The sequence below is a fragment of the Camelus bactrianus genome, chromosome 15 (assembly GCF_048773025.1).
Source record: "Camelus bactrianus isolate YW-2024 breed Bactrian camel chromosome 15, ASM4877302v1, whole genome shotgun sequence".
Lineage (NCBI taxonomy): Eukaryota > Metazoa > Chordata > Mammalia > Artiodactyla > Camelidae > Camelus > Camelus bactrianus.
In genome coordinates this window covers 18,363,142-18,424,089 of record NC_133553.1, presented here as the reverse complement: position 1 = coordinate 18,424,089, position 60,948 = coordinate 18,363,142, and the positions used below count along the sequence as shown (strand labels likewise).

Below are 60,948 nucleotides of genomic sequence, written 5' to 3'. Positions count from 1 at the left end.
TCCCTCCACCTCATTCGTGTCATCCACACATGTTGATGGACCATCAGATAATTCACAAGGTGGAGGGCTGGACAGGGTTTGCAAGGCCTCACCTCAGCCAGGGCCCGGCTGAAAGGGGCTTTCTGAGAAACAGTTTCGGACCAAAACCTGCCACCAGATTTATCCCTCAGTTCAGCCTTTCCCTTGGGATGCTCTGCGGGCTGTTCAGGTGAGGGTGCTAACAGGTGTTACACGAAAAACTGGATTTGTGGTCCTACAAGTTTAGAAAGTCCAATCAAATAGGTTTTTTTCTTCCATAATTTATTAGAACTTCCAAGGTATATTTTGAAACTCCAAGAAGAGAAAGTGGTGTGCAGTCTCTTCCAATTACATCCCACCCTGAATCCTTTTTCCCCAGAGCGACGTGTAGGACAGTATTCCATAGAACTTCCTGTAAAGCAACTCGTTTAATTAAAGCCTTTCCTCCAAGTGACTTTTGAAAATATCAGTAAAGCAAATCCACCATTGAGCAGGTTGGAAAAACAATGAGGTTCCTGCTTAAGTGATTCCAGAGGAGGGGAGCCACCCCAGGCTTGTGTTTAGCGTGTAAGACACTCATTGGGTTCAGTCTCTGTACTTGCACGTTCTGTTGACTAGTTACTTTGCTGCCAGTTAAGAACAGGAGAACGGACACTTGCATCTCTTTCTTCTCCATCGTGATGCATCAGCCTGCAGGAATGAAGCCCGCAGGAAGCGAGATGACAGCAAGGGACGGGACTCAACAAATACTGTCACTAGAAAGCCAAGGGAGGCGTGCGGTGACTTAGCAGAGAAACAAGCTCTCCCCTGGGCGCTTGCCAAGGGGCTCCTACAGAGAGGAGAGTTGCTGTGCAGGGTCCTCAAATGCCCTCAAAGGGCTCTGGGAGCCCCAGGGGTGCCCCCTAGAGGCAGAGGTGAAAGCGGGATGAAAAATGGAAGTTTGGCTACAGGTCTTCGCAAGGCCATCGAGAGCCCCCTTCTTCTTTTGTTCCCTAAAACCTTTTCTGGGGAACTGTTCAAGCCCAGTGATTTCCAGTCCTTTGCTACCAAAAAATGGAAGCGAGATGGAATCGAGTTGTCATGGGATAGAGTACTAAAAATAAAGTTTGATAATGAATTGCTATGTAATTTCTAGCATATAACTTGGAAGAAGTTGAAAGAATGCATGACATTGCTCCTTCAAAACAGCTTCCAATTCCATCTCCTTATTTATGTGAGCGAGGTTTCTTGGCACTTAAATCTATACAAATAAAAATACCGGGATTAAAACGCATGCTGATCTCTGGCTCGCTCTACAGAAAGTAATATTCATCCACGGATACTCAAAATAATTGAAAAACAGTCTTCCCTGTCTCCTTAAGAAATTTATTTCCTGTTAAACATTATCTTAATGTTTATAAAAGTGTTTCAGTGTTGAAGAATGGTTTGTGATAACTGGAAACAAAATATTTATAACTTTAATATATATGTGCATATATATATGTTCTTTTTGCAGAAAGGCATACTAGGGTAATGAATGAATGATTTTCAAATGCAAACACATTACATTAGGATAAAATTTTGTGGCTGAAGTGGAATAGGAACATTAGTTGAGAGAGAAAAAGAAACAACGTGAAATTTCTTCACCAAGAAGAAATGATTCTGGTATTTTATTATTTAAAAACTCTTTTGTGCATGTCCTTTATTTATTTGGTGGGGGGAGGTAATTAGATTTATTTGTTTATTTATTCTTAGAAGAGGTACTGGGGACTGAACCCAGGACCTCCTGCACACTAAGCATGCGCTCTACCACTCGAGCTATACCCTCCCCTCCCTCTGTTCTTTTATTTTAAATGTGGGTGATCAAGGCTATCAAATTGTGCTGATACTCCAGGAGATGCCCTTAAGAGAATAATATAATGGTTTTGGGTGAAACTTTATTTTGCAGCCTTTTAAACTTGTAACAAAAATGTTCGATGGCAACTCAAAGACGTGTGAGCAGGTATTTGGTTTTTCAAAATCCTTTAAGGATGTTATATCAAAAGAGTATTTGGAGATCGTAATTTCTAGCCTGCGTGATGTCTGACCTTTGCAGACCATGCTCAGGTTATCAATTGCTATGTAAGAAATCACCCCAAACTGACTGGCAAAAACAGCAACAATGATATATGTGCATTTCATAAATATTTCTCTTACTGTTCCAGGGCTGACTGGGCTCAGCTCAGTGTTCCTGCTTAGGGTCTTGTGTGCAGCTCTGGTCAGATGGTGGCAGGGCTCTCTCACGTGTCTGATGGGTGGTGTGCTACGAGCTGGGAAGGAAGCTGACGGTGGCCACCCCTAATCACCGTCCGTCTCTGCGGCTTGGGCTTCGTCACAAAAAGGCAGCCACACACACACCAAGGCTGACTGTCCTGAGACTGAGAGAGAGGACGGGGCAGAAGTTGTACCGTCTTTTATGACCTAGCCGTGGAGTTCACAGAGCATCCCTTCTGCTGGCTTCACCACTCAGGTGCAAGGGCAGGAGACAGACCCCACCTCGTACTGCCGGAGTAGCAAGGTTCCAGGAGAGCACGGGGACCGGAAATATTTGTGCAGTCAGTTTTGGAAAATACCAGCAGTCACAGTCTCCACTACAGGGAGACAGGAGACAAATACACAGCCTCCTATGATTCCATCGTGGCAGAAGACGGGTGGGAAACAGCTCTGCTCCATGCTGGCTCATCCCAGCCTGACTTGGGAGCGCTGGTCACCTTCCAGGGCAGGGGGAGAACTGCAGAAGCATGAAGGAGCCGCAAGCATCTCTCGCTTTGCTTCCAGTGAGGCTGAGAGCTCGTTCCTGCCCACGCCCAGGGTCAAAGCCTCGCAGCCTCCCTCCTCTTCCACAGGCTTTTCAGAAGCTCTGTTCTCCACGCAGCGCCCCTGAGGTTCGTGTGGGGCAGGAAACTCTCGGTTGAAAAATATTTGAAATCAAGTAGATACTTTCTCTCAGCGCTGAAGCTTTCAACACACTTTTCGTCTGTAACCGCCTCCATTTTTTCTTCTCTCTCCAGAATGCTTTTCTTCATTGGGAAATGTCAGTTAAAATTTACACCCTTACTATAGTGAAAAAGATGTAAAAAATAGAAGTGGCTTTCTTTTCAGACACTGTCACTATCTCTCTCTTGCATATGGCCTCCAGTAAGAGTTGGGTTTTTTTTTTTTCCCTCTTCTAGTTCACTGATGGTTTGGCTATGGCATCTCAGAAAACTTGGGCTCTTGCCTATAACTAAGGATGTAAAGGCCTTACACAGAAAATGTTGAAGTGTATAAAAATCTTCAATATGTACTATTTTCAGATTGCGTATCAACACAAGGCTTAGGATTCAGGCCCTTTGTCTTTATCAGATGCTACACAAAGCTACCCTCTTTCTATGTATAAATGTGTGGGATTGGCCCACGGGCCACGTTCAGCATTTCCACAATGTTAGTCCTTTTATCCACGTCAACCAGTCACTTGGACTTGAAGGGTGTCATTTTCAATGGTGAGACTGAAGAACGCTGTCAATTGTGTATCTGTTTCCAATAATTAAACATTTCCCCCAAACAAGCTGTATACATATTATAGCTGGGCAGGGGGAGGGAAGAACTGAATTTTATCCTTGGCCATTCCATTTATTGATAGAATAATCATTTCAAGCCCAAAACTTTTAATAGTATGGTGTTCTATCTACCTATCTATCTATCTAGTCTTTCAGATATGCCAAATTATCCTTCCCATTGTAAAAGTGGAAATATTATTTATCTCAGTTCAAGGTTCTTCTTATAACCAAGTATTAAATCAGCTGGGAGTAACGTTTGGGAAAGGTAAAATGGTCTAAGGAGTTATGATGTTCTGTGATGTGTGGTTACTTAATATGCTATTTTTTCTTCAGTTAAAAAAAACCATGTCAATTGTGGTCTTGTTAATAAGTTTAGAATATATTGGCTATCACTAAAACAGACATGTGTAAGCCACTGACACCTAGACATCTTATCAGCCAGAGGAAATGCCAGCATAGTTCCTAAATTGAGAGTTTTAGTGACACAGCAAGATATGCCTGGAGGAGTTACACAGCCAAAATTATCGCTGCCATTTCCACCAAATGTTTCCAAAGAGCTTCTAAAATGGTGCCCGCGGTAGGAAGTTGGCTGTTTCCTCCCCGTGGGACCTCTGGATCAGCGTCTGCTCACTGGGGGTCCCTTTATTTTCACCAAGAATTGGGACACCCTGGCTGGCCCCGATCCCATCCCACCCCATAAGCCAACATTCTTCATCAAAAGACCTTGTGTAGCCAGCCTCCAAGATGGCCCTAGTGGCCCCCACCCCCTGGTGTTCACACCCCACACCCTTGTGGTCCCCATGCCATGTGCCAGGGTTGGTCTGTGAGTGACAGTGGTGGGATGTCAATTCCCGGACTTGGGTAGTGAGACTGTAGCTTTTGTCTTGGACAGCGCCTCTCCGCCTTGCTCCAGGGGAAGCCAGCTGCCCGGCTGTGAGCAGCCCTAGGGAGAGGCCCTCCTGGTCTCCGGCCACCAGCTGGTGAGGGGCAGAGGCCCACCAGCCACCACGTGAGGGAGTCTGGAAGCCCATTCTCCAGCATAATCAGCCTTGGGTTGAGGGACCTCGATCCAGAGCCGCCCAGCAAAGCCGCCCAGCAAAGCCGCTCCCGATTCCTGACCCTCAGAAACTGAGCAAGGTGATCAATGCTTTCTGTCTTAAGCTACTAAGTTTTGGGGTGCTCAGTTACACAGAAATAGAGAAACAACACATAACTAAGAGTCTGCTTTAAATGCAGGACTCGGCGAGCCTTGGGGGTGTCTCCTCCGAGCCATCTGGGCTCATGTCATCCAGGGACGTGAAGGGGTTGGACCAAATCTACCAGCCAGAGTCTGGTCAGGACCTTTAACAGGGACATTACAATTGTTAACAAGGTGTGACGTGTTAAGCAGGCAATTGGAAAATTGGAAGAAGAACTCTAAGATGTCACAGAGGTCGTGATGGCAGGGCTGAGGGCACGCGGGAGGAAGGCTGGACTCTGCTGGAATTAACACTCAGACGCTGGGAGGAGGGGACGCTGCTCACTGGTGTGGAAGACGCTCTCCTGGGTCCCTCTGGGCTGATGCTGGAGTCTCAGGGAGGGGAGAGGTGGGCAGGCTCTTCCACAGTTGGAAATCTGCAAACTGGAACCAGATGCCCCGCAGGAAGGCCAGGGTGAAGATGCGCTGGGGTGGGGCCTCAGGGAGCCCCAGGGAGCCTCTGGAAGGGCAGCTCCTGCACGTGGTGGCCCTCTGTCAGCTGGCCATCTGACCCTGCAGAGCTGCCACCGCAGAGGATGGAGCAGAGACACAGTAAGTCAACACCTGGCTCTCCTTGCAGCCTCTCTCGCCTTCCCCTATAATGCAGTTTACTTGTTTCTGTCTGTCTCTCAGTGCTGCAACTCACGCTCCCAGGGCAGGGATCCTGGTGTCTGCGGCACCTGGACCCACAGCATTTGGGTTGTTTCCAAACACTGACTCGAAAAGTAATGCCACGTCTATGAGCTTGGAGCATACACGATGTCATACTTTTGCTAGCGTGAACTTGGGATACAGTCCTAGGAAAGGGACAGCTGAGTGAAAGAGGAAATATGTATATGATGTTGCTGGATATTGTCCAATTCCTCCACCTCGGGACTGTACCATTTTATTATCAACAGTATTCAAGATGGTTTCCTACACAGTCTTGTCAACCCAGCGTTCGGCCACTTCTTCCGTCCATCTGCTCGGGGAGAACTGGCATCTCAGGTGGTTTCCATCTGCACTTAGTCTGAGTGAAACTGGCTACCTTCTTGTCCATGTCCAAGGCCATTGCATTACTTCACCTGGGAACTCTGCCTTGTGTTGCTGAAGTTTCCCTTAAGTCTTAGGACATATGTGCGTGTGGCCTGTCAGCTTGACTAATAAAGGCTTTTCTACTATTTAGACCTGTCCAAAGTTCAAGTCGCCTGCTCCCTGCGATGCCCTCCCCTCCATTGCCACAACCTTCTGGAAAGTCTGTCCTCTGTGTGGGGTCTTCTCTTTCCAGCCTCTGTGTCTCCTGCCTCGATTCCCTATTTGTGACATCTTTATCTCTTATGCTGTGTTCTGCCTTATTTCCTCAGGTCTATCTCCTGGTTCTCTCTCTAGTAGCTTAAAAAAAATTTTTTTTATTGTGGTAAAATACACACAATATAAAATTTACCATCTTAACTACAATTAAGTGTCCAGTTCAGTGGTAACAAAGTTCATTCATGTTGTGCAACCATCAACACCACTCATCTTCAGAACTTTCATCTTGCAGAACTGAAACCTTTTACCTATTAAACAATAACTCTTTCTTTCCCCCTCCCCCACCCCCTGGCACCCACCTCCTACTTTCTGTCTCTGCGATTTTGACTATATCGTAAGGCCTGCATATAAATGGAATCATAGAGGATTTGTCTGTGTCTGGCTTATTTCACTTAGCATAACGTCCTCAGGAGTCACCCATGTTGTAGCACATGCCAGAATTTCCTTCCTTCTTCAGGCTGAGTAACGTTGCATTGTGTGTATAGACCACATTTTGCTTTCTATTCATCTGTCATTGGACACGTGTATTGTTTCCATGTTTTAGCTATTGTGAATAATACTGCTGTGCACACAGGCATGCAAATCTCTCTTTGAGACTCTGTTTCAATTCTTTTGGGTGTATACCCAAAAGTGGAATTGCTGGAATATATGGTAACTCTATTTGTAAATTTTTGCTGCCCTGTCTTTCACAGCAGCTGTATCATTTTACATTCTCACTAACAGTGCACAAGATTTCCAACTTTGCTACATCTTCCCCAGCATTTGCTATTTTCTGGTTTTTGTGGGATTTTTTTTGACAGGAGTCATTCTAATGGATATGAAATGATATCTCATCATGATTTTGATTTGCATGTCCTTAATGATTAGTGATATTGACCATCTTTTCAAGTTTTATTGGCCATTCATGTATTTTCTTTGGACAAAACTCTATTGAAGTCTTCTGCCTGTTTTTGAATTGGGTTGCTTGGGTTTTATTTTTTTATTTTTTTCTTTGTTATTAAGTTTTAGGAGTCCTTTGTATGTGTTGGATATTGATCGTTTATCAGTTGTATGATTTGCAAATATTTTCTCCCATTCTGTAGGTTGCTTTTTCACTCTGTTGATATTGTCCATTGGTGCACAAAGTTTTAAATTTTCATGAAGTCCAATTTGTCTATTTTTATTTTTGCCCGTGTCTTTGGTGTCATGTCCACGAAATCACTGCTGCCTCCAGTGTTGTGAAGCTTATGCCATGTTTTCTTCTAAGAGTTTTACCTCTTGCGTTTTTATGTCTTTAATGCATTTTGAGTTAATTTGTGTACATAGCGTTAAGTAAGGGTCCACTTCATTCTTTCACATATGAATATCCAGTTGCCTCAGCACCATTTGTTGTAAAGCCTGTCCTCTCCCTGTTGAATGGTCTTGGCATCCTTGTTGAAAATCATTTGACCCCACATGTGAGGGTTTATGACTGGGTTCTCTAGTCTATTCCATTGATCAGTATGCATGAACTCATGCCAATACCACAATGTTTTGATTACTGTAACTTTATAGTAAATTTTGAAATCAGGAACTATAAGGTCTCCAATTTTGTCCTTCTTTTTCAAGATTATTTTAACTTAAGAGTCCCTTAAGATTCCATATAAATTTTACAATGAATTTTTCTATTTCTGCAAAAAAAAAAAAAAAATGTGATTTAACAGGGATTGCATTGAATCTGTAGATTGCTTTGGGTGGTACTTTCATTTCAATAATATTATGTTTTCCAATTCATGAGCATGGGATATCTTTCCATTTAAAAAAAATGTCTTCTTTAATTACTTTAGCAGTGTTTTTTACTTTTAATCGTACAAGTCTTTTGCCTCCTTGGTTAAGTTAATTCCTAACTATTTTATTTTATTTTTGATGTTATTGTAGATGGAATTGTTTTCTTAATTTCCTTTCCAAATTGTTCATTGTTAGTGTATAGAGATGCTCCAGTAGTTTTTAATCTGGGTTTTAACTTTTGCATTAAGTTTTCAGTTAATAACTGTATATAACATATCCTGTGATTTTCTTATATTTTTAAATTCATTCTTTGATTTCTTTAATCATTTTAGTCATCTTCATCCTTTATAGTTCTTTGGTTTCTAATCTTTCTCTTAATTGTATCTACTGATTCTCTCATGGCCAATTTTTTTCAGTGGTTTGACACTTTTTTAAAATTGTAAACTAACTTTCTGCAAGACATTCAATGTGAGTGTGGTCTGTATGGAGGGCTTTTGTCTCCAGAAAAGTTTTGCATTTGCTACTGCCAACCCCCTCCCCAAGGGGCATCACCAGCCAGGGCCCCATTTTTGTGTTAATTTCTCAGCATTAGAATTTCTCCAACTAACTAGGTCATGTATATTTGAACCTCCATTCCCCATGAAGGCAGATCTACAGCTATGAAATTTCAAGGGAGATGTTTCTTTCCCAGCCTGAGCTCAGGCTGACAAATAGACCTACTTAGAATCTTCCTGGGCTAGTGAGTAATTTTTCAGTCTTTACTTGAGCTGGGATTGCAGACCTTCAAGGGTTCTGCATGGCCATCTCGGTTGCAACTTTCTGCCTCACGTGGTTGCAAAACCTTGTTTTCCATTCCTGTTGGGCCAATGTCCTTAACTTGCTGGGACTGGCGCCCTCAGCCAGGACCCCCCCCACCCGAATGTGCACCCTACCCTCACTCTGACTCCATCCTCTCTCCATGTGTCCTTTGCAGGGTCCCCTGACATTCTTGCGACCTCAGGTCAGCACTCCTCAGCGTGCCTACTTCAGTAGCTGGCACTAAACACAATGCCTGCTGCTAAGCTGCTCAACAGATCTTGCCGCCTCTGTCTCAGATTATCTTTATGATGAAATAGAAAGACATTCAAAGCCTCCGCAGAACCATCTTCCAGAAAGACACTCAGAGCTGGGAGGCACCTTTCCAGTATCAGAGCGCATGAGGAAGGGGGGGGAGGTGAGCGGGGATGAGGCTATCAGACCATTTGGGCCGTCCTGGGGCTGTGTGCTCACCCTGTGAAGAGAGAGCCTCGTAAACGATTATCCTTGAATTGAAAAAAGCTCAAGAGACAGCTTTTTATGGACAAGAATGCTATCTTGTATTAAAATTCCGTATCTTAGTCCTCTACTCAGAAGCCCCTTTTCCGTTTTGGGGAGGTGATGGATTGTCCTCTGCCTTCCGTGTGCTCTTGGTCTCTCGCGCCACATCTCTGAGTCCAGCTTCTGTAGGATGGAGGGACCACATGTCTGCCCCACTCTGAGGATTTATCCATGGCTTTGAGAACTAAAATTAAATGTAAACTGACCTACATATTTACTGTTAGAGGTTAGCGTGACCTTGATTCCAAACTTAGATAAGAACAGCACAAGAAAAGAAACCACATCTCCATTTCATTCTCAAAAATTCCAAGCAACATATTGACTAACAGAACCCAGCAGAATCTATACAAAGTAATAATACATCATGTTCAGGCAGGATTTATTGTAGAAATGCAAGCGTAGTTCACATCAGAAAAATCGGGGTAATACACCAGAGAAAAATCATGTCAATGAATATAGTAAAACAATTTTACCAAATTCACCCCCAAATTATGATTTTGAATTCTCACCACCCCTCCAACAATTGAAGAATTCTTTTCTAAAATTGTTAAAGACTATATATTACAACAGAATCCTAAAGCCAGGTCATGTATAACGGAGAAAGTCTGACCTTTCGCATCAAGGTCTGGACTAAGACAAGGATGTCCACCCTCACTCACCCCTCCCTATTCCTGTAACACAACGTCGGAGGGCCTGGTTAAGGTTTATAAGCCGTTTTGGAAAAAATAAAATTAAAAACTTAAGGAAAGAGATAAGAAAACGTTATGGCTTTCACTTGACCTCACAATTCATTTCTCCTCAATCCGGTTACAATCTTTTGAGGCCGGGGTTGGTGTCTAAGACTTTTATTAAAATCCAGGACAGCACCTAGTGTCGCGTTGGTGGTAGACAGTAGTTTGCAAAGGGGAATACTATCCAAGCTATGAAGCAGCAAAGATGAAATAAGGTATGTGGAGACAACTGTCCACACGCTGGAGGAGTAATCTTTCATGACATCGCCATTCGTTTTCTCCCTAACTCTCTCCAGCTGAATAACTCCGATTCCAAGCTCCCAAGTCCCCGGCCCACGAGGACCCCGCTCTTGCGCCGCCTTCCTCGCTCCGGCCAGCAGGTGGCGCCCGGCCTCCACCAGCCGGACCCGAAGGGCCGCTCGGGCTCCGCCGCGAAGTCTCTTCCGAAAGGCGCCTCTTCCCCTTGACTCTGCTGCTACTCTAGGTCGTCGCCCCAAACTTGCAAACGGTCCCTGGCTCCCAGTGACAGTGCAGGTGCTCGAAAGGGCTCCGCCCCGCCCGCACAGCTTCCCCGGCAAAGCCAAGGAGACTTTGCGCAAGACCCTCCTCCCGGGCCAGATCCTTTCGCCCATCTGAGCCCACCTCGCGGGTCACCGAGGCTGGGGGCGACCAGAGGCTGGCGTCTGCGCCCCTCTGCCCCGCTGTCCCCGGAGAAAAGGACGGGGCGGGGGTTGGGCAGCAACCTGGCCACACACTTCTCGTCCTCACCCCACCGGTGTCCAGCCCCGCGCAGGGTGGCCCGTCGTGCAGGGCTCTGGAGGGGCTGACGACAGGTGGACGGACGTCAAGTGACAGCCTAGAAGAGCAGCCTGGGTCGGGATGACTGGCTCCGCCAACGCAGCCAGAGCCCGCTTCCCTGGGGGTATGATGAACAACAACGACAGCCCTCGGCAGTGCGCCTGGATCAAAGCATGGGCTCACCTGCAGACTAGGATGATGTCCGGGGACGGGTGATGGGCAGAGCTGCCCTGGCAGGCTGCAAGACCCCCGCCCTGGAAGGAGGGTCTGGGGTCGGGACCCCCGCAGAGGAAGCAGAAACCTGGCCAGGTCTGAGCTGAGATTCCCAGGCTACCTCTCCCCGACAAATCTCCACCCCACCACCCCGTGCTGGGTGGCTGGGTGGTGATGGATTCCGTGTCAAGGCCGGAAACGCCGCAGCCACCGGGGCAGACTCGGTGGCGCCACCCAAACACCTGCTCGACTAAGCCTCAGAAAGTGGCCCCAGGTGAGACCTCTTTGCCTGCCTGTCCCGTCCTCCCCCCCTTCCTTCGCCAGTGCCCATCCACCTCAGACCAGCCTTCCAGAACCTCCCACACCCTCCCACTCACACCCCTGGGGAGGTGTCTTCCAATCTGAGGATACAAATATATGCACATATCTGAGTTTTAAGCACATACCTATATTATAAACTACATATTTTAAAGCAGGGTCCAAATATCGCCACAGAACGGCTGCAATGGAAACTGATCCTTTTTCTGACTCCCTCCCCCTTATCCTTCCCTGGGCAGGCCATGGCCCAGTCAGCGCAGTCAACGGTGAAGGGGGATTTCATTCATAGCCACCCGTCTCAGAAGGCCAGCAGGTTGAAGACCTTCTCCGGGAGGCTGGGTGAGCTACAGGTGGAGAAGGTACAGGGAGGGTGTGCAGAGGCCCCGAGCTCAGAGCCATATTACAGCTTAATTTCCAGGACAAATAGTCACTTGGGGCAAACAGTAACACCGAGGGATTTTTTGCCCTTCCTCTAAATCTTTAATTAGTTCCAGAATTCTGTGGGGCCGTTTCTCGTTGGATTGACAGCAGTTGTATTTACTCCAGGAGTGTCTTGATGTCTGCTCAGACAGGTAGTCCTTCCAGAGTCCAGTTTATTTGAATGATCTAACTCCTAGGCGTCGCCACCACAGCAACTTTCTGGTTTGAAACTCAGCCCCAGGGCAGAGAAACTACTCTTTCCTTACTGGACTAAGAGAAACTTGGTTTACGGACTCCCCAGCCCTAGTCGGCTCTCCTCGGAAGCAGCCGCAGCCCTGTGCCCCCAAGTGCTGGCCCTGCCCGCAAATCATCTGATGAAGTGTTTCTCTGCACACAGGTTCCAAGACTTAAGAGGGTGGTGGAAGGAATGGGCGAGAAAGGGCTAAGTAAAATGGTGAGACAGAGAGAGAAAGCGAGTGCACAAGACAAGTCTTAAAAACCATTCAGAATTCAGGTATTGACTTCAGACATGTTTTATTATAGCCTTATACAGTCTACATAAATTTGAACTTGTATTTATTTGGGTTCAGTTATAACATAGCATAATAAAAATCAAAGCACTGGTCCTCTGAAATAAAGCAGGCAATCACCATTCAATAAACACACTTGATTTATTTTGTATAAAAGGGTTAAGTTTACAACTAAACTTTTATGAAAAGTTTAGCATGAATACATCATTACGCTTTGTAAGCAGAAATATTCATCTCTGCCACTGTACAAGGAAACTCTAGTCAAAGAGTTCACAAGGTTTCACTCAATATATATATATTTATATATAAATATATACACAGCATTCAGTAGGCTTGCGTCAAAAAGGTAATTTCTGACCGAAAGACTTCATTTAAGTAACTGAATACTGGGTCCTTCTGGTATTCACGCTCCACCTTTGAAAAAAGGCAAAGTCTGCTTCAATTGGGCAATTCCTTGTGATTTTAACATTTTCGCTCCCCATGGTGGGAATAGTATATAAAGAAAACCTTCCAACTGCAGAAAGGGCATTTAAAAGTCTTTTTCATAAATAACTAATATCACAGTCCAGGTCAGAGAACACCCTGGGGAACTTGATCACTTAGTTTTCCTTCCATTTTTAAAAAAGGTCCATTCGACTTAGCCTTGTCCTCCTTGTGAAATGGTTGAAAAATAAGTTCAGCGCCTTAAAAGAGCCCGTGGATTTGTTGTTGTTGTTGTGCAAAGAGAAAAAAAAAAAGTCATGAACACCTGCAAAAGATCGGGAGAGAAAGGATTGTTTAGGAGATTGTAACCTAAGGGCAGAGGCGGGCAGACTGGCGCCAGGAGGAAGCCGCAGTTTGAACATTTAACCAAACACTCAAACGTTGGGCAAACCCTGGCGTCCAGATGCAACACACACACTCGGCCTCCACAGCGCAAATTAAACATGAAAATAGCAGAGACTCAGGGGAAAAACTTCCCAGCGCAATCTCCTATTTGGATCTCCAACGGAGTGCTCGCAGGCGCCAGTCTGCTTCTTGTAACAATTATTTGATTGAAAACAGCCCTTTAGTTAACAGATAGGGAAGTCGGAATCCCACATCACAGGGTCTGGGGCACAGGGCAGCAATGCTTGGCTAGCCGAATCCCAGAGGGCTGGAGTTTCAGGGAAGGAGGATCCCTATGGAATTTGCGGCGATAAGATTAATTACACGGAGGTTAGTACCTCGTAGTACCAGAGCGATCGCAGGAAACAGCCGGGGCATGTTACATGCGCACAGAAGCCAGTACTCATTTCCCTCGGCCACCTTCATACTAAGTTACTAACATCATTTTTTTTTTAAAGGAAAATGTTCTGTGATCTTGAGTAACAGAAACTAGATGCCCCTTCATGTCCAGTACACGTAAACAATGCACTACGTGTAATACAACAAAATACACATTCAGTTATGAAGCCCCAAATCTTACAGATCCTCAAGTACACACACGCGCACGCACACACACTCCAAGCGGCAGTTCAACCGGCGGCACAAACACTCACCATTTATTCAGCCACAGAGCGCTTTGCTGTCATTTGACATTAACTCAGAAGGGAATTCAGAAGCCTGCGAGAGAAAGGTGATAAAAGGCATGATGTTAGACAACCTTAAGGAGAAAGAGCCTCTATTTCTGTTTTTTAAGTAGTCCACAGAACAGCAAGTTTATGCTAAATTCGGACTCAAAGACTCATTAACATGTCAGAACTTATCAGTCATTTCACGCACGACTCAATCTACAACAGATTTATTAATTTTTTTTAAAAGATAAAGTTAATTATCTCATCTGTAAGTCACCGTCTACGGCCGCCTTGACAATGGGTCTGCCGCCCAGGCGATCGCGGGGATGCACGGGAGCGAGCGGGGCACCGGGAGTAGGTCTTACCTGCAAGGACAGGATGCTGATGTCCGTGTTTAGGGTGGTCAGCGGCGTCCTGGACGCCTGGCTCTGCCCGGGTCTCTGGTGGTGCAGGCTGACAATAGTGGGGTGCGAGTCCAGGGCGATCTGCAGGTCCAAGATGTAGTCGATGACGTGCTGCAGGATTTCCATCTTGCTCACCTTCTTGTTCTGGGGGATGCTGGGCACCAGCTCCTTGAGCTTGGAGTAGCAGTCGTTCATGTTGTAGAGCAGGCTCATCGGGTCGTCCACCGGGGTTTTGCTCCGGGAGATGCCCAGGCTGTGGTCCGAAAGGCTGTTTTTCCTAACGGACCTCACTGGACTGAAGGCTTTCATGCTGAGCGCGGGGAAGGAGAGACCGGGAGGAGGGAGCGGACTGCCCTAGAGCTCAGGCCGCCGCCGCCGCCGCTACCGCCACCGCCGCCGCCTACGGAGCCTACGGAGCCTACGAAGCCTCCTGCGCTGGTAACCAGGCTCGGCTCAGAATGAAGCTGAGAGCCGGGCCGGGCTGCTTTTATCTGTGCTCGCCCAGGCCACACGATCCGGCTTCCCTGCGTCCTTATTGGTGGAAGGCGGCGCGTCCATCAGGCCGGGAGGGCGCCCCTATTGGTGGGCGCGGACGCGGGGCGAGCGCTCGGTCCTTCCGCGTTCGCAGCCAATCCCCGCGGAGTGGGCGGGGCGGGCGCGAGCCCAGCTGTGGTGGTAAATAGAATACAGTAAGCCAGGGTCCGGAGGGGAGCGGCGGGGAGCGGCGGGGAGCGGCGGGGAGCGGCGGGGAGGGGGCGGTGGGGTGGGCAGAGAAGCAGGGGAGGGGAGGAGGGGGCAGGGTAGGGGAGGCGGGAGACCTCGGGGAATCTAAATGTGCATCTCAATTTTAATCCCAATGGCGGGGCAGGACCTTTGCCCTAAGGTGTCCACCGAGGACGAAGCTTTCTACACCTTGGAGCTTTCAGCATCCCTAAAGTCACAGCCAAACGGGCAAGGTCTGCACAGCAGAGGGAGAGCCACCATCGTTCCCTACTACCCACCGAATGTCATCAAGATAGCATTTCTGAAGAAAGTGAAAACGCAAATAAGTTTGCCACGGACAAGTGACGTTTGTAGAGTGAGTTCGGTTTCTTAAAATAAGGAAAAGCTTTGTAAAACAAAAATAAAAACAAAAACAAAAACAAATACCCGTGTGCGCATTCGGTGGCAGGTTTAGTGTGGGATCTTGCTAACCCGGAGCAATGCAGGAGGCATTATTGTAAACTCGGTAAAACGAGTCCATATTGGAAACCGTGCTGATCGCTAAGGAGCTCTGAGGCAGGACGCTCTCCGGGTTCCTTTTCTAGAACAGGGAAGGGCTATTATAATGATGCTGTTAATCGGAAATCATTAGGGGAATTTGCATGTTGAAAGTGTATTTGCATACACTGCCCTTGAGAGGCTGCCCCTCTGTGCTTTGCAGTGTAGGTGGCAAAGTAATGTGATTAATTATGCACAAATCGTGATTTCTGGTGTCACATTCCAGCACCTACTGTATTTTTAAAGCTTTGTGACAGGTAGGTGGCCCCAGCCATTGGTCGACAGCTTCACACTATTAAAAGAAAATTCTGTCATGTACTAGGTTTGGAATCTTTTCAGCGCTAGTCCTGGACGGAGCTTCAGGTTGTGTTTTGTTCTGTTTTGTTTTCTTTTTCTATAAATCTTTAAGAACTCATTCCTATGGTCTCAATAAAGAAAAAGTTTGCAGTTATTTACTGAAATCCCTTTCAGTTAATTCACACAGAATTCTAGCTTAACTGAAGATCACAGTAAATTAGTGGTATGTTTTGAAAATCTTATTTCTCTAGAATGCAATAAACTAGAAAATCTGATAAAATATTTGTAAATATCTTGTTTACTTTTAGTCTCAATCTCTACCTTCTTTGCATTTCGGAAAGAGGAAGGGGGCAGAACCGAAGAAAAAGCAAAGCTTAATAATGGGGAAAGAGTGTTTTTTTCCTTCAATTAATGATTCATTCCTCAGCTGGTGGGCTGGCTGGTCTCTGACACTGGCTGCGGCCATGTGCCTGCCCCAGGGCCTCCCTTTAAGGGAGGAAGAGTTGGTGGCGCTGGGGTGGATGTCACTTTCAGAAAATCCCACCGCTTTGGGTTGGAGGATGGAAGTGGACGGTATCCCGACCAGCAGAGAAATCTGCTCAGGGCCTGGCCCCACTCATGTTGCCTGCAACTCTGCTCCTGACAGTATTCGATTAACAGCCTCTCCTCTGATATTAAGTCTGGAAATGATTTCATCCCCGAGTCCCCCACAGTTCGAGCCTTTTGATGTACTTTGTGTGCATGTGTTTCTGTCACATACGTGCCACAGTGGAACAGATTTTGTTTTGACACTATTTTGGTTCATGATGTTATACTTTGACTATTTTACAATAATAGCCAATGTAAACAAACATCTTTGGGTTTCTCAAATTATTACTTGTGATTCTTGGACATTGCAGCCCTGCGATACTGACGCATTCCGAGCTTTTTCCAAGGACACCGTATGTGAACGTCCGTGCCAGCCTCATTATCCCTACAGCCAGGCTCTGGGCTGGTTCCTAATGAGCCTTGTGCAGTATTACTTCACACACTCGCAAAGTTGATTAAGGCAGTGCCTTCTCCCATGATCATTTTTGTACCCTGATGTAGTAAAACTGCTAAATATGGTGAAAGTTTTCTGGTGTTTCTTTCTTTAGCTGCCATGTCAGAGTCCAGTCAGCCTGTGTTGAATTCGATTCCACTGGCACGCTACCCAGTTCCACATTCATTTAAAGATAATTTTTAAGGGGACGATGAAGCCCTATAAATTAATGATTTAAAAAGGGCCTGAGTTACTAGTATGTCTGTCTCAGCAAGCCCAATACTAAATTACCTTTACAAATATGTTTTCATTCGCAAACTGGTGTTGGAGCATTTTCGGGGTGGGTTACAAGGTACTGAAAAATCTGTCAATTGGTGTCTCAGTGGGTTTGCATTTGAGGCCACTAAAGTTCAAATGCTCCCAGCTGCAGAAAGGGCCCTGGATTCGAGATCCGTAGGTGGTGGGAAGGTGTGAATGGCTTCCGGTGGGGCTGGGGGGCGGGGTGGCGATGTAGTTCTCCCCCCCCATTTAAAGCCACACGCTGCCCTGGAAGTTCCCCTAACCTGGTTCCAGGGCTCGCTCGCTCACTCACTCGGTCTCCACCCCAGGCCCAGGTCTCCACCCCAGGCCCGGGCGTCCGTTCCCAGCGCGTCCAGCAGCTCGCTGTAATCAGAAGCAGCTCCGGGCCAGGCGCGCCAGGCCGGCCGGGCGGCCTTTGCAATCCCCGCGTGATGCAACTGGGGGCGGGAGGAGCCTGCGGGGTGTGGGTGGGTGGGTGGGCGGGGGAGGGGGGGTCTCAAGGTCCTCCCTGCACATCTGGCGCAATTGGGAGCGCTCGCCTTTCTTCCCCCCGGTTTTGTTCTCACAGCTGTGTCCATTCCGTCCGTGACCCCCCGAGTGATCCCTGACAGGTGATGAATTGGCGGCGGCGGCGGCGGCGCGCGGGCCAGGCCGCTGCGGGGCCGGAGCCGGAGCCCCGGAGCAGACTCTCTGGCGCCAGGCGCGTGACGCCGCCCATTCACGCCGCCCTGCAGCCTTGTCCTCGCGGCGCCGCTCAGGCGGCTGCCATGGCAACCGCGCCGTCACTCAGCGCGCGCGCCCAGCTGATCAATGCCTGCGAGGCCCGGCCGTCCCAGGCTCGCCCGGGCCCGGCCACCCGGCCGCCCGGCCCGCGCGCACCTGCAGCCGCTGCACGTCTTAAGTTTCGAGCGATCTGGGGGAAGGAGGACCGAGAAGAAAAGAAAAGGGGGGTTGGGGAGAGAAGAAAAAAAGCCGGGAGAGGGAGAAGAAAGAAATCTTCCTTGTGCAGAAGGAGGCGTAATGTGGCTTAAGAGGTTGCTAAAGCAAAAGGTTTTGCTTTATTTTATTTGTTTTTGCAACCGAGGCGTTCAGGGTGGGGCTGGCGCGAGGGAAGGGCGGATGGGGAGAAGGTGACTGACTGTCTTAGGGGATGGCGAGATTGATTTATTCCTTTGGATCCTCCTGGGGATGACTTTGATGCTAGACTCCTAAAAATACCTTTGAAGGACCCCCTCTTACTCCCACCGCCCACTGTCCCTTGCCTTCCTCCTCGGAGCCCTTGGGGGTTGCACTAAATACCATCAGATTTTTCCAGAACAGCACCCCCCTCACCTCCCAGGCGGGAGGATGTGCAGCCGCGTCTCGCTGCTCCCAGCTTCTGCGCGCCAGCAGATCCGCGTCTGCGTCCTCATAACCACTACAAAGCCGGGCAGACTTAGCCCCATTCCAATGCTGCGTTTTCAACTGAGAACATCAAGAGGCCAGAAAGTTCCAAGCAGCCCGCGGACGCAGACGCCTCTTCGGTGGCCGCTTTATCTCTAGGGAAAGTTCCATTTTAAGAACCAGATGCCAACATTCCTGGACAGTTTATGGCATCCGGATCCCTCAGGGGTGCGCATCTGCAGTGTAGAGCGTTAGCATCAATTATTTATCACCCGTTCTGGAGAGGAGTTCCTGAATCTGGATGTCCTCTGCTGGCCCTAAAACCGCGGGGGGTGGGGTCAGGACTGTTCCCGGTCCTGTTATCTGGTTTAGCAGAGTTTGTTGTGGTTTTCGAGGAAACTGCGTCTGGATTACATAAGGATTCAAGTTTTTGCTTTACTTGTTTATTTAATACCTTGGCAAGAGAGAGCCCTTACCCTGAAACCAGATAACCGAATTTGAGTTTAAAACAGACTTCGATGAGGGGACACGAGAGGGGGAGAAAATGAGCAAAACCACAAAAAGCAAACAAGGGGATGTTTATTTTTCTCCCTTTGGGTATTCTGGAAGACCTGCCTAACCTCTCCTACTTCTTGTCGCACACAGCTAATAAATTGCATTAACAAAGCGCTTCAGCTCCTACAATGGTTTAACAGTCCTCCCTCCCCCATCGTGGCCCTAATTCCTTCTAGGATTCTTCTGTGGTCCTGTTTGCCCAGAGATCTCAGGAGCACCAGGAAAAACGCCGTGCTAAATCCAATTGCTTTCAACCGTCTGATCTTGTAGGGAGATCACCTTTCAGCCCCCTTCAAAGAAAGCAAAGTTTGGAAAGTTGGGCGGAGGGGCCCATTTAACTACCAGCACGGCAAATATTTAGTTACAAATGCTGTGAAATGCCCCGATTTGTGGCCACGTTTGTCTTTCACAAAGGATTTTCCTGTGACTTTTGTTCCGGTCACCAAATTAAAAAAGAAAATTAACTTGAGTGAGAGATAAGGTCTTGGAAAACAACCCTCGGCTGCCTGCGAGCTGGCGGGGCGCGGGGCTGGCGTCGCCGAGTCTGCGCTTCCCGGAGGCGCGCGTCGCGGGGTCCGGTCCCCGCAGGGAGCCTGGGTCACCATGGGGACCCCCAGTTGCCACCCGTGCGCCTCCTGTGCCTGACGCAGCGCCCAGGCCGGGGAGGGGGTCTGCCCCCCACCTCATCCGTGGGAATCTGCAGCAGACCTCTCCAGCCAGCGACGAGGGCGGGCTTGTCCGGAATCGAGCTGCATCTTAATATTATAATGCGGCACCAAAAGCAAAACCTGAGGCCGGCTTGCGAGTTCTTAACAAGAAACACATTGTGCGCTTCCCCCGCCCCCGCTTTTTTGGCCGAAGCCACGGTTGCGCGCTGGCCACAACGCCGCGCGCCAAGTGCATGACTTCAGTCGGGAGGAACCCGCCCGCCCCGCACCGCGCGCGCGCGCGCCAGCCCGGGGCGGCCACCCCGCCGCGCCCCGCCGCCCCCCGCCGCCCCCTCCCGCTGACAGGTCAGGGGCTCAGGCCGGGCCGGGGCGCGCTTGACAGACACGCTTCCTGGCCCTCGGTGCTTTGGCCACTGCCCTTTCCCAACCCAGGGGCTGGCGATGGGGCACTGGTGACACCCAGGAGGCGCCAGCGCTGATAATTCTCATCACTGGCCTCTCAAGTTGGCTGGTGGAGAGACTGCTTTTAACATATTTGAGACCCCTCTTTCCAATCCTCGATCCCCACGTCTTTGAGGCGTTCACTCCCAGATTCTAGCATCCCACTCCCCCCAGGATGACAATTTACAATATTCCTTCTCCCCAGTTGGAAATAACGTGAGCGTTCTGTAAGTCCCCTGATGTCTGTCACGTGTCACTGCTACTCCTGTCCTCAGGAGGTGTTAGGACTTGGGGCTGCCTTCTCAGGCAGGTGAGTGCTGGGGACCCAGCCAGCAGAGGGACCTGTGGGGGCTCCTGGAGGAACAGCCCCTGAGCACCCACTGTCAGCTTTGGGGGAGCCTTGCTGTCTTCCCCACTCTGCTGATGCCAGGGTCCTCATCTGTAGCAATGCTGGGGCTGACTTATCAGTGGGACCCTGGAGGAAAGGTCGGTTAAGTGGTATATTTTATTCCTGGAGTCTGTGAAAAATTCAGAGACATCCCATTTCAAAGAAAAAAGAGCAACACGATGGCCCTGGTTAAGAGATTAGACATTCACATTGGGTAAGAATCACCATTTATAAACCTGTCACAGCTCTCTTGTTTTGCTCTTCACCTGACCCCATGAGTTGGGAAAGGCAGATGCTGTCCCCAGTTTATAGGGGAAGAGACTGAGGCACAGAAGTATGACCGATCCCTCTATGGACCCACCCTCCCTGGAACATCAGTCTGTGTTGATGCAGAGAGATGTGTGACCTTGACCCCAGGCTGGGGATCGATTACTGTTTTACCTTGGAATTTGTTCCAGTCCTGCAGGGAATTTATAAAACACTTTCTTCTCATGGTCCTCAGAAGTTAACAATGAGCGACTGAGCCTATTTTTGAACAAAAGCTCTACTCGAATCTGAGGACTTCATACCTTGGTGCATGTAACAGAGTCCTGGGGCCCACATCTAGAAATTCTGATTGGGTTTGGTGAGAAGCCCAGGAAACAGTCTGAGGGAGACTCTGGTGCAGCTGGCGCAGGCATTGCAGGCTGAGAAGCTTCGGGTAAGTAACTGGCCTCTTAAATCAACCCCACCGGTGACGTGGTTTGCCTCTGGGTGGGAAAGAGCCACCGGGACCTCTTGAAGTCCTGTACATTTGTCTTTGGAAAACTCAGGAGGACAAGGGAAGTTGATTGTATTTACTCCCATTTTAACTTTCTCCCTTGTTTTTTCTTTCTTCCTGATACTCCAGTATTCTTTCTTTGATAATTTCCTTTCTGTTTCAAGAGTGTCCGTTAGACATTTTCTAAGGGTAGGTCTGCTGGTGACAAGTTCTCTTAGTTTTCCTGCATCTGAGGTCTTGTTGTCCCCTTGCTTCCTGAAGGATGTTTTTGCTGAATCTAGAGTTCTGGGCTGGAGTTCTTTTCTTTCAGCATTTGACACGTTGGGCCACTTCCTTCTGGCCTCCGTGGTTTCTGATGAGACATCTATTACTCGAATTGCTTTTTCCTCTACAGATAAGGCGTGTTTCTCTCTGCTCTTTATCTTTAGTTTTCAGAAATTTGCCCATGATATACCTTGGCATGGATTTCTCTGTGTTTTTCCAGTTTGAGGTTTCCTCAGCTTCTTGACTCTGTAGGTTTAAGTCTTTTGCCAAATGGGAAGGTTTTCAGCCATTATTTCTTCACATCCTTTTCAGCCCCTCCCTCTTTCTCCTCTCCTTCCAGGGCCCTGATGACAGGAATACTAGATCTTTTGTTATATTCCTACAGGTCTGTGAGGCTGTGTCTTTTTTTTTCTTTTTTAAGTCTACTTTCTTCTGTTGTTCCAATTGGGTAATTTGAGGATTTCTATTTTTCTATCTTCAAGTCCACTGATTCTTTCCTCTGTCCTCGTTTTGCTTCTGAGCTCATCCAGTGAAGTTTTTGCTTTGGCTATTGTATTTTTCAGTTCTAAAGCTGGTTCTTCTTTATATCTTCTATTTCTCTGCTGAAATTTTTTGGCTTTTCCTTTTTTTGAGCATGTTCATAATTGCTCATTGAAAGACTTTTTTGATGGCTGTTATAAAATCCTTATTCGCTAATTCCAACATCACGTCAACTCAGTGTTGGCTACTGTTGTCTTTTCTCATTCAAGTTGAGTGTTTCCTGGTTGTTGGTATGACGAGTGATCTTCATTGAAACCTGGGTCTCAATGAGACTCTCGATCTTAATTAAACCTCCTATTAGAGCAGGTCTCTGCTGACACCACCCTGGCTGGGAAGGGGAGAGGTACCTCTCACAGTGGTCTCCACCTGCACTGGTGGAAATCCAGGCTCCCGGGTGGTCTCTGCTGACACTGCTGAGGGGCTCATTGCTGGCTAGCAGAGGTGAACGCCTCTGCTCTCCACCTCATCCTCTGCAGCACCATCCTGTTGTGATATCCGGTATAAACTCAGGTTTATAGTGTGGGTCTATTTTTCACCAATAAGAATCCCTGCTAAAGTGCCCCTAAACTGTAGAGTTTATAAGCATGTGTGATGACTATGTATTTTGGGCTCAAACAAAGGAGGATACATGGCTTGACTCCAGGGCTCTGGAGAGCGTGGGAAAGCTGAGGGGGTTGAGGGGGAAAGTGGCCACCTGTGCTCCCACCCAGCTTCCCTGGTGGGGTAGTGAGAGCATCTGATGCCCCCAGACATTCCAGAAACCATGTCATAGAAACATCTCATCACTTCTCAGAGTCAAGGTTTTAAATGATTTTGGCAGGTTTTCTTCACACATCATGAAGGCTTTGAGTGTGGAGATACTGTGCTTCCTGGTTAGGGCGGGGCTGTTTGTCCCATCATCTCTCTGACTTGATTTCCAGGGACCCTTGGGACACTGTTTACCCCACGGAAGGCACTGTTGGCCGGAAGATGTAAAGTTTGAGTACCTAGAAAGGCGGGTGGGAGCCCTGCAGGCAGTGGCTCTCGGCAGCTGCCAGAAAGCCTCCGTCTGTCCTCCTGTGATGCCATCCCAGTGTGGCCATTTCCGGTCCCGAGAGAGGAGTCGGGAGCGGGCTGATGCAATTACAGTTCTTTAGGGCTGGCTTTGAAGTCCTGAGCCCCGCTTTCCCAGAGAGGAGCCGCTGTAGGAATGCAGAAGAGCGAAACTCTTGCAGTGAAGTGTCCTGGTTCTCACGGTTGCTGCTGCTGCTGTGTTGGGGTGGGAGAGGGGATGAGGGAGGAGGTTGGAGCTGAAGGCTCTCACCACCCCCCAGTCCCCGAGCCGGAGCCCTTGTCTTTGAGGGGGTGGTTTTAATCTCACACTTTATTTCCAAAATTTTGCTTGGTGAGCATCTTTCCCTGGTCTCAGCGTGCCCTCAGTGAGTCACTGGGAACCTTGGGTTCCCGGCTCCTCTACTTGCATCAAATCAGATGGGGGACTGGACGGGAGCCTTAAACTCTGAGCCTTACTCCTCAAAGCACGGCGTAAGAACCTGCATCCTGGGTGCCCGGAGGCCGGTGGACTCGGGCAGACTCAGGCTCCAGCCCAGACACACTGAGTCAGAACCCGCGTGGTCACCAGAGCTACCTGTGACTCCCGCCCAGCGCAGCCTGTGACCTGCGCCGCTGAGGGTCCGCCCCCCGCCCCGGGCTGTGGACGGAGCCAGCGAGGCACAGGTGAGCGATCCATCTGCTCTTGACCTCAAAACAGCGTCTTTTCAGAGCACCTCCCAGCACTGACTCACGGGGCAGACTTAACAGCGCCGTTCTCTCCGACTCTCACGCTGACCAACAGGGTCTTTCCATTTTGCGGAGGAAGCGGCCGAATGCAGGGAGCCGGGCTGCAGGGCCGGGTGTCCGATGGGGTCGGGGCTGAAGCCCAGGCTGCTCTCCCGTCGCTGTCCCACCAGGGAGGTGTGCGAAGTGGGAGAGCCTTTGGATGGGGAACAAATGAGTGCCTGTGTGAGGAGGAGGACTGGGATGTGCTGGGCCCTGTGGCGCCGCTGTGGTCCTGGGTCACAGACGCTGGGCAGAGGTGGGGTCTGCTGGCTCAGCTGAGACCACAGAGCCTGAGAATTGCTGGGTTGGGAGGCCGAGGGCCCCCCCCCAGGCCTTTGCCCCCTCTTGGTGGTGGGCAACCTGGAGCGCTGCCTCACTCGGGTGCAAGTCTGGCTCAAGCCCTTTTGTGGCCCGATATCCCTAAGCCCCACAAGACCCTCGGGGTGCGGTCTCCCGGCTCCCCTGCCAGGACGCTGCCCCATAACCTGTCCTGTCAGTACAGCCAGGAGACAGAGCCAGAATCGGGACCCTCGCCTGTCTGACTTCAGAGTCTAATGTTTGCCCTGAGCTACTTCCTAAAGCTTTCTGAAGGTGTATCAGATCATTTAATCATCTCCGGGAGAAATGCTTGTTTTGAAAAAGGAGACGTTTACAGTGGATATTTTATGACAGTTCGAAACATAATTTTGAAATAAAATATTCTTAACCATCCTCACTGTGTCTTAAGGTCCCCTTATGGGCTGATGGTGGTTGTTAGAAGATAAAGGCCACGCCATCAGTGGGGCTGGAAGGAATGATGCTGAAGATGGAGCATCCCTGAGCCCAGGCCGTCCCGGGAACAGCGTACCCCTCTGGGAGCACCGGAGCACCTGGAGTGAGCCTGCTCGGGTCCCGGCGCGGCGGCCACGCAGGTGGCGTGTGGCGCAGGGAGTGCGCTGGCCCTTCTGATCCGGTCTGAGGACGTGGATGCCGAGAGCCCCTTGCTCCGGATGGTATTTTGAACATCCATCGTGCACCAAGTGTGACACCTGGAGGAATTCAAGTGCTCAGGAAGGAGGGCGACTAGATAAAATGCAGCACAGCTCCTCCGATTGAAACTTTAGATGGACGATCAATACTTTTTTTTTTTTTAATATGAGTGGGTCCCTGTATTTTATCTGCTAGATCTAAACCTTCTTGTAAAGGGTCACTGTGACAGCAGCAAGCTTGTGACAGAACTGAGACATCTGTAAAGACGCAGGAACTGGCTTTTACTTGTCACTGAGCTCTGACTAGTTAAGATGCCTGGGGGAGAAGATGTCTTTAAACTTACAGACTGCAGAGTGTAAAAGTTCTGATTTGAGTCTGTTTCTGTTTTGTAAATAAGTTCATTTGTGGGTTTTTTTTTTTTTTTTAAAGTTCCACGTGTAAGTGAGACAGAAAACAAACCATGGTGACCAGGGGGGATGGGGGCGGGAAGGGATGAACTGGAGTCGGAGACTTGCAGATACACACGACTACGTATAAAACAGATAAACAGCAAGTTTCTACTACAGAGCATGGGGAACTCTAGTCATTATCTTGTAGTAACCTATAATGAAATAAGAATATGAAAACAAATGTATGTATACGTATGACTGAAACAAGATGCTGTACACCAGAAATTGACACAGCATTGTAAACTGATTACACTTCAATTAAGAAAAAAGGTTCTGATTTGGAGTCCTGTGGGGCCAGAATGGACAGAAGTGAACATCAGACGACTTACTTGAAAAGCTGCAATTCCCAAAGTCCCTCACAGATGTATAGGTCCACGGGCCACCCCTGCCCCCCGTCCCTTTGCATAGGCCAGCTCATTGTTTCTGTTATAAATCGATGTCCAGGGAAATACCCCGGAAACCTCTCTCCCACTTGAGATAGGACATCTCCAGAAATCCCCCAGGTCACGTCTGCTGACTCAGACTCGGCTCAAGCGCAGTGTCTGTCTGTCCCTCCGAGTCCACAGTGGGTTCAGTGATGGGCAGGTGTCTCTCCTCCAGGTGGTGACTCAGGGACCCAGGCTCTGCTGTGTCCATGGAAACTGCAGAATGGGAGGGAGCTGGGTCTGGCTCACAGCACTTGAGCTCACATCCAGCTGGTGGGAACTGGATCTCTCGGTGTCGGCACTGCTCACACTTGGGCTGGTAAGTCTTGGTTGTAGGGGGCTGTCCTGAGCAGGACATGTGCTGGCCTCTCCCACTAGATTCTAATAGCACCCCCCCAATGGTGACAACCAAACCTGTTCCCAGGCAAAGCTAAGTGTCCCCTGGGGGCAGAATTGCCCTGGCTGAGAACCACTGGGTTGCTGCCTCATGGCCACACCTGACTGCAGGGAGGCTGGAAGTGGAGCCCAGTCGCACGATCAGGGAGAGAGTAAACTGATGTAGTGCCTGGAGGCCGGTCTCCTCCTCAGTGACCGCGAGTCCGGTCCTCTGTTGCTGCGGGACCCCTAAGCCCGTGGCAGAGCTGCTTCTATGGCTGAGGGAGTGTAGCAGGAACATGCGGGATGGGACGCCGGAACTGGGTGGGACGGGGAAGATAGAAGCCACTTGCCATCATGTTCGGCAGCACCAAGTGTTTATCTGTGAACAGATGAGCAATTGTGGAAAGGATGCAGCAAAGGCAGAAATAAACATTTTGGAATATCCTCCTGGTTGACAAGTACTTTTAAAGGCATGGCTGCGTTTCCAGGCTGCCTTGCGGTGGGCATGGGTCTGGTTGGCTGCTGTGTCCTGGGGAAGGGGCTCTGGTATCTTCGTCTTGCTTGAGGACCTTGAATTAGGCAGAAAGCAGAACAGAAGGGGGTTGGAAGAGGAGAGGTGAAAATCTGGGGTTTGGTGTTCCCCAGGGAGGAGCTGTCATTTGGAAGCGCAGTAAAGGGGATCACCCCGCCACGTGTGTGCTGTGTGCTCCCGTAGTTACACCCGAAAGGGGAAACATGCAGGAAGCTGTTTCCATAGCTGTTGTTTTTTATTAACGTTTACATGAGTTAATGAGCATGCAAACAGATCCGGTGAAAACATGTCAGGAATAAAACAGCAAAGTTGGTTTTAAAGCGGGAAGTCACTGGCTTGTGAGTAATCAAATCTTACCCCAGCTGGAAAAGAAGACAGGTTGTCCAAGCTCAGACGTGCAGCCAGTGTGAATGGTGGCTCAGATGAGATACAGCTCAAAGGCAGGCATCCATCCACCCATCTACCCGCCCAACCATCCATTCCCCCATTCACCTACCCATCCATCCATCCAGCCAGCAAGCCAGCCAGCCATCCACCTCTCCATCTATCCATACATCTATCCATCCATCCATCCATCTAGTATTCACTGAGCACCTACTATGAGCCAGGCACTCTTCTGGGAACTTAGGAATCATCAGTGAACAAAACTGACAAAAATTCCTGACTACCAGGATGTTACATTCTATCAGGGAGAGACAAAGAAACAAAATTGGTGAGTAAATCACAGAGGTTATCAGAAAATGATGAAGGCTGCAACAGTAATGCAGGGATGTGAATGAACAGTGCCGGCAGCAAGGGTAGAGTAACGGTTTTGAATAGGATGGTCCTGGTAGGCTGCATGGAGAAGGTGACATTTGAGCAGAGACTTGAAGAAAGCAAGTCTCCCTGCTCACATGGCTGGAACTTGACTGCAGCAAAGCAGGAGAGGGACAGGCACTCGCCAGGCCTGCAGGAGGGTGTGTACCTGATCCCAACAACAACCCAATGGAAGCAGCTACAGCTTCAGGTGCTCTCTTTTAGTATGAGTCTGAAACTGAGACTCAGAGAGGTTAAGTAACACGTCTAAGGTCACAGAGCCTCTAAGTGTCAGGATTAGGCAGCAAAGCAGGGATAATGGATACGCTTTCCCTGCATCTTTCAGTCAAATGTGGGGAAAATAGAAAGTTATTCTTGAAGGGAAGAGAGTAATGAAGACCCATAGGCAACATTTCCATGTCTGCTCAGAAACTGAGGGTCATCTAGGCAGTGACAGGACTTTGCTGTTTTGTTCTTGAGAGCACAGCCAGGGAAAACCCAACCTGAATGATCTGGAAGCTTCTAGAAAACATGAGTTTGTAGACCCCCCCACCTCTACCTATCCCATAAGAATCAAAGGGTAGAGTGAGAAGTAGGGCCAAGCACTTTAAATTGTTTCACAAGCTTCCTAGGTAATCTTGGGGTCATGTTTAAGAAACATTCCTGAGACCCCGCCCCAACTTCTTGGCAGATGAGGAATTATCACTGCGAACCTGCATTTTAGAGAAAGTCCCCCAGGTGATCCTTATGGCCATAAGGTGATGAGAAGTGACCATTTTGTCATCTAATAAAAGTTCTGATTTTGAGGGACATTGAAGGAACGACAGAAAATAACCACTCACGCTTACCTGTGTTGCATTTAAAAACACAGTTCCTTATAATCAAAATAAATTAGTTCGTTGACTTGTGAATGACAATTGTACAATATGAGAGACAGCAAAGGACAAGTTAAAAAAAATACAAATTGAAGCAATCCTTGTGTTTTGATAGTGATCAAATCCTGCTTTCCCCCCCCCCCCCCCCATTTACTGCTATTTCTGTTTACAAGTGTCTTTAGTCCTGCTTGCTGCTCTGGCTCCAGCTCGGCGAGTCTGCTCTGGAGGCAAAGTTCTAGAAAGTCAATGTTAACAGGACTTTGCTCTTTTGTAAGAGCTGCGGTGCTTCGGCAGTTTGCGGGCTCTCAGCCAGGCTGTTCCAGCCCCGCCGTCCACACCCCCCCCCACACGCCTGTCCCTCCGAGGAAGGCTGGCCAGGCACTGGGCTGCCCCAGCTGTTTCTGATGCCCTCCCCCAGGATTCCTCTGGGTGAGTGACTCAGCATGACTCAGCAATCTGACTCTTTTTAGGGGACCCAGGGTATTTTGCCACACAATCAACATACGGTCAACATTCACACTGTTTAGCAAAACCCTTGTGAATGAACACAACAGGGGAAAAAAAAGGCCCAGATTTCCTCACACCCAAACTGGAGAGATCAGCTCAAGGATGCAGAGGACAAGTTGGGAAAGGCATCTTCCCCAGGGCAGAGCAGTGGCTCAGAGGCTGGGCGGAGAGGAGGAGGAAGAGGCAGTAACTGCGGCGTCTCTTCCTCGCGTGACAAGGAGAGTGGCCGGGAGACCTGAGAGACAGCTCCCACCGTCTACTGCAGTTGTCCCCATGGCTGTATCAGCTTGATTTATTTGGGGGAAAGCTACCCTTTATTTAAAATTTTTAAGCTTAGTGAATCTTTAGCTTCTTTTCTTTTTCTCTCGAGGTGGCACGAAGTCTGGCTCTTTTGAAAGGCCATCACAGCCGCTGACACTTGGCAGACTCTGCAGACGGGATTTTGACGCTGCGAATCCCATTGGGAGGGCCACGCTGGTGACCTCCTTGGAAAGCCAGTGTGAGCTCCTGAGCTCTGGGACTGTTTTCCCTCTGCGTTTCTGGGGTCATGTGTTAAGCCTTCCGTTAAAGAGCAGTGTCTTTGAAGCGGCTGCTTTGGGCCGGCCTCCTGGTCCCAGGATGGTTTCTCGGTATTTGGTGATCATGTGACAGAGAGCAGACACTGGATTCCTCGCCTTTTAGAGTTCAGTGTTTTCTTCAGCTGAAGAAGCTTGTTATGCTTTAGAAAGATTTTGCTTTTTAAGTCATAAAGTGGAGCTTGAAGACTGGAAGAGGGTTTTATTTTGTGTGTTTCGTTTTAATGTCTAGACTCTGCACTGGATGTTTGAAGGGCCTCAGGACCTGAGGTCCTGAGGTGGGGACCACCAGACTCGAGACTGGCGAGACTGGTGTGGGGAGGCTTTGCAGGATGTCAGTTGGTCCTCAGGGAGTGGCACCGAAGAGTCAGTCTTGGACTCAGAGTTAATCCCAGACGCAGACAGGTTCGGTGGCTTTCCATAACCCTCTCTCCTGTCAACCTGTTTTGACTCTTTGAACAGTACCTAATACCCTCGGAATGTTCTCATACAATAAATCCTGGGAGAGCAGGGCCTAGGGCATCCTCACCCTGTACCCCAGTACCTACAACTGTGTGTGGCATGGAGCGTGTGAAGGAATGAACGGAGATGCATTCGAAACGTTGGCTGTAATGAAAAATTCTCTACATCAAAGTCCATTTACTGATTCTCATTTTAAACCAAGAACTCAGTGTCTCCTGTTCCCCCCCAAGTCGCCCGAGAACAAGGCAATGAGAAGGCCCGTGTCTGTCCTGGAAAATGTGTGCTGAGCAAGGAATTCCAGGGAGAAGGAAAAGCTGAGGAATTTGACGCTGACACGGAAGTCCAGGCCATCCACAGCTGAGCACAGACCGTGTAACCATTTACCAATGGATTTTGACCGTCAGGGAATGATTCCAAGTGCTTTCTGATCCTGTCGGGATCAAGAGAAAACCAGTAGTTGCTTTTTAAAAAAATGTGATGCTCACATGATTGGAGTTTCATTTTGTTTAATTTTTAACCGACAGTACCCCCTTTGAGCTTGCTTCTGGAAAGAAAATTGTGTTTACAGGTGACCTGCTGTTTATCAGAACCAGCATGCCGGTGGGCAGAGGGAAGGCAGCGCAGGGCTTCGCAGAGATGTCACGGTTTCCCTTGGATGGTACTGGTTTTCCCCCTATGTAAAGTCCTTTGGAAACTTAAGTAAATTCCAGCTCAGATCTCTCCCCTCCCCCCATATGGACTGAATGTTTGTGTCCTCCTCAGATTCCTATGTGGAAGCCCTGACCCCAGTGTGATGGTTTTGGAGGTGAGCCTTTGGGAGGTGATCAGGGTTGATGAGGTCCTGAGGTGGGGACCACCATGATGGAGTCAGGTCCTGATAAGAAGAGTCACCAGAGAGCCACACCCCCGACCCCACGGGAAGAGACGGCTCCCACCAGACACCGAATCTGCCTGCCTCGTGCTCTTGGACTTGCAGTCTCCAGAACTGTGAGAAATAAGTGATCGTCATTAAAGCCACCCAGACGGTGGTAAGTTGTGACAGCAGCCTGAGCTAAGCGTCCCCCCACCCATATACTCCCCACCTCAGTCCTGGGTCCCTGGGTCCCTGAAGCTGGCCCCTCTGAGGGCCGTTCCCTTTGGGAAGTCGCAGCGGCCCGGGACCCTGGCAGACACTTTCCCCTCTGGTCCCTCCCAGCTCCCCAGCCCTCTGGATGACGTCCAGGCTCTGACTGTCCCGAGGACCCCAGAGTGCGCCCCGGCCCCCTTCCAGCCCCAGCTGTCACCCCCTGCTGCTCTCGCAGGTGCTGCTGCCAGGCCTGCTCGCGGCTCCCTGGGGCCCTGAGCTCTCCTGAGCCTGGTGGGGTGTGCGCCTGCCTGTCCCACTCTCGGGGACTCTCTTCACCCCTCTTTCCTGGCCTGGCCCTTCTTTGTCCTTCAGTCTCAAAAGTCACTTCCTCTAAAATCTTCCCCGGCCCACCGGGGCCGCCTCCCCCAGAGCGTCACCCTCAGAGCCAGCATCGCTGGGCCAGGCCGGGCCGGGCCGCTTCCCGGGGGCGCCCTGTGAGCTCTTCCGCAGGGGGACGGCGGTGGTGCGTGGCCCTGGGAGGGGGGAGAGCTTTCATCACTCCAGGTGGAGCCGTGTCCAGGGGGCAGAACTACCTCGGTCTCCACCAGGGCACAGGGGCAGTGGCCCACAGAGTGTGGCCCATGACATCAGTGCCACTGGGAACTGTCAGGGATGCCAATTTTCAGACCTCACCCCAGACCGGCTGAATCAGAAGCCCCGGGGAGGGGGCCCAGAGGTCTCTTCCCACCAGCCCCCCAGGCGGCTCTGACCGCCCTGGGCTGGGGAGGGAACGTGGGAGGAGCCTCGGCTGCTTCTCTGCCCCCACCCCCACCCCACGTCCGTGTGCCCTCAGGTTTCAACATAAACACCCAGAGCCTCCGGGCGGTGACCCCTGTGTCCTGAAGGCACACTCAAAGGGGACAGCTTAGCACCCATAGCTTACAACCAAGTGTCAACACGTCCACTGGGGACCAGGCCGAACTGGACAGGACGAAAGGGAGCTGAGCGCGCGTCGGTGTTTCCAGCTGAAGGCTCAGCTGCTGCCGTGGCCCCCGGGCTTCTAGCCCAGCCCACACGACGGCGTCGGGAGGCGGCACTAAGGAGCCTCTGGTCGGGGAAGAAAAGGAGGCGGAAGTCCAGGACTCGAGCGGTGGACACTGCTTGGAGTCCCGGTGAAGGTGCCTGTGGCTTGATCAGGCCTGGATATCTAATTTATGTTGTTCATCGACTCATAAAAATGTTACTGCCAAAAACGAGCCCCGAAGGTCACTTTGTGCTGTTTTGAAAATTACAGTTGAGAAACAGAGGTCTCTCAGCCACTCTGCACCCTGCATCCTTGGCAGACGTCCGCACCAGGAGCAGGGTTCCGGCTCTGCCAGGTGCCCCGGTCTTCAGCAGAGATGCCCTCAGAGCCGGGAGGGGTCCTCTCACCAGGAGCACGGTGGCCCCCAGGGCAAGCCCGCCCCTTCCTCTTCTCTTGGGCTGCTAGGGGGTGGGGGCGAGGGGTGTAGGGGTGTTGGGGAGTCATCAGACTGATTGTGCCACTTCCAATAAGTACCTGCCCCGTTGTTGGAGGCTTTCCAAGAATTTAGGGGGTACATAGCTCCTTGTGTTCTTTGGGTTTTGCCAAAATCTTGGGCAAAGGGAAAATTTGCCACCAACCTGGAGACCTGAACTCTCCCCCGGTATAGCCTGGAAGGTCTCTCATTTAAGATCTGCAGGCACTTTTGTGGCCCACCGTCCAGTTAGAAGAGGCCCGTTCCTGCCCCTTGTAGAGCCCTCCCCGGCCCCCCAGGCATAAAGAGCCCAGGGAGCATTTCGTACCAGGTTGTTGCTATTTCTGCCTCCCCAGGATGCAGTGAGCTTCCAGGGGATCAGCTCAGTGCGTCTTGTTACAGGCTTCCCCGGCACTTTGCGCCTGCCAAACACCCAGACGTCCTCAGTTAACGCTCATTGACTGAATCAATTTTATTCTCAGCAGAAGTAAGATGACAATGAATAAGAGACACATAACCAGGTCACAGGTATCCACGACATTGGGAGAAAGAAAAGGACCTGGACATATATACTGATGGCAAATTTTGATTGGCTTATTTCACTGACAAGTTCGTTTACCTTAATCGACACACATTCTTCCTCTAGGAGACACTACATGGTTTGAGAAGATGAGCGCTCAGCCACCAGGTTTGCCGGCCAAATGGTGCATTGGGACAATAGGAGGGTCTGCATGGGGGACCCACAGAGCCACTCGGACATGGGGTGCACAGAAAGCAGGGGGAGAGAAGTGCGAACGTCAGCTAGTCCCTTGTTGCTTTCAACTGACTTTCTAAGACTGAAGGACGTAGATGTTAGCTTGTCATCACGGCTCTGACTTACTCGTTTCCCAAGACGAGGCAAGACCACAGCCTGGCGGGGAAGCAGGTACAGTGTGAACTATTAGATGACCAGCTTCGGTAGGATATCCTTTCCCGTCGCATTGCTCAGAGGTACTGTGCTTCTGGAAATTGCCTTCACTTGGAATATTACTGCCATTTCAAAAGGGAGGGGGGAAAACACATTCCCCTTTTCATTAGTTTGCACCTCACTCCTCTAAAGCACTGAAGTCACATAATAAGCCTCTAAAAGTTTCTTTCTGGGAAGCACTCCTTACGATGCCTGGAAATTTCTGATTTATCACCTGAAGAAAACCAGCATTTTCAGAGCTAGTCTGCGATTGATCAGGATGTTGGGAATTTGCCCCAGAAGGGGTGTGCCACTGACACTTGCACTAAAATGAAAATCTTAGTGTTTAGTTCCTCCTGTCGCCTATAAAGCCACTCTGCCTCCCACCCCCCCAGATGCTGCTTCAGTCGGGAGAGAGCCTGGTTCCTTCCTCGCCAGCTCAAGGCTCAGAGCGTTTCACTCTTCTTGCTGCGTAGGTGATGCTTTCGAAGGGAGTTTGAGGAACTGAGGTTATTTAATTGGGGGAGAGGTCAGGAGTGACTGAGGGCTGCGTTCAGGTGGTTGCAAGGCTTCGGATGACCTGCTTGTCTCCTTTTCTGCACGAAGCTGCTTAGTTTCAGCTCCAGGAAGAGGGCCTGGGAGGGCTGCATCCTGAGACATGTCAGCCGGGTTCCTATTTCCGAGAGACGGAGAGGAGAGAGACGAGGCTCCCAAGTGAAGATGTTAAGGGAAACTGTGCCTGGGAACTTCAGAGTCAAGCCTCCTTCCCGAAGAGGACGCCCGAGACATTCACTGCAGAGAAAACAGCCCTCCTGTCTTGTGAACGAGCTGGTGGGAACTGTCAGGACAAACATGCGGTGAGAAGTCCGTGTTCCAGGTGGACAGAGGTCTAAAACTGGGGTGACACAGGTTCCGCCCTCCGCTCTGCTGCTGGTTGACTGTGTGTGGACCACAGCGGCGGCAGGGAGGGTGTGGCTGGGCAGACAGGAATCTTGATCCTCAGAGCCTCGGAGGCTAGGGAAGCAGGGAGAGTTCTGCTTCCATCATCAGATGTCCTTAAGAAGAGACTCAACAATAAAGGAACCTCTGTGCACCCACTGTGGGATAGATATGTTCCTTCTCGCATTCATTCATTCATTCATTCATTCAGCTTGATCATCAGTGCTGCGGCAACTACCAGAATGGAAGCCTCAGAAGCAAGGATGAGAGGTGAGGCAGAGGGACAAAGGTGCATGTTGCGAGGCTGTGTGGTGCGTTCCAGGAGAGAGGCGAGCCTGGGGTGCCGGGAAGCCCAGAGCAGGGGGCTTAAACCAACCTGGGGAGCGTGGGGCGTGGGAGACAAGACTTCCTGGGGAGGGGGGGCTCAGAAGACGATAGGCATGGTGGGCAATTATAATGATAACGCTGATGAGGTGACAGGTAAGGAAATGCCTTGAAGGGTCTGCCTTCCGTGTCTCTTCTCCCAGAGGTGGGCCCTGCTTTCCCTTTGGGAGTCTGAGCACAGGGTAGGGAATTCAAGCAGAGGGAAGCGGGGAGCGGGCACCAGTGGAGGGGCAGCGAAGAGCCCTGCTGTGTGTCCACCGGGTGCTAAGGCAGGACCTCAGGCCAGGCCACATCCCGGAGGACCAGGACTGTGGAGCTAACGTTGTGGGCAGTGTGCCCTTGCAGATAAATGCTTGACCTGCGTGGTCAGCGGTGATTTTGAAGCAGATGGGGAACAAGGTCTGATTGTCTCATTGGAGAGATCCCTGGAGGCTGCGTGGAGAGCTTCCGGAGGGAGGGAGTGTAAGAGGGGGAACAGATCAGGGAGCAGGGTTGGAGTGGGCAGGAGATGCGAGGGAGGGAGTGTCACGCACACCATCAGCCCCAGCCCTTGTCCCCACAAGGACACTGCGGCTCAGGGTGGACCTCGGAAACCCAGCAGGCAGGTCGAAGGATTCCAGGGCAGCTTTCCTGACTCCGGGGTGAGCAGGCTTTCCAAACGAGGGTGACCTTTTGTCTGCCTGGTTCTGAGATTTTTTTTTTTTTCGTCTAAGTCTTTCCATCCAGCCCTGCAGGCTACAATCAGGTCTCTGTCAGGGTCATGGGAGGGAGAACCCTTTCCTCTGAGCCTTTCCCTGGATGTTCCGTTTCAGCAGGTGCCTGTAGGCTCTGAATGGAGAGCCCAGGTTCCGGGCTCGCATGGGGAAGCTGGTGGTTCTGAAAGCGAAGTGGCTCACACGTGTGACCAGCCATGCTGACTGTGCAGGGTCCCCAGAGAACACACGGTCCGCAGCAGACGGGCCGTCCCCCTCCTCACTTTGGGCAGATCCTGGTGGGTGCTGCATTCGGCAAACCCTAGTCCCCTTGTCTTGTGCTGTCTGGCCCGTGGGACTAAATTGATTCACTTTTGCTCAAACACATGTTTCAAATATTTAGTTACTCCTGGTAAGTTTGGCTTAAAATTAGCTGAAATCAGAACCTAAAAGAGAAATTGGAAAATCTTCCTTAAACGCCAAAAATAAGGTCACCGAGGGAAGGTCCAAGAGTAAGAAACTTCATTCCCAAGGAAGATTATCTTGAAAAGTTAAGAAGGAGTCAGTAATGATAGAAGAGAAAGGGTCTGGAGCAAACAGGTGACTGTTAAAGGACATGGAGAAGGAGTGACTGCCCCACAGCAGGACACGCTCCCTCCCCGAGGGAGGGGCCTTGTGGACCGCCTGCCCGTGGCTGCTCATCCTGTTTCTGTCTGTGCCTTTAGGGAAAGTGCTGGGCGCCAGCAAAGCTGGCGAGGCCTCCTCCCTTTTCCTTTGAAACCTGCAATCCTGTTAATTACCAGAGTCAGCCCCAGCCACCTCCTTTGATAAGCCCCAGGTTGTTGGGGCCAGCACTGCTCAGCTTCTGCTGAAGCCTGCCCTCCTCTTAATTGCCACTTCCCGCCCAGCTCCGTTGCTTCCGGCAGGATGCACACACATCCGCAGGGTCTCCGGCCAGCTCGCAGCCTCTGGCCCGTGCCTTTGGCTTGGTCGTCAGGTAGCAGAGGAAACGGGTGTTGAACCGTATTCAATGTGAGGGAAAGCTCCCCAGCTCCCGAACTGAAGTATTTGGTTGAAAATGTTTTGAGTTTCCAAAAGGAGGAGGGAATTTTGCTGAAGACCAGGACAGGAAGGAATGAGCTTTTGGCACATCTTCATATGTTTTTTTCTTTCTCTCATCTTCCCCAGGAAGAAATTAAAGGGGATTATTGGTAAAAACAAGTGCACACATGCCGGTAGCTGTGAATACTTAAAAAGTTGCATTTTAAAAATTATTTATTTATTTATTTATTTATTATTGGCATACTGCCAGTTACTATGTGTCAGTTTCTGGTGTACAGCACAATGTCCCAGTCATGCACACACATACATATATTCGTTTTAAAAGTTGCATTTTAACAGTGAAAATGAGCCAGACCCAAAAGGAAAAATCAGTAACGCTGGCTTTGTTTTTAAGTTTGGTATATTGTTAGCAATGGATTCTTGCATTAATTTTGACTTCTTAAATATTGCATTAAAATCGGATTTATCTTGATCACTGAGTTTTTTTTTTTTTTTTTTTTTTGACATCCCCTTCAATTTTTCACTCAAAGCCCCACTGCTCTGAATCCCTTCATCCCAGTCCTGGCCTTGGGCTGACCCACCCCATCAGCTGTCAGTCACCTTAGCCCAGGTTCACTGATGGAGGTAAAGAAAGGCCCCCCTGCCCATCTGCCTGGACCCTCCCTTCTCCCTTCCCTGTCTGGCAAAATCTCCTCATCCTTCAAGGGCCTGCTCAAGTGCGCCCTTCATTATTAAGCCTTTTTAGGTCCCCCAACCCTTGAAGAATCCCCCTCCCCAGAGCACCCACCGCACCTGTGCCCACCTGTGCCCACCTGTGCGCTAGCCCGGATCTCTGTGCAAGTGAACTTCCCCTGTATCCGCATCTGCGCTCCTCACCAGACAGTAGGGGCAGGTACCACGCTTTATACGTTGATGCCTTGCTGGGTCTTCTTAGTATAGAGTTGATGAACATCCACTGAATAAAGTGGAATCACAGGATGCTAAGATGATTTTTCTGAGTATTAATAAGCCTTTAGTTTGAAAAAAAGAGAACTAGCCACGTGTGAGTCCTTTGCTCTGTTCCTGCAACCATGGGACCCTTCTGCTAGTCTAGTGATCAGCCATCTCTGATTGGTGGCTTGTTGGGTGGGGCCGGGGAGGGGGGAGGTGGTTACATCTGGGAGTGCAGGAATTTGGAAGCTCAGGAGGGTTGTGGCTGGATGGGGAGGGAGGAGGACAGGGTTAGAGGAGGTATTGGGGGGGTGGGGGGGCCGGGAGGGACGCCCACTGCCTGAAGCTCATTCAGTAAATATTTGCTGACCAGTTATAGGATTTGATTGACTAAGAATTGTGTTTCCAAACCAGAGGTGTAATTGGATAGAGGGTGGGGAGGGTGTCAGGAAAGGCAGGGGGGCCCTCCAATCAGGCGACTCTGGGAATGAGGAGGCATCTTGGGGCACCGAATGGCCCAGGTGAGGGAAGATGTTGACAGAAAGATGAAAAGTGATTAGGTGACATCCTTCCAAAATGTAGATCTTCAGAGTGATCTGTACATATATTTTTTTTTTCCTTTAAACTCAGGTCAGAGAAATGAGGAAGTTAAATGCTATGGAAAGGCTATTGGTAACTCCAGGCAAAATGAGTTGATCATATCTTTAGTTTTACTGCTCTGAGATATTTAAGGAAGATAAATAGGTTTTGTAATGAGACTACAGTGTGCAGACTATTTGGCTGCTATAAGCTGGACTTTTGGAGAAGCAGGGTGCAATGATTTAGGAAGATCATAAAACAGAGAAAACAAAACACAAAAACACTGGTAAATTAGAATCCAAGTGATGACGCAGGCCTTAATAAAGGCGGGTTAGTTCTCTAGGACTGTACAACAAAGGACCCCACGTGATGGCCCGGAACGACAGCCTCTGTACTGAGGAGGGTGCTGTGGGCCTGGGCCTGGGGGCTGGGGCTCCCGGACGCCCTCCCTGGGGCTCTCGGTTCTCCTGAGTTCTGGAGGCTGGAAGTCCAAGATCAAGGTGCCGGCCGAGTTAGTGCCTTCTAGAGGGAGACTCCGTTCCAGGTGTCTTCCTGGCCTGGAGATGACCCCTTGGAGTTCACACGTGCTCCCCTTGGGCGTGTGTCTCCCAGTTTCTGCTTTTTACAAGGACACTGGTCAGACTGGATTAGGGCCCACTCTAATGGCCGCACTTTACCTTGACTCCCTACCCCCAAACAAGGTCCCACTCTGAGGCCCTGGGGGTTAGGATTCCAGCAAAACTATTTTACAGGAGGGAGCCATTCAACCCGTAATAGGCCCACAGCCCTGTGGAGAAGAGTCCAGCCGAGTAGGGATCAGAGTGGGGTCTTAGAAAGGTCAGGGTCTGGGTTCTAAGGACCTTGGTAGGAAGGGGGCCAGGAGCTCGGACACGCAGTGGGGCCTGCTTAGGAGGTATGTAAGGCGGAGGCTGTCTCTGAAGAGCCACTGGGAGACACATGCTTCAGAACCCTGTTCTCAGCTCTGACTGCACCCTGAACAGTGACCTCAGACCTTGGATGGGACCCCGTCGGCAGTCAACGTGTGACTGGCATCTGGGGCACACTGGTTTGGAAGCCTGGGACCAGGCTACTGGGTGGAGGCTGAACTGAACTGTGGGGCTGGTGGGTTCAGGGAATCCAGAGAGAAGGCTGCTTGCTGACTTTTCTGGATGAGCCAGGCTGGGGATCTGAGCCCAGGGGGTGGCCGGGGGACTTGAAGACAGACCCAGTTAGAAGACATTTCTGAAGTCCGTCCTGTGGGCTCATTCCCCAGGTTCGGGGCAGAGGCCATCACCACCAAAGGCCTCTGCCTCCTGCGTCTTCTTGCCCCCTGAGCCTGCAGCCCCCGGAGGTAAGCAGGCAGAGGGCTTCTTTTCCCAGGATGACTGAAGTATCTGCCAGGGACGCATTTCCAAGTCCCGTGATGGCAGGACAGTTCAGTCTTGACCTAAAAGCTTTTGAAGGCTATGGAAGAGGGGATGGGGCACGGGAAGGTGGCTGGGGTCATGCTGGCCTCGTCTCCCTGCTGCCCTGCCTGGTTGCCTGGCTGCCTGGCTGCCTGGGCTGCTCTGTGTGTTCTGGCTGGCATCCCCAAATCCATCTCCTATGCGGTCAAGAACATTATATCCAAATCAGCCCTTGAATTTGGACACAGGGAAACAAAACCAACCAAGCTCGAGCACTCAGAGCCCAAACAGGCCCTCAGGTACAGCCTGGGAGCAGTGACTGGGAGCCTTGCTTGCCCGCCCCCCGCCCTGCCCCGTCCCGGGTCCCCTCTCCAGGACGGCCCACAGCTGTGTGCAATGGATGTGACATTTATTCTTCTTGGCTATGTGCAGAGTCAGGTGAGGTTATTGCAAACAGAATGTAGAAATATTCATTTTTTCCTTCCAAAAAGGGCTCTTAAATGTCAAGTCAAATTAAATGAAACCATTGTATCAGGGCAGAGCACATATAAGTTGCAGATGGTACAGTCTTTCTATAAATTCCCCCAACCCCCCTGCTTCCCCTTAGGTTTTACTGACCTGGGGCCAGTTTAAATAAAGCTCAGACACACTTATTAGTTGAGCGAATGTCATTTGGTAGAGTCAAAATTCATTAGCTAACTTTTCCCTCCCCTCCAGGGCCGCCACCCCCTACCCGCAACCCTCCAGTTTTTGTCTGGCCTCCTTGCTGGACTAATTATAAGGTTCTCAGACAGCAAGTTCCCGTGACATAGTTTAACTCTTCGGTCCACCTTTAACATCTGAAAATGATCAAACAGAAATTCCAGGTGCTTAGCATCCTGGCCGCGGCACTTTGGGGCAGGCGCAGGCGCTCTGGAGCACCAAGGCTGTGGACCGGGGCGGGGTGGGGAGGTAGGGGGATGTGCGGCTCCTGCCCCAAGTGGCTGGCCAGCGGCCCCACCCGGCAAGAGGGAGCCCGGCTGAGTGATAAACACGCCCAGCGCCAAAGACAAGAGCCCTCTGCACAGATGTTTTAATGTTATGAGATAATTTGGGGGCCTCTGTGGGGTGAAAGGGTGGATTTGTTGGAGGGGCACATACCTAGGGCGGCCTTTTCAGGAGCTGCACGGACACTTCATTACCATGTCAATCCCGGGAGGAGGCCCTGATTTAGCACAGCAGTTGGCTGAATGCATGTGGGGCGGATGGACCCCTGAATGAATAGTGAATGGAGAACCGGCTGGAATCTGCCTTCAGCTTTGTTCGGGGATGACCAGGGTAAGGGACCTGGGGCTTGCAGCCCAGATGGTAGCAGGAGGCAGCGATCTGACGGATTTCTCTCTTTCCCCTTTCATCCTGTCACTTGCTGGCCCCCCCGCCCCATATCTGTGCGTGTATTTCAGCTGCCTCACTGAATCGGCTTCGATCTCCTCTCCCCACTGAAGCCAACTTAGCTTTGGGGGACTTAAAAGGTGAAACAGAGGAGCGTCTGCAGCAATGAACATTTATATTCCCCACCCCCCAAACTGAAGTTTAAGATACTTCATTTTGTGAGGTTTAGAAGTCCTTGGGCGTATAATTAAGAAATCATGAAAAAGACAAAGAAGCTTTGGAACGACAAGTTCAGAATCACCTCTGGGTTCTCCCGTGTGAAGGGAATTTGCAGATTCTTGAGCCGTCAGCGAGCTCACAGCATCCTAAGGACTGGTGCTGTAAATCAAAGGACTGGCATTATCTAGTTTCCTTTCTGGCTTTAAAAGCTAGAACAGATGTCACAAGAGAGGACAAAATGGATTTTACCCACCAAGAGGGGCTTTTCTTGCCCTCTGTGATAGGAAGTGCCTTGAAATGCTAATGTACACAGCCTGTGTTGCTGGGGTTTGCATAGAGACGGTGGGAAACAGCTCTGATCCCAACAAAACCTTTTGTTATTAATCAAGAAAATCTGGTCCTCTGAAGCAGCAAAGAGCTGGAAATTAGCGAGGCCACTGGCAATGAGTCCAGGGAGCAAATACGCAGAAGATTCCAGCGCCCCAGTAAGAAGTGGTATTTGGGGCCATGCTGCATTTCCAGGCGTCCCCCTTCCCCCAAATTCTCTGTTCTCCCGGAGCCTCCACATTTGAAGGGGGAGGGATATTGCTCTTGGAATTTGTGCTTTAAAGTCGTGTGTTTTCTTTTTCAGCAATTTCAAGAAGCAGGCTGGAAGAGCATCCGTTACAAGCACGCTAATGAAGTGGTGCTAAGAAAAGAAACGAAACACCACCAAATCAAAGTGGAGCATTTTGCTGGGCTAATGGGCTTGATTATGAGATTTTACAGGCCCTTTTATAAACTTGAAATTTTATTTTGTGCTGGGGAACAGGAAATTTCTGTTTGGTTTTAAACATACATGATCATACCACCAAATAGTCCTAATTTAAGGCTGTGAGTGCAGAGCAAAATTTTATGTCTAAGAGGGGAAGGGCTGGAAACAGCTCCCCCAATGGCAGTTAATAGGCACACACTTTAAGCCTCATTTTACAGGAGTGGAAACTGAGGCTGCAGTGGCCCTGGTGACCGACCTCCCTTCCTCTGCCCCCACCCACTGTGTGTGATGTTCCCTTTGGGGGTAGGTGTGCTCCTCTGGCCTCAACTCCTCAATGAGAACAGGTCATTCTTTGTTGCAAGGGGCTGGCTGCTGCCTTGCAGGGTATTCAGCGACCTCCCTGGCCTCCACCCGCTAGATCCTAATCGCACCCTTCTCCCACCGTGACCACCAACAATCTCTCGAGGCATCACTGAAATCGCCCCTGGTTGGGAACCACTGAACTAGATCAATCGCCTGCCTTAGGGGGATGGAAACCACACTTGGAGCATTCTCCCTGCCCAGCGTCCGGCCTGGCATGGGGCACAGAGCCTCGGGGTGAACACATGCCTGTGCAGAGATGTTACTGAGAGCTCGGTCAAGGGCCGACAAGCCAATTCCAAACGGCAGACGGGTGCACCCTTTCCGTTTCCTTCCCCGAGAGACCAGTGGTTTTGCCTTTCCCCTTGTCTCCCAGCAAGTCAGCTGGAGGCAGGAGCGCTGGAGAAGGGAGAGAGAAGCCCAGACAATCCGCAGCCTGGAGGCTCAACGCAGCGTTGAGAGCTTTATTCTCAGGTCTACATGGCCCCGCGGGCAGAAGGTGTCCTCATGAAGTAGAAACGGAGCTGTCACTGGGTGCTCCGTTTAATCTCTGGCAAGATTTTTAAGTGAGGCCTTGTTACTCTTTAAATGATGCTCTGTTATCCTTGTAGGGACACCTTGCTTTTTGGAATACGAGTTATTGAAAAGTTGCCTGGTATAGGACGATGAGCACTCACCTCTGAAATACGTATTGCCCACACATGGCGTGCATTTTTCTACTAAAGGCAAACCTAGAGAAAATCTGTTACGAAGAATTTAAGTGTACCATCATTAATTATGTCATCATCTTCTTCCCTATCTTGGGTTTACTGAAGATCTGGGCCACACAGCTCTAGAGAAAACACCGGGCGTTCCCGTGGCCTCTTGGAGGTACCACGGAAGTACTGCGGTCACGTGACACCTGGTTTACTCGCCAAAGCTCCATGAGAGAGTTGAGGTAACATAATAAATGGAGAGTTCAAGGGCGTTCACAGATAGTGGACAATCTCTGCTGCACTTAGAGTTCCTAACCTGCTGGTGGGTATTACTCACAGAAGGAGGCGGTGTCACAGGTGGGCCTGGGGAGGTGTGTCTCTGCAGCTGTGTGCAGACATGGGGCTCAGAGACTTGCGGGTCCCCAGAACGCAGGAGGTCCCGGCTTCACCGGCACGTGGATTTATAAATGACCATTCTGCTGCCTCCTCTGCTGAAGGAGCTCTGGTGTCCTTGACATAAGAGCCTTCAGGGACAGCTGGGGGCTTTGGGGATGTGTGCGTGGGAAAAGGAAAGATACTGGAAACCAGGGGCAGCTGAGGAGTGAGGACTGGGGGCCACTGGCTTCCAGGTAGCTTCTTCAAAACTGTCGGTGTTTGCATCACACCTGTGATGCTGAATCAAAGGCGATCAGGTAGCTATTCACATGGGTTCACAAAACTTTTCTTTTTAAAAATGCATGTGTCTATGCAGGAGACCTCACGAGACAGTCTAGGGCCCAAAATCTTCAGCTGATAGGGGAGGAACTGCCCATGGAGGCCGAGTGACGTGACTGCTGTCTGTCCCGCAGCTGCTGTGCAGGGCCGGCCCCGCGGCTAACTGCCCTTCTCCCCAGTCTTGATTGCAGGGGTCAAGCCAGACCCTGGGCCTGGGCACTGGGAGCAAGGATTAGCCTGGAGGGAGAGTGGGGGCCTGGGGATGGGGAGGCTTGTCTGACTTCCTCCTCTGAGGATACAGTGCTGTAGCGTGCGCTCTGGGGTCGGAGTTCTGGACTGGCACCCAGGGAGAAAGGGCAGAGAGATGGAGGGGTGAGCGCTCACTGGGATGAGCACTACCCCTCCGCACCTGGTCCCGCGCACCTTGCCTGGAGGGCAGGGGGGTTTCCCTATCTGGATCCCCTTCCCCTGGAGCTGCCCCTCAAACCCATTCCGGGCCTCAGCATGCGTGGGTCACCACTGGGGTAAGAGGCCAGCAACCCAAGGATGGACTCAAATTCTGTGGGCCAGCAGGGGCCTGCGGGACGGCTAAAACACGGCTTCTGAGGACAAAAGCAGTCTGCCTTTGAGCTGTTTCACTTCCCAGAGATTTTTTGGAGCACAGCTGGGGAGGTGGGTTGGGGCCAGAGGGAGAAACGGGCTCCAGCAAGTTCGCTTTTTCAGCCTTGTTCCCACCGGCCCTTCCGAAGGGCATCGGAATGACCTGCACCCCACTCCCCACAGGGGCTAAAAACTGGCCCCGCTCCGAAGCAGCTTAGCTTACTCTCAGGCTCGAAAAGCTGTCGGTGACTGGAAAGCAGCAGAAGAGCCTCCTAGACCGAGGAGATTTCACCTCCGGGGGTGAGTCTGGAGCAGGAAAAGGGTCCATTATAAACACCTTAAAAACAGACCACAGAGGAATCGCTGAGCGGCGGGCCCCCAGGGCCGGCTCCAGCTCCAGCGGGCAGTTAGGGGAGGGGAGGGTTTTGTGCGGAGTTCAAAGCCCCAGTGAAAGCTAATGAGGACCATTGTATTTGGGCAAAAGACAGTCCGAGTGCTTATCAGAAAGGAGTGTTAGGTTACCCGCCTCTGGGTTCTGGAGAGTTTAACAGGCAGCCCTTGGAGCCCTAGAGGGTGCAGAGATGTCGGTTTCCAGGGACGTATTCTAGGGGGCCCCCTTCCAGGGACAGCTCCCAGCGCACAGGCTGCGTGGGCTGAACACGCTGCAAAGGGGGCCGATGGGTGGGCGGGGCTTGGGGGTTGGGTGGGGGGAGGGGAAGGGGGGAGGGAGGCGGTTTGGGCAGTTACCCCGCGGTCTCTTGAGTCCTGGGGAGTCAGTATTGCCGGGGAGCCTTCCTGGTCTGGGGGACCAGAGAGGTTGCCGCTTTGGAAAAGAGAAATCAGTAGAGAAACCAAGAGCTGGGATGACTTTTCCGATGGAGCTTGAAACAGTATCTTGTCAGGACTTTGATCCTTGAAACAGGAATTCCGGGTGAAAAATCAGCTAAGCAGGTGGTCCCTTCCCAGAAAATGCCCTGGCCTCTAGAAAATGTCCCATTACTGCCAGGGATCCGGGCCGGCAGGGATCCAGGCCGACAGGGACCCACACCCCACTTAGGGAGCCCTGAGACATTCCAAACATTCCCCTTCTGGGGAACTCACTTCATTTTTGCCTCTACCCGGCAGGTGCCACCGCTGGGAAACTCTTCCTCTAAATCTGCTCCAGACTCACGCATGGTAAGAAACCTCTTTTAATTTTGTCCTTTCATTCCCCATCTACAGAAGGAGATAAACAACAGTTTTTTCCTTAAAAAAAGGAACCGACTCCCTCATCAACAAAACAAAACAAACCCAGCCATGCCCACTTGGGGAAAATGACGCATTACTATTAACGTGGACTAGGAAGGAGCAGGAGGAATTATCATGTGGACAACGTGAATGAATGATAATGAAAGAAAAATGGTAAATAATTATGCAGCAGCAATTCTGGGAAAGTACGTCTAGCACGTCAGGATGATTTCCCATTGGCCAAACCTTAACATCTAATTAAGATGTTAGCTCCTCTTTCCTCCCAGTGTTTCATTCTTATCAATCCTTCTAAAAGTCTCCAATTGTCTGCACCTTGAACAGAAAAGGGGTTGGCCGCAGAGATGGAGGAGAAAGGTTTAGGAAAGCGAGGGAGGGAAATGCAGGGAGGAGGAAAGAAGAGATTTGAACAGCCTTGTCTCTTTCTTGCTTTAGAAACAGAGATTCTGGCCAGAGGAACCCTGGGGTGCAGGGAGACAGAGTGAGGCTAACTTCCGGGCCCAGAGGGACCCTGGAGGGTGAGACAGGACAGTCTGTGAGGCACAGGGAGTGCGGAAGGCAGTCTGCAGCCTGAGCGCAGGATCTCAGCCACCCAGGAGTCTGCACATTCTCGAAGCCTCCAGGGACGTTTTCAGAACAGAATTAGTTTTAATTCTCTAGAGTTAGAAATATGTTTGCTGTCAGTGGCCTGACTAGAAATCCTTGGCTGGGGTCACTGCTGTGATAGTTCTCAACACCCCACCCCCCCAGATGGAGAGAGGTCCAGGAGAGGTGGGGGATGGTGGGGAACCAGTCTCTCTGTAACGGGGTGTCAGCTCTGCACACCCCTCAGGGCCTTCGTCCTCCTTGGGCCCCTAATCTCCAGCTCGGAGTGTGGAGAGTTGAACTGAAGTGGCTGACGGGGCCTGGGAGGCCTCTGACAACACTCAGCAAACAGCTTTGTGCTGAACTGAGCAAGGCCTTCAGGCAGGAAGGGAATCCCTCCGGCCTTGGTCTCTGGATTCAGGTTGGAGTCTCTCCTGCCCCAGGGGCAGCGTTTGCACGGCAAGTCTAGCAGCTCACAGGTACGGGGCTCTCAGGGTCCGCCAGGTGCGTGTGTGTCAGCAGGATATGCCGTCCCATCTTCACAATAGCCCAGTGAGCTGGGGGCCAGTATTTCATGGATGAGAACCAGAGCCCCGGATCACTGAGAGGACTTGCCCAGGTTTGTCTGGCTAGTTAACAGCGAGTTGGGGTTCAGCTGGACATCCGGGCCCCAAGCCTCAGCTGCCAGGGGAGCCGCGGCTGCCCTGGGCTGTAGGGAAGGGGTGAGGGGCAGGTGCTTGCTAAGGAACTCGTGCTGTGTCTGAACTGAGGGTTCTTAATTGTTTAAAACAAAATGATGTTTCCAAAACTTGTCTTCGTTATGAAGTGGCAAGGTTTGCTAGTGATTCTGTAATTAAAAAGAATAAAATATTTGCAGAGTTTCCAGGCCTGGCCTTTATGATTGTCACTCTCATTCTGTATTTTTTCAGGACAGAAAGAAAGACGGAAGGAGAGGCAGCAGCCGGGAGGGCCTGAAGTTACACCTGCAAGAATGTCTTGTGGGTCCTGACAGAAGAGGGTTAAGAAATCTGTGCCAGGAAGTGGCCAGTTTCCACCACTCCATCTCATCACGTCTTCACAACCTCCCCGAGGGAGTGGGTGTTATCCTAAAGATAAGAAAACCTAGGCTCAGGCAGATGCACGACCAGTGTGGGGGCAGAGCTGTGACCTCCAAAAAGGTGTGTTCAAACCCTGACCCCCGGTACCTGTGAGTGGGCTTTATTTAGACATAGGGGTTTTGCAGATGTAATCAAATTCAGACGAGGTCATATGGGTGGGCTTCATCCAGTGACTGAGGTCCTTATAAGAAGAGGGACATTTGGACCCCTTTAGGGAGAGGACACACGGAGAACCCCATGTGATGATGAGGCAGAATTGGAGGGAGGCCCCTGCAAGCCAAGAACCATCAAGGATTGCTGGCAACACCGGAAGCTAAGGTGAGGCGAGGAAGCGTCCTGCCCTGGAGACTTCAGAGGGAGCGTGGCCCGGCCGACACCTTAATTTTGGACTTCTAGCTTCTGGAGCTGAGAGAGAATAACTCTGTGTTGTTTAAAGCTACCTGATTTGTAGTCATTGTCCAGGCAGCCACAGGAAGGAACACACCGAGCCCTCACCTGCTTCCCTTGTGCACTTGAAGGATTCTGGGTTAGGGGCATGCTGCCTGCGGCCAGCTTGGCGAAGGAGACCAAGGATGGAACTAAGACGGCTTGAAGGAAAGAGGAGTGGGACCTCCCCGAGGGGAGATGGGAGGAGGGGGCATCGCAGACTGACGGCAGAAATGGGGAATTTCCTTAAGACATAAGAGTGCTTGAGAGTGGAGGAGAGACGGGGAAGGAGAAAGGTGAAGATGGCCCGGGGGTGTGACAGGAGGCTGCCGTCTGGAGAAGGGTGAGGGCACCTGTGATGAACAGACTGACTCTGGGTGAGGGCGGTCAGAGCTGGAAGAGAAGGAACAGAGAGGCGGCTGAGCAGCCCCAGGAGGCCGAGGGATGTGAGGCTGGAACGGGAGATGCTGGCAGGTAAAGCCGAAGTGATCTTCGATGACAAATCACCCTGGAAAGGCATTAAATATGGTGTTGGCCAGTGACTCAGAGCCCAAGCACGCTGGTCCTCTTGTCATGTGGGCGGCCAGGCTGTGTCGCACGAGATGAGTTTAGTATCTTGTGAATGCGCGTGGGAGGTGGGCCGCATGGGGGAAAGAGTTAATCAGTAAACCGTTGGCTCCGGGACAATGAGCCGGGCTGGCCCGGGGTCCTCGGGGCTGACCCCGGTCCTCACCCGCCCCACTGGTATGTGGCCCCCACGGGAAGACCAGAGGAAGCTCAGACCGCGGGCCCCGAACAACAAGGCGTTTGAGTTTCGGGAAATGCCAGGACAGGAAATTAGTGAGGCTGATTAGAAAAATCAATTTGGCTTGACTTGAATTTGGTGTGAGGAGGAGGAAGGGAAGGGGAGCTCACCTCTGATGAGGGCTGAGGGGCATCCTGGACGCCCCTCTTTTCCACTGGGGAAACCGAGGCTCAGGGGAGTTAAATAGTCAGAGAAGGCTCTGCAGCTGGAAAGAGTGGTCGAGCCAGAAGTGAGGGTGCAGGCCTGTGGGCTCCCAGGCCCCCAGCCCGAGCCCCCACAGCTTCGCTGGCTCCCCAGGCCCCTGAAGCTGCACAACGGGGGCTGTCCGGCTGCAACGGGAAGTAGGGGCCCAGGTCCTGCCTCTGACTCTGCCCCCGTCTCAGGTGGTTATGGGAGAAGGAGCAGGAGCTGGGCCACTGCCCTCCACCCCATTCCTGCCCAGTGACCCTGCACGACCCCGTGGCTTCTGTGAAGGCTTGACGGCACCTTCCTCTGGCAGGTGGGGTGGACCAGATGACATTTTAGGATGCTGTCCAGTCCTGGGATTGCAAGGTTCGTGATTTCTGGAGATTTGAAGTGATAAAGAATGTCTTTGTGTTCAGAGGAGCTGGGCTCTGGGGCAGAAAGTCACTCTCTAGGGGAACAGGACCCCTGTGCCTGCAACTTCCTTTGCTCTCGGCTGCCAGGCGCTGCCCTCCAGCCCCACTCTTTCCCCACGATTCCTGCCCAGGACCCTGCCACGGTCCAGGCCTCTGGCTTCCCTGACTGGACAGTCCTGCCTCTTGCCCCACGACGCCTGGCTGCCCAGTCTCCTGGTTCTGCGAAGAGAGTCTGCACCACGATCACTTGTACAAGGGAGTGGGCAGGGGGTCGGAGCTGGATCTGCAGAGGGTGCGATGGTGGTGGCCGGAGGGCAGGGCCGGGGACTTGGGCAGATGGTGGGAGCTCAGAAGCCGTGGATCCAGAGGCATGACTCGAGAGATGACCCAGGTGCCTCTCCTTCCCGGGCCCTCAAGTCCTCCCGGCCCCCAGGGATCCAGGCCACGTCTGCCTGGGGCTGTGAGCAGCTCTGATGTGCGCTCTCCACACCTTTCTCATTGACTCAGCAGGCTTGGAAGCCACACGTTCACGAGGTTGGGTCCCAAGATGTGGAGTCCATGGGCCCCGTGTACCTGGGGGGTGAGCGAGGCGTGACCTTGGTTCCCGAAGCCTCGGAGATTCCTGGGTTAACTTCTTACCCCGGCACAGTCTGCCTATCTTGGAGGATTAGCTGGGTTTAGAAAGAGCCCCGCGGTCTTGTGAAGGGCGTGTTGTGTGCGGTGGGAAAACATGAGTACAATGAGCTGATAGGATGGAGGCGGGGAGACCCGGGAAACAATCGCAGGGAGCGAGGGGGCTCGGGTGGGGGAGACGGTCACGGCAGAGCCGTGGCCACAGGGGGACAAAGGGCACCTTGGAAGAAAGCTTTGACTCTCCCTTCCAAGCTCACGGATCTAATTGTGAAAACTACCGTCAAGTCCTCTCCGTTCCCACTGTGTGAGTGTTTTTGACTGTTTCCTTAGAGACCTAATCCCGTTCCCTGGACAGCGGGCTCCGGGCACCTGCAGGGGCTTGAACAATGAGGGGGTCGTTTTGGAGGAAGGTGGTCATACTTAAGAAGCGCCAGAATAGGAACTTTTAAAGTTAAATGTTTTTGGAAAAATAAACTTTTGAGACTTTTTAGTTGCGAAATCAATAAAACCCATTGCAGTAGCCCGTTCATTGGCACATATTCTATGATTTTATGAGTAAAAATCTCATTCCCTGAATCCTTAAAAATGAGTACATCCTGCCCGTAAGACCAATAATACTTGATAAGGGTAGTTCAGTGCCCTTTAAAATAAATTTTGAATCAAAGTATAATGTGCAGAGACGCTTACTGTAATATTTTGCTCAGTGAATGATCTTATCCACGGCTTTTATATTTCCATAAAACGATCATTAAGGTAAAATACATTAAACCAGAACGTTATGAAAGGCAGTGTTATTCTTTCCCATTAAATTTTCTATTAATTAATGTGACGCCTCCACAGTAACTGACTGAGCATCGTGCCTTTTTGTTGTAATCATAGCTCAGGTGTGTGGGCTGCTGACTGTGCTTGGCTGGGAACACTGTTATTTCACTTAATTCTCACAAGGACTTGACTTGAAAGCTTCTAGAATGATCCCCCGAGATCTGAGGCACAGAAGGACCGGGCGTTCGGCAGAGTCACGTTGCAAGTGGGGGAAGGGGCGCGACATCCAGGCCCAGGGTGTGGGGCCGGGTTCTCCCCTCTCCTCAGGGCGCCTCCAGAGTGGCTCACCCCGGGCCAGAGCAGAGTTTTCTCTAGAAACATTTACCCATCGCTCCTGCTCGACACCAGCTTCGAGGCTGGCCGGAAGGGGCACACGTCTGATGGACGTGCTGTCCTGCCATCTCCCAGTTTTCGCCAGAGACAGAACTGGACGCAGGCGGCACGGAGGCCACTGGCAGTCCCGGTAGAGGTGGAGGGAGGCTACGGGAAGTCTGAAGTTGACACATCTCTCATTTTAAATATTGCTACACTGACTTGTCAGGTTGAAATTAGAACCATGCTGATTTCTGGATGTTCACACACCTAAAAAAATCTGGAGGTGACAGGCAGCGCTTCTTAACCTCTTAAGGTGCGTTTTCATTAATTGGACGTGTCTTAAAGGCACGGAGCGCGTTACTGAGGCAGTGGGGTGTTTATCTGGCTTTTATTTAAAATTTTTTTTCAAAATTGAATCAAGAAAATTTCTTTCCTTCAAATCAAATGAAAAGACAACAGCCTTAAGACTTTTAGAAAGAAGGGCATGACTGTTGTACCCCAAATGTCACCTCTGGGGAAGTAACCGTTCTGTGGAAGGTTAATCCATCTCGCCAACTCACTGTCCCCGGGACCAGAACCAGCCACCTGTCTCTGGTCTCTCCGAGAAGAGCATGTGCCTGAGTCACCTTGGCCTCACTCTGCTTCTTGAAACACACACTCTTGTCAGTACCAAGTGCCTGAGTTAGTCTGGTCCCCGAATTCCCATCAGGTAGGTGACCACAGCCATCCATGGCTGGGGACATGATTGGAGGCGTGTGCAGCACAGGTCAGTCCTGCGGGGCTGCTCCTAGGGAAAGACACCCCCAGTCACCCCAGGCTGCCGTTCCCAGAGAAACGAGGACCCAGATTTAAAGTCCTCTGACCACCCCCCACCTCTACAAGAGTCCCCGCTCTGAGAACCAGGGTGAGGGGGTCTCGGGGCGATTCTGAGTCGATGGTCCTGACTGTAGACTTGGGTGGGCTGTTGGCGACCCTGTTCCTGATGGCCGAGTGGCAGCTGGGGCGACCAGACCCTGTGCCCCCAGGGTCCCGCCCGGGCCCACCGGCTCTCCTGCCCCTCACCCCGCTGCTGATGGGCCCCGGGGTTCCCCCACCCTGTGCACGTGGGTGAGTAGTGGGGCTGTGAGAAGTCCAGCTCTGCCAGCATGGCTGAGTGAGGTGCTCAGTGAGCTCCTTGTCACAGAGGGAAAGCAGGAAAACTGTGGGCCGCTTCAGTACTTGGCTGGATACACTGTGCCATCCAAGTGGAGAGCCACTGTGCCCCGGCTGAGCCACAGCCCCGTGCCTCTTGGACCGGGGGCCTGGCCTGCTGTGTGCCCTCGGGCACACTTGGAGGGGTGTCTGGGCTTCTCCGTCCTGCTCTGCTGAGTGAAGCAGCCCCAAGGGGACACGGTCCCCACATACTCAGCAGGACACCAGGGCCACAAAGTTCAGGCCCCGCTGGCCCCCTGCTGCTGGCCCTCTGCTTCTCTCTCATGGATGGTTTCATTCCCAGCCTTGACATGCATTAGCTGGGTGACTGTGGGCAAGGGTCTTAACCTCTCTGAGTCTCAGTTCCTTCCCCCATCAACTGGACAAGATGATCCAGGCTTCAGAAGACTGTGGGGAAGGTGTCGTCAGACACAGGGCCTGGCATTGTCAGTGCTTAGACGAGTGTTGCTTCCCACCACGCCCCTGCTGACTTTAAAACTGTCACTTTCCTGCCTCCTGCTTCTATCCCTGTCCTGCCTCAGGCAGCCCTCTGCTCTCTGTGAGCCTTCCCTCTGCTGTGCCTTCCTGGGCTCCCCCACTGCCTGACAGCCCTGGCTGGTCCTGGCCGCTTGGGCAGCCCCGAGGCCAGGAGAAAGGAGCAGCAGTGATTTCGCTAATGTGACCCTCCTCCAGGCTGACGGTGGGAGAAGCCCCCGGGCTGGATCTGCAGGCGGCACACTCTGCCAGCCCCAGGCTCCCAAGCCTACAGCCTTTCTTTAATGGATTAAAAAAAAAAAAAAGGTTTTACGTGGCTGTTCCGTTGTAGGCACCAGTTCCTCCGGGGAGCTGGGGAGGGAAGGCCCGGAGTCGGGGGCTGGGGGGGGGAGGTGGGAAGATGGAGGGACTTGGTCAGTCTGTCCTGGGGGTAAGAAGTCCCTGAGCAGGTCACTTAGAAGGCAGGCATCAAAAGTGCAGGTGTGCGAGTGACTCTGTGTGTGTGTCTGTGTGCACGCGTGCTGGGTGTGCCCCTTGGCTGCTCTCTGTGAGGCCCGGTTCCCAGAAAGCTCCGAGTTCCTCAGTCTTGGGGACCTGTCCTCGACCTGGGGCTCGGAGCCCAGCTCTCAGCCTTGGAGAAGGTTTTATGGGGCCGCTGACGGGGAGAAACAGGTCCTCCTCTGTTTGTCTGCTCCACCCGGGTCACTGCCAGCTTGACCTGGTTCAGATAGCACTTTATCGCACCGCTCCCTACTCACAGCAACCCCTGTCATCCAGGGGTGTCCCGTTTATCTTGTAGTTTTATGGTCATTTGGTGAAATGGCCATAACTACGGCCTGTGTGTTTAGCTGTAGAGTTAAATTATACATGACTCGAGATCTCTCTCCGCATTTCTCTCTCTCTCTCTCTCTCTCTCTCTCTCTCACACACACACACACACACACACACACCCCTCACCGACTCAGCTGGGCCTGTATCTCTGCTCCGACCACAGGCCGAGGAGAACTGGGGCTCTCCTTCCTCCTCGAGAGGCCCTGGGGCTGCCGGGTGGTTTGTGGAGCCCAGGGATGCCCAGCGGAGGGAAAGGGGTGTCTGCGGGGGGTGAGTGTGGGCGCTCCAGCCACGTTCCCTTTTTTCACCTCAATCAGACCAGCTTCCCTTTTCTGTTTTGTCTCCCAGAGTTCTTCATGAGTTCTCATTTGAAGGAATCATTCTGCTGCTGAATAGCGTTTGGGAATGACTGGTGCCCCGCGCGCAGCACTAAGACGCTTGGATGGTATACACGAAGCATCTTCGTGTCCACGACCACTGACGCAGGGCGGTGGGTGAAGTCACTTTGGGTGTGAGTCTGGGACTGAAGGCTGGGAACTGAGGGGGCTGCATTTGTGGGGATAGGGGTGCTAGAAACAGTGTTTTCAGGGTGAGAGGACATCTCTCTTCAGAACCCTTTTTGAGGAAGCATAAGACTGTTTCCTCTCCTCGAGCCTGCTCGTCTGTGACCCACCTATCTCTCCTTCATCCATCTTCCCACACTTACCCACCCATCATCCAGCCATTGTTCCAACTCATCATCCAGGCAGCCACCCCTTCCTAGGGCCACCTCCAGTCCCACCACCATTCCTGGTGGCCGTGAGTGGTGACTGGGTCGGCAGTGTGTGGTTAGCTGCATGACTTGGCGCATCCGAGGAGATCTGGGCTGGGGACCTGGACCCATGCCTTAAGACCCACTGCTGGACCCACAGAGGTGAGTGGGGTGAGATGCTGTAGCAGGCTGGTCGAGAAAACCCAGTCTGGCAGGCTGATCGGGGTGTAAGGGAAATAGCAAAGATGGGTGTCCTGAGTGCATTTGCTCTGAGGGGTCTTCCTGTAGGAACAGAGAGCTCCAGCGGGAGCAGGGAAACCTGGGCGGATCCAGGAGATAGGGTCTCAGCTTGGACCACAGGGGCAAGGCCGGGCCCCTATCCTGGTGGCCCACAGAGGCCCAGGATCCCAACCAGGGGGCAAGGTGTAGACAGGTGGCTGGATTCAGGGGCAGCTGTGAACATGCTGGGCACGCTGTCGACTCCGAGTCCTTCGGTCTGGAGGGGTCCTCCCCAGATTTCCCCGTGATTGACTCCCTTTGCTAATCTCATCTCTCAGTGAGGTCCACATAGACCCATCTAATTCAGGTACCGCCTGCCCCATTTCCCCGGCCTCCCAGGGCCCCCTTCCCGACTCCTTCCCCCGCCATCAATACATGTAATCTTTAACCTACTATGTAACTTATTTGTGTATTAAGCTTATCATTTACTATCTCCCTCCCCCTTGCAGAATGAAGCACCTTCATTAGTATCTGCCCAGTAAATAAGGAGGGAATTTGGGGCCATAGGGTACCTGTGGGGGTTGGGGCACTTTCTCTCCAACATCTCCCATAAGTAAGGAAATAAAGTGTGACTGTTGGAAATATAATAGAGCTGTCAAGAGGGCATGAAATCAGTCTATTCTGTTTGTCTGGAATAATTAAAAACTGGCCAACTTGCCAAGAGAAGAGGAAAAAGCATAACTGCCTGGCCAAGTGATGTTCACCTTTCAATGTACCCGTGAGGCATATACAATGTACGCTCTTGCCCCCATTTTAGAGATGAGGACATGGGACATCTGGGCGGTTACATGACTCACCCGAGGACTTGTGGCTTCTCAGCTGACATTGCTGCTCTGGCTCCCGGGACTCGGGAAGGCTCTGATCGCTCCTGCCTGCTTTCCTCCCCAGATCAATGTTACCTCCCCATCCAGAGTTTTCGGGGAGCTGCATCCCCGGAAAGTGACATGTTTCATTGGGGTGCATGGTGGCCCTGATTCCCCACTATTTACCGATGTTTGTGAGGGACAGTGAAGGGGAGGAGGAGGGAGGGAGGGACCAAGAGCAGCTGAGCTGGGAGCTGTCTGAGGCCTGTGTGCACGACATCCAACACACAGTCCCTGGGCAGGTGCACACATCTGGCCTCAGCCTGGCAGACACTCAGAGTCGCAGCTTCATGTTGAGATGGAAGGCTTAGTCCCAGGCCAGTGTTCATTGGTTTCTCTGGGCTCCGATCCTGTTGGTCCTACACAAGGGGCTGCTGACTGTGTTCTCAAAGGATGATTGAGTGCAGGGCAGCCTGCTGAACACAGGTCCCTGCTGGAGCAGCTCTCTGTGACCAGCCCTGATCGGCAGGTCACACCTGGCTCTTCACAGGCAGTCTGTCTGTGGCATCGCGCATGTGGCTGCGGATTCGAGGCCCCGGTGCGGTTCTGGTGCCAGGGTGGGCTGGGTGATCTAAGGTTCAGTCATGTGAAAGGTCGGGCCCCTACTCCTCGGGTCCCGGAAGGCTGGGGGCACTCCCCAGTGACCTGGAGCAGACAGCACAGAGAGGTCTGGTGGCGGGCGCACATCCTTACCATGTCATTTGGAGGACCGTGGCAGCCAGGATGCCAGGCTCCTGCTCAGTGGAACTGAGGTGACCAGTTTGAGCTCATCTCCCTCGGGCTTGGGGACTCATGTGAACTGACCGACCTGAACCTGGTCACCTGGACCAGCTGCTCCTCTTTCCCCGATCCCATGAAGGTCAGTGTGGGGAGGTGAGGGCACAGGGGACCACATTCACAGGGGGCCACCCAAGGCAGAGAGCCCCAGAGCAGGGCGCCCGTGTGCTGTTCTCTGAGAGGGAGACACCAGCGTTGAAAGTCAATTTCAAGAAGCTGGTAGAGAAAGAGAAAGAGAGGGACAGCTCGTCCATGTGACAGGAGCCACGAGAAGCAGGAAGGGGGCGGTCAAAAGCCCAGACAGAGATGGCCTTCCGGGGATGGAGGGACAAGACAGGTTGGAGGCAGGCCTGGTTATCTCTGCTGGTGGCCTCTGTCCTCTGGAGGAGAAGGGACGTGCTGACAGGGAGGGAGGAGGCAGCTCTGAGCTTCGAGGAGGGGAGAAGTTTCGGGCTGGCATGAGGGCTGGGGGTCAGAGTGCAGGGTCTCCAGGCTGTGGCAGGGCATGGGCCACTTTGGGACTGGGGTTTCCCTTCCCAGGGTGGGGACACGCAGGTAAAGGTGAGGGCAGGGTTGAGTTCTGTTTCCAGCAGCGCCTCTGACCTTGTGTGACCTTGGGCAGAATGCTGTCTCCCTGGGCCTGGGTTTTCTTATCTGTGTAATGAGGAGGCCAGACTAGAAAAGCAATAAGGCCCCCTTGGGACCTGGGATTAAATTTAAAGCTACAGGTTGAAGATGGAGGACTTTGTTCACTCGTTATTAGCTGAATCGGCCGGGAGGAAGCGAGCGGTGACTGCTGAGGCCCACCTGAAATGTGAAACCCGGAAGCAGAGATCTGATGACTACTTTGGGATTTTGCACTGGATTCTTTTGCACAGAATTTAGGTTTGTAGGTTAATTATAAAAACGTGACCAGAAAAAAAAAAATAAAAGCCTCCTGATTTTTCACGGTGGATTGATCTAGTTGCTGAATTCCCTTCTGCCCCTTTGATGTCTGCATCTCGACCGTTCTGCGTCTCCTTGGCATCAGCAGCTGGCAGTGGAAAAGCACGGGGAGAAGGTGAAGGCTTTCAGCCTTATTAGGTGTTGGTGGCTCCGCTGAAACCATCTATTTCTTCCCTCGTGTGTCCTTAACCGAGTAAATACACCTTTAGTTAGAAAGAGGAGTGAGGGAGTAAATGCTGGGATTGAGAAAGAGTGTGGAGAGTCTGGAGAGAGCATTCCATAACTCGTTTATCTCTGCTCTCTTGGCCTCTGCCTGTTATCATGGAAAATTATGGAAATGGAAAATCAGCCCTTTATTAAATCCACGAGGGGAAAAAATGTGAAGATAAAGCAAGCGAGCTAGGTGTGCATTTAGCTCTGCACCGAGACTAAACTTGAAATGAACACCTGTCTCCAAGAGTTTGAGAAATTCGAATAGGGTCATTGTCTTCACTCAGACAGCAAGCACCACCAGGCCACATGACAATATGTAATGCATCTACGTGAAAGAAAGCCTGTTAGGGAGGAAAATCCTATTCCTGCTTCTTCAGACTCCACTGTATGAGCTGATGGAACGTCTAGGAGCACAGGGGGCTCTGCTGCCTTCTGCCTAATCCCGTGGGTCTTGATCTAAGTCATCAAATCATCCACCTGCCCTCCCCCCATCCCTCTGGGAGAGAAGGAAGTTCCTTGGCAGCATCCGCACTTTGGGGGAGTCTGTGGACATACGACCCCATCTCCATCCACCTCTCCTGCCCTTGCGATACTTCCCTCTTCTGATTCTGAATGTTTTGGGGGCAGGTCAGTTTCATCCTCCTGCAATAACTCACTCTGGAATCTTCTGAGCTGCTCTAGACTGGACTGCAGCCCTTGGGCATCTGTACTGACTGTGCTACAGGCAACTCCATCATCTTGGGGCATTCCTTTGTTTTTCTGGGTTTTAAAAAATTAACTTACTTAAAGCACAACGTGCATACAAAAAAGCACAGAAAGAATAAGGGCGTGTCTCGATGAATTATCTTCAAGTGCACGTGCAGCTGCCAAGTAGAACTTCGCTAATACTCCGGGACTGTCCCTTATGTGCCTCCCGGTTACCACGCTTCTCCTGCTCCCCCCAGGGAACCACTATCCTGCCTGCTGATAGCAGATCGGCTTTGCTGTTTCTCACCTTTATATGAGCTGACTTAAGCTCTTCGAGAAGAATATGTGTTCTGCTGTAGAATGGACTGCTCTGTAAATGTCAAGTAGGCCACAGAGGCTGTCCAGTTCACCTCTGTCTTCACGGACTTTCAGTAACTGACAGAGGGGTGTCGGCGCCGCAGCTACAACAGTTGGTGTGTTTACTTCTCCCTGACCTTCTGTCAGTTCTTGCCTCTTGCATCTTAATGCTCTGTTATTAGGTACATAGGTGTTAGGGTCTCTATGTCTTTTTGGAGAATTGACCCCTTTGTCATTATGTAAGTCGCCCCTTACCCCTGATAATCTCCCTTGTTTTGATGTCTGTATTGTCTGAAATCTATGTGACCACGTCAGCTTTCTTTTGATGAGTGTTAGCACATGCTCTCTCCATCCCTTTACTTTTCATTGGTGTCTGTACACTTAGAGTGGGTTTCTTGTATTCAACATATAGTTGGGTCTTTTTTTTTTTATCCACTCTGATAAACTCTGTCTTTCAATTGGTGTATTTAGACCCTTCATGTTTTAAGTGATTATTGATATAGTTGGATTCATATCAACCATGTTTCTGGCTACTTACTATTGTTACATTTCTTCTTTGTTTCTTTTCCCCCCATCATTTCTGTTTTCTCTGGTTTTAATTGCATATTTTATATGATTTCATTTTATCTCCTTAGAGTTTCAGTTATACTTTAAAATGTTTTTAAATAGTGATTGCCTTAAAGTTTAAAGTATACATTTTAAACTACTCTACGTCCACCTTCAGTTTATACTGTATCACTTCACATGTCACTCAGGTAGCTTTTAACCACAATCTTGAATTCCTCCCTGTTACCCCTGGTAACACTGCTGGCTTTTATTTCCCTTATCCACATGCTATAATTACCCAATACGTTGTTACTATTATTGCTTTAATAGGTTATCTTTTAGATCTATTAAAAGTAAGGAAAACAGAAGATTTTATTTTACCTTTTATTATTTTACCTATTATTCATTAAGATTTTATTATTCCTTCCCCAACACTCTTCCTTTTTATGTAGATCTGAGTTTCTTACCTGTATCATTTTCTTTCTCTCTGAAGAATTTCTTTGAGCTTTTCTTGCAGGACAGGCAGGCTGGGGATGAATTCTCTGTTTTTATCTGATTGAGAAAGTTTTAATTTCTCTTTCTTATTTATTTATTGGAAAAAGCTTTATTGAGATATAACTGACACAGGAAAGAATGCACATATTTTAAGTGTATAATATGGTGAGTTGGGACACATGGATACATCTGTGAACATCACCACAATCAGGCAATGACATATCCGTCACCTCCAACAGTTTCCTTGTATCCTCCCCTCTTTCTTTTGACATACAGAAAGCTGTACACAATTAGTGTATAAAACTTGAAGAGTTTTCTCCTTTACTTTGGAAGGATAATATCTCTGGATATAGAATTCTGAGTTGCTGTTTTATTTTTCTTTAAGTATTTTACTCCTGTCCCTTCTTGCTTGCATGGCTTCTGGCAAGAAGTCTGATGGAGTGATTATCTTTGTTCCTCTGCCGAAATGGCTGCAACCCAAGATTTTCTCTTCATCTTTCATTTTCTGCAGTTTTGAATATGATGTGCTTAGGTGTAGATTTTTTGGTGTTAATCCTGATTGGTATTCTCTGAATTTCCTGGGTCTGTGATTTGGTATCTGTTATGGAAAGTTCTTGGCCATTTTGCTTCAAATATTTCTTCTGCTCTATCTTCTCCTTCTGGTGTTCCAATTATCCATATGTTATACCTTTTGAACTTGTTCCACGGTTCTTGGATATTTGCTCCATTTTTTCGTTCTGTTTTTCTCTTTGCATTTCAGTTTGAAAAATTCATTTGGACTTATCCTCAAGCTCACTAATTCTTTCCTTCACTGTGTCCAGGCTACTAAAGAGTCCATCAGAGGCGTTCTTCATTTCAGTGTTTTTGACAAAATAGTGTTTCTAATTTCTAGCATTTACTTTGATTCTTTCTTAAAGTTTCCATCTCTCTGCTTACATTCCCCATATGTTCTTGCATTTTGTCTGTTTTTGCTAATAGAGTCCTTAACATATTAATCATAGTTATTTAAAATTCCCTGTCTGATAATTCCAACATCTGCGTTATATCTGAGTCTGGTTCTGATGATTGCTTTGTCTCTTCAGACTTTGGTTTTGTTTGCTTTTTTTTTTTTTTTTTGGCATGCCTTATACTTTCTTGTTGAAAGCCAGACATGTCGTGTTGGGTAGAAGGAACTGAGGTAAACAGGCTTGAGTGTGAGGATTTGTGTAAATCTGGCTAGAATTTGGGCTGTGCTAAATGTTTGCTGTAGGTGCCAGAGGCTTCAGATCCCCTGAATATCCTTGTTTCCCTCCCCTCTTGACTTTGGGATCCCCTAATCACTTCTCCTCAGAGAGGGTCTGTGTCTCGCAGCTCTTCCTACTGTAATCCAGCTATTATCCTGAGCCCTGTTGGTGCAATGATACTGTGTTGGGAAGGGGAGAGTGTTCTATTATCTTTTAATTAAATTTCAGTCTTTAATGGACCTGTGTTTTGAGGCTGTGACTTTCACAAACAAGGTAGCTTTTGTCTTCTTGTCCTTTACTTGCTTCCCTGGATACAGTGCTCCCAATCTATTTCCTTGAAACCATGATCCCTGTTAAACCATGTTCCTCAGCCATTTCCTGGATAGGTAATCCAGGAAGGCCAGAGGGAGCTGGGTTGGGAGGAATGCCCTGCCCCCAGCTGGGACAGGCTCTGGCCAAGTCTTCTCCCTTGCAGGGCTGGCATTTGTTGTGGATGACACTCTGGGCGCATTTCACCTGGTACCTCTCCCTCCCCCTGCCAGAGCCATAGGGGGGTCTCTCTCAGATCTTCAGTGTGAGAACTTGGTGGGGTTCCTGTAACTAAAGCCCGAAAAAGGGTGAGAGCCCCCCCAATCCCACAGCTCCGCGAGTTTTCTCTCTTAAGTTAGTCCCCACTGAAAGACTCCAGCAATTCATTAAAATTGCCATTTCAGTGTCCC

The 60,948-nt window shown here is 50.7% G+C and overlaps 1 protein-coding gene and 3 long non-coding RNA genes across 6 annotated transcripts; 3 read left to right on the top strand and 1 right to left on the bottom strand.

Annotated features, from left to right (window-relative positions):
• Positions 1 to 12,201: 12,201 nt before the first annotated feature.
• Positions 12,202 to 14,626, bottom strand: ID2 (inhibitor of DNA binding 2). Its single transcript, XM_010964044.3, has 3 exons — positions 14,115 to 14,626; positions 13,735 to 13,798; positions 12,202 to 12,962 (listed from the first exon to the last, which is right to left on the bottom strand). Exons 1-2 carry the CDS (start codon positions 14,460 to 14,462, stop codon positions 13,742 to 13,744), a joined length of 405 nt encoding a protein of 134 aa, XP_010962346.1. The 5' UTR covers positions 14,463 to 14,626; the 3' UTR covers positions 12,202 to 12,962; positions 13,735 to 13,741.
• A 173-nt stretch (positions 14,627 to 14,799) lies between these two features.
• Positions 14,800 to 15,990, top strand: LOC141573458 (uncharacterized). The gene is made up of 2 exons (XR_012499196.1): positions 14,800 to 14,842; positions 15,022 to 15,990. It is a non-coding gene; the product is annotated as an uncharacterized LOC141573458 (long non-coding RNA).
• A 3,998-nt stretch (positions 15,991 to 19,988) lies between these two features.
• LOC123619460 (uncharacterized) lies at positions 19,989 to 36,852 on the top strand. 3 transcript variants are annotated; one of them, XR_012499195.1, is made up of 6 exons: positions 19,989 to 21,166; positions 23,549 to 23,746; positions 24,576 to 26,010; positions 29,149 to 30,473; positions 30,578 to 30,843; positions 31,735 to 36,852. It is a non-coding gene; the product is annotated as an uncharacterized LOC123619460 (long non-coding RNA). The 3 variants fall into 3 exon arrangements; XR_012499194.1 differs by having other exon boundaries at positions 19,989 to 23,746; XR_006728071.2 differs by lacking the exons at positions 19,989 to 21,166; positions 23,549 to 23,746; positions 24,576 to 26,010 and adding an exon at positions 28,405 to 28,700 and having other exon boundaries at positions 31,735 to 36,848.
• Positions 36,853 to 39,696: 2,844 nt separating this feature from the next.
• Positions 39,697 to 50,219, top strand: LOC141573457 (uncharacterized). Its single transcript, XR_012499193.1, has 3 exons — positions 39,697 to 44,328; positions 45,154 to 45,204; positions 46,788 to 50,219. It is a non-coding gene; the product is annotated as an uncharacterized LOC141573457 (long non-coding RNA).
• Positions 50,220 to 60,948: the final 10,729 nt, after the last annotated feature.

Coding starts and splice junctions, on each gene's coding strand:
- ID2 (XM_010964044.3), bottom strand. CDS start 14,462: ATGAAAGCCTTCAGTCCAGTGAGGTCCGTTAGGAAAAACAGCCTTTCG. Junction 13,799..14,114: donor TCAGCATCCTGTCCTTGCAG/GTAAGACCTACT, acceptor TTTCTCTCGCAG/GCTTCTGAATTCCCTTCTGA.